Genomic DNA, 60,948 nt, shown 5'->3' with positions numbered 1-60,948 from the left:
GATGTCCCAGCTTAAATATTTTTTTCATATATACCTTAAGGTCAGATTGCATCTAAACCACTTTCACTAAAATCAGTTCAGCCTTGCTTGTGAGGCTGTAATCTCAAAAACATCAACATCCTTCTGGATTAGCACAGAGCAATTGTATCAGCACTACAGCAGGAGCAGCGGTGGAAAATTCTTTGGGAAGCTTCATTGGAGACAGGGTCTTAGCTTCTAATGCTTAAAACCTCTGCAGAGCTCCTCATTTAGATGCCCTCCCTCCATCTGGTGAAAGTTATTTTGTAAACATAAAACCGTACTTAAAATGTAATTTTGTTGCAGTTATGTAACTCTGCTCGGCCTAGTTGTGTGCCTTTAATCCCTGCAGCTGGGGCAGGTTTATTGCGAAACCAGTAAGGGCTGCACTGATTACACATCTCGCAGCCACAGGACCACTGACAGAGGCCATCCACCCTCACCTCCTTCCTGGACACAAGACCTTGTATTGCACTTCTGCCATCCTGACAAATATTTCAGATTCATTCTTAAAAACCTCTCAGAGCAGCCCTCCATCCTGCCAGATCAGTTCCTAACACAGGGCTTCACTACTTCAAAGCAGTCACTGGTAATTTTTACCCAGATCTGCCTCGTTGTTGTCTCGGTTTATGACTTCTCGCCCTACCCTGCGGCCATAAGGGAACAAATTGTTCCTTTCCTCAGAGCAGCAGCCTTTCATCTCTCCCAAGACTATGCACATCTTCCCTCAGTTTTCTGTCCTCTCAACAGGCTCAGCTGAAGTGGTGTTCAAAGACCCTGATCATTATTGTCACCTTTTCCCCCAAACCATCCACATTTCTCTGGTGCACATGACTCTAATGCTCTTCTAGAGCAGGATCCCTTTGTGTGTGTTACTCAGATTTTCTTACCCTTACATAGTGTTGTGTGGTGTTTACCTCATCTACAAAATAAATTTTTTTTGTTCCTATTCAGCTTTTGACCCTCAGCAGCCCCTCCACCCTCCCTGCAGCACAGCTGCCCTATTCCCAGTGGTGTAAATCTGATGGTGTTGGGCTGAACAGCAGTGCACCTGCTGCTCAACCACATCCCATTTTTACCACAGAGCTCCCATTTTGAACCCTGGTTCTGCCACTGTGTTTATTCTGAACTTGATCTCAGCTTCAGATGCAGTAATTGCAATATTGCATCACAGATGAGTAATGCACAGGTAATTCCCTGTACAAGCACTGATATTAAGTACTTCTTCCCTCAACCAGTTTTGCAACTCCTTTAGAGCAGTATCATCTAGACTGGTTTCCCAGTTTATTATTAGAATATCCTGCAAGCCAGTGTCAGAAACTCTACTAAAAATCAAGATATATGACATACATTGCTTTGCCCTTATCTGCAATCCTTGTTATGCTGCCAGAAGAGGAAATTAGATTGGCTCAATTCATTCCTGACAAAGCCATACTGGCCAGCATTCACCTTCTTTTTTTCCTTTGAGATGCTTATAAATTGTTTATTTTCTCTCAGACTTGAAATTAAACTCACTACTCTATTGCTCCTCAGTATATCTGGGGCTCATTTATCTCTCCCCATTCTCCCAGACTTTTTTGTTCATTGTTGTTGTGCTTGAGCTCACAAAATCTCACAAGTTTGAAGGAGACAAACCATGAGACTCCAAAGAGGAGGCAATTCCTCAAGGGGATTAAGAGTAGGGTAATTTATTGCTCATGAACTTATTTTGATATTCCAACCCTCAATCATAGAATCATGGAATGGTTTTGGTTGGAAGAGACCTTAAAGATCATCCAGTTCCATCCCCCTTCCACTATCCCAGGCTGCTCCAAGCCAGGTCCAGTCTGGCCTTGGACACTTCCAGGGATCCAGGGGCAGCCACAGCTTCACTGGGCATCTGTGCCAGGACCTTACCACCCTCACAGGGAAAAATTTCTCTCAATATCCCATCTAACCCTGCCCTCTTTCAGTTTGAAGCCATTTCCTGTGTTGTGTCCCTCCATCCCTTGTCCAAAGTCCCTTTCCAGCTCTCTTGGAGCTCTTTTAGATCCTGGAAGGACAGAAGATCCCTGGATTTTCTCTTCTCCAGGCTGAACATCCCCAGCTCTCCCAGCCTGGCTCCAGAGCAGCCCTATCCCCTACAGTAATATCTTTCCCTGTATCAGGTGTAGGGGATACAGTATGAAGGTGGTATAGAATATAATCTTATCCCCCAAAGAGTTGCAACTGAACCAATTACTAAAAATTAGGAGCAGGCCTTATGTTAACGGGCCACACTTGTAGCCAATAAGAGCAGTGGTATAAAAGAGTGGATTGGTGGGCTCAGCAGTCAGTTGGCTACTGCAAGGACCAGGAAGAGTCAGTATATAGAGGAGCTGTCTTTAAGAAACATTGAGATGGTATGAAGCTCTGGTGATATGGAATCCTTGCACTATAATGATAAGAGAACTCTTGATGCATAAGGTAACAATTAGGAACACTGTGGCCAGCAGGACAAGGGCAGTGATTGTCCCCCTGTATGTGGCACTGGTGGCACCACACCTTGAGTGCTGAGTTCAGTTTGGGTCTCTCATTTCAAAAAGGACCTTGAGGTGCTGGAGCATGTCCAGAGGAGGGTAAAAGGCTTATGAAAGGTCCAGCAAACCTTATAAGCCATGGCTGAGGAAATGGGTTTGGTTAGTCCCATGGAGACTCAATGTGGGTTTATTTGCTCTGATATTTGTGCCTTTTGTCTCGATTATACCAGAATAGATTTTCTGGGATGTATCCTGTAGGATGGGTTACGAGTGTTGCCGTTTGGGACACAATCTCATGTATGTGTCCAGCACCTCTGTATTTTGGGAATCATCTACGGGGAACAATTGCTAACCACACCTTTATTACTTTTCTCCTCAGAGAGACAACAGGGCAGGGGGAAACACCTTCTTTTTCCCCCCATTTCCTTTACTTGTAGTAGATCTGAAAGGAGCGTGTATTGATGCGGGATCCAGCCTCTTCTACCGTGCCTGCAGTGAGAGGACTGAAGGAAATGGCCTTAAATTGAGTCACTGGAGAGTCAGGTTAGATGTTATAATTTATTTTTTTCACTGTTTAGGTGGTCAGACATTGGAACAGCATACCCAGCTAAGCGGCGGACTCACCACCCCTGGAGGCCTTTAAGAGTCACTTGCCCGATGCGGTTTAGGGCACACAACGGCGGGGGCGCATTGCCAGCCGCGCTTTATGACCTTAAATTTCTCTCCTTACCTTGTCAATTCCTCGGCCGCGGCCGCCCCGCCCTGAGGGGCCGCGCAGGCGCCGCTCCGCCCTTTGTGTGGGGAGGGCTGGCGGCGCAGGCGCCCCGCGCGTTTCCTGCCGCCCGTGTCAGAGCCGGGCCCGCTCGGCCTCTCCCGCCGCCGGAGCGGAGTCGCGTTGACTGCCCAGAGTCCGCGAGTCCCGCTCCGCCCCCGCCGCCTCAGGTGAGTCCCGGCCGCGGCAGCGATGGGCGCCGGCCGGCGGGGGAGCCTGCGGGGCCGCCGGCGTGAGGGGAGCGCGGGGGGGAGGCACCGCAGCATCGCTGCCCCGAGGGGCTGCGGGCGCCGTGCGGAGGGCGAGGCGGTGGGCACCGCTCGCCGCTTCGCCCTGAGGGGCCGGGGGGAGGCGAGGCTGAGGAGGTGCCCCCCGTTTCCCCCGCTGTGCCCACACGGCCCCGCCGTGCCCGGTGCTGGCAGGGCCCAGCTCACAATCCGTGCCTATCCCGGCCGGTTTATCTGCTTGATATCTGATTGCTAACGGTGTCTGGTGTCGGGAGGTGCCCGAGATGAGCCGCCCACCCCCCTGAAAATCCGCGCTGAGTGCCTTGGGAGGCAGTGACAGCGCTGGGAGGCTGTCCTGCAGCGCAGGTGCTTGGCTTCCCGGTGTTTGCAAGTGGTGTAGGTGCTCCGAGATGGGGAAAGGATTAAAAAGATCCATTTCTCGCTGTCACACGCATTCCGTCACCACTTCTGAGTCCGTATCCTGGCTGGCTGCTTGTCCAGGAATGGCCAAGTACCATTCACCACATATTTCTCACCCCAGAAGAGGTGACAGCAGCTGAGTGCTGTACATCCCAGCCTCGATCCTTCCAGGCCTTGTACTGAAAGAATTGCTCTACAAAGGTGCAAGATTTCCCTTTTTTTTCTCCATTTAAAAATATTTTATTGAAACTCAAAGTCAGTTGCTTTCCATTTGAAATAAAACTCAAGGAGACCTGCATTAAGTACTTGCTAAGAAAGCCATACCGTTATTTTCCCCATGTGAGATTTTGAGTTTGGATGATAGGAAGGCATTGAGGCTATTAATTTGTTGAGAATCATAAAGCCAGCAGCATTTTCCCAAGAGAAATATAAGCTGAATTTTGTCTGTCTATTAGTAAGGAATAAATGTAACTGGAAAACTTTTTTAAAGATTTACCTCCCCAAGAACATGGCACTGTATCTATCAGGAGACAGAAATAGCACTGCTTTTTGAGGTTATCATCACTGTTGTGTTTTATGGTTTTGTAACCAAACCAAAATGGAAAATAGTCTCTTGTAGCCAGTTGTGGAGCTCAAGTAATTCAGTCAATGGGAAGGGCTGGATCATACACGTTTGGGTAGGTTTTGGGAGCACCTGAGTAAAAATACCTGAACTAAGAGTTAGGGTGGCACCAAATTTTATATGTAATGCCAGTCTGTGAATAGAATACTACAGTTGTGATAGAAAGTGTTTCAAAATAGCTGCATTCCTTGGGGAGAGGAGACTGGATATTTTTACATTTTATTTCGGAAAGAGTAGCAAAGGCTGAGCATTCCTTGTTGGTGGAACAGCTCTTGAACTTTTCCTGTATATGGAAATCTGCTGCTACTGAACGTTGGCAGGAGCTAAAGCAAGATCCTGGAAAAAGCACTTTGCAGTTATGTTTTGCTTCCGCACATGGGATCTCAAATGATGGATGTCCAAGGGCAGAGGTAACCCAGATTATAGCAACATTTTCACATTAACAAAACATAATTATTTTGCCTAGGACTGTGTGTATTTAATACCTCATTTGATTGGTGGAATGTGATTATTATAAGAACCATGAAAATCATGCTGGTTAAAATTATGAGCTGGACTAAAAGCTCAGATTGTTAAAGTTGTATTTCAAGTACATTTGAAATTCACCCATAATTTGCATATTTTTAGAATAACAGTGCTTGATTTCCTTAAATAAAAGAAAAAGTCTCTCCAGTTTCTTGCATTGGTGAAAAACTGTCTCACATCTGCTCCAAGATCCAGCACTTTCAAAGTATTTGTTAAACTGATGGTGTGATAGTAACTCCTGAGGCTCCCTAAGAGCACACTCACCCTTCTTTCAGTCCCAAGTTTCTGTTGGATTGCCATTCATTTCCTGTTTGCTTCCAAATTCCTACCTTGTCCTGAAGGCTCCACCCTCTGCCAACACGGCCATACTTGGGTATGTTGTAATTCCAGGCTGAAATGGGTGTGGATGTCTTGGAATGACATCACAGAGATAGTTCTTTTAGGAGGGATATGTGGGGTAAAAATGCACTGATCCATCAGGCAGTGATAAATTGCTGTGAAAATTAGTGGAATATCCAAAAGGAATTGACAAGTCCAAGTTGGATGTATTGAGCTGTGCACATTTTTATTATTACAGGTGACCTTGAGTTTTTATTCCATCCATTTGTGCTGCTCTGGTTAATACAGCACACATAATACTATTCTTTAATACCTAAAATATTTTGGTGTCTAAAATACTTTAATGTCTAAAATATTTTCATTTCAAAAATATACTATTGTATCCTGTGTATTAACCAAAGGCAGCATAAATGGATGGAAGAAAATACAATAAAAACATTTTAAACAACTTTGTGTCTGTGGATGGATGTGCCTCCAATTGCAGAACTTCAGTACTGTCTCTTGTACCAACCATCACTTTAAAAAGTAGGTATTTAGCCATTTTTAAACCAAATACTCAAAAACTATAATGATTCAGCTTGTTTTAATGTTTAGAGTTTCATGGGGCAGAAGCCTGATTATCAAACAGTTCACTGCTATAATTAACTTGAAGAAATTACTAATTAGTTAATTACTAATCTTAGTAATTTTTCCCTGGGATACACATAAATGGTTTTATCAAATAATAAATCAGCAGACCAGTTACACATCAGTTTGACTTCTTGAAAAAAAGATTTTGTAGTAGTGCTGCCTGTGAGCCTGGATACAAGTCAGGCTTTAGAATCAGTTCACTGACCTTTGTCCTAGATATTTATTTTTTTAATTGTTCTATTTCCATAGTAAAATTAATAGGTTTATTAGATTTCTTGAGGACCTACTCTCTTGTCTGTGAGGTTACACAAAGCAGCAAGTGTATCTGGCTTTTAGGGCAATTGCAATTAGCTAATGTAAGCAGGACAATGCAAATTCATCATCCTACTGAAAATATCTGGGATGTGACACAGGCAGCTCTTGAGCATTCTTATCATATTTATTAGCTTGTGATCTGTAAATTAATTGTAGCATTGCACTGAATGATGCTTGGTAAATATTGAAGGTAAACTTGGATTTATTAATTCTCTCATTTTGAAGCGTTTTGTTTTCACTTTTACACCTTTCAGCCTTCTCACTTTTTACAACATAGGAACCTCTTTAACTCGGAATGTCTCTGCATCAGTTCCTGCTGGAGCCAATCACCTGCCATGCCTGGAACAGAGACCGTACTCGTAAGTAATCAGCTCATTTGCATTTTTAATTTCTCATTTTTCAATTGCTGTTTTCTTTCTAGTGTCTGTTTTTGATCTGCTGATGTTCTGGGTCTCATTTAGGGAAAGTGTGATCAGATACATAGTTCTACATGTTAAATGTTCTACTTCTGGTACAAAAAGCACAGGTCTTCCAAAATCTGAGCTTTTCTAAGCTTGTTGCTGGAGCTCTGGCATAGGAGGTAATTGAGTCTTCCTGGTGTTCCACAAAGCTTTGCCTCTTGGCCAAGTTTTCTATATAATGTGGATTGTTGTGTTCCAAATGTGTTGTCTTCCTGTGCAGAGTACTCATAACCATGATATGTGTGCCAATATCAAACTGCCAGAGGGCAGGGTTAGGTGGGATTTTGGGAAGAAATTCTTCCCACACATTCCCAGAGAAGCTGTGCCTGGCAGTGCCCAAGGCCAGCTTGGATGGTGCTTGGAGCAACTTGGGATAGTGGAAGGTGTCCCTGTTTATGGCAGGGGGTTGGAACTGGATGATCTTAAAGATGCCTTCCAACCCAAACCATTCCATGATGCTTTGTCCATAATTATTGGAGATTTTCCAGGGATTTTGGCCCTTCCTTGACAAAGCCCATGTAATGCTCTCAAATTTGTAAATAGAGGTTTTAGATGGGAAAAGTCTTTCCAATTATAGCATTTGCTACTAAAAAGCCTACTCTACAATTGGATTGTTTTATTTCCTCTTTCAAGAGATTGCCATTAGCCCTAATAACCATGAAGTGCACATCTACAAGAAGAGTGGGAACCAGTGGGTGAAGGCTCATGAGCTGAAGGAACACAATGGACACATTACAGGTGAGAATGTGCTGAGCCACACATGAAGTTTTCCAGCCCCTCCTGTTTTCCTCAGCTGAGATTCTGAACAGAAAATCTGCAAGTGTTGAGTAAATAGATCTTTTTATAGGTTGGCATTCCCACTTAGACAGAGCCTTGCAGCAGTTTTCTGAACTGCATGCAGTGAATGTTAGGAAGAAAAGCCCTATCTCATTTCCAGACATTTCAGTGGAGTTACTGAGACATTTTTTCTTATCTATGGCTTATTTTTCATCCCTAATGACATAATGAGAACACATTTTCAGTCTGCTGAAGTAATCTGCTTGTGTCACAGTGATGCATGCTGTTCCCTTTCAACTGCTAGTGCTAAAATTTCATCAAGTATACAACTGTAGAATTGCTTTGTGGTTTCCAACAATAAATACCCTTTTTTAAGAACTGTATATACATATCAAGTGGTCAGTCCTGGACTTAGACCATCAGTGAGCACATTTATTGCAGGCCCTGTACATCCACAATGGAAATTAAGAAGAGCTACCACAATGAGTCACAAGGTGTTATTTTTAAAAATGTGATTTTTCTGTGGCAGTCTTTCATATAACTGGGTTGGGGTTTTTTTTCCATGGTGATATTTTTAAAAGGGCTTTATGCTCTTAAGGAAGTGAAAGTAATTAATACAAGCACATGCCCAAAGCAGCAAATTCTCTTCTCAGCTCACTAATGGGCAGAAGTACCACTCCAACAGCATTTTGCAGGAACTTTAATTTTTCCAATTCTTGCTGTCCAAGAGTACAACTATCCTGCTCCTTTGTGAAGAGTCATTTGGGCTGCATTTACAAATGCCCAAGTGTCCCGTCCCTCCCCTCAAGACATTCTACTTGTACCTGTTAGTGTTAGAAGCCACATGTTCATGACTTGGGAGAAGAACTGTCCCTGCTTTCCTGCACAGTGTGAGCCTTTGGAGTACAAAACACTCTGCTGGTTGTAAAGAGTGGAGTTAAACTCTGGTTACACACAGAGGAGCCACTGAGCAAACTGCTTGTAACCCCTGGCAGGAGTGAGTCAGCTGCTGTCACTGCAGCTCCTGATCACAGGGGACAAGGTCCTTCTGTGGCTCAGGTTTGTGCTGAGCTGCCTCTGCTCACTCACAGGAAGAGCTTGTTTATTGCTGAGCTAAAAATCTGAACTTGGCCTAAATCAGAATAGCACCAGGGCTGCTGAGAGGAGGTGGTGGGCAGGAGAAGGAAGGAAAGACAGGATGGTCCCTCTTTCAAAGGCAGTGCTAGAACTCCTGTAACTGCAGTTTCAGACTACCAAGCTCTTCACTTTTTAAGCATAAACTTATTTTGAAGTAAACAATGTATGAATAATATGATACCATTAGTACAAATTCTTTCCACAGCTTTTATCCCACTTTCAGATTGTGAGCTTAAGAGATATTTTTAATACTGAATGTGGTAATGGAAAACCACTGATACATAATTTGTGGCAGGAGAGTTGAGGACTGCATCCCAAAGGATGCTAGGGAAAAGATGAAAAATAATGTTCCCATAAGACTTTCCAGTTGGGAACATCCTTCATTGCCTAGAGGGGAAAGAAGCAATGGCAGCTTTTTCAAAGGTTTTATTTTATTGTTTGAATTTATTTTTTTCTTCGTAAACCCTTCTTGTGACACAGCTTAAATAGGCACAGAAAAAAATGTAAGCATTGTGTCAGTGCGTAAAGATTGATAGCAGCTAACCAAAACTCCCTGTTATCTAAACTTTAGATCATGGCTGCAGTCTGGCAACAAGCACAAAATGTTGTTAGAGGTTGTGCAGTTCTAGAATTGCTGAGTTTCAGCTGTTGAGAGGGATCTTGCACAAGTCAGAGGTTTGGAGGGTGCTGGTGGACAGGCCTTGGCTGGCCTGCAGAGCTCCACCTGTTGGTCAGCCCTCGGAGCTTCCTCAGCCAGCACATCCCTGGGACTGGGAATTTGGGATCTGCAGTTTTGATGAAAGCTAGAGGGAGAAACAAGTATCCCTAACAGCTTGAAACAGCTCCTGGAGAATAAGAGATGAAGGGGAATGACATAAGTCATAACTGTGTCAGTGATCAGTTTGTCAGGAACTGCAGTGACAGGGCAAGGAGGAATGGCCTCAGACTGAAAGAGGGGAGATTTAGATTAGATATGGCAAAATTCTTCCCTGTGAGGGTGGTGAGGCCCTGGCTCAGATTGTCTGGAGAAGCTGAGGCTGCCCCTGAATCCCTGGGAGTGTCCAAGGCCAGGTTGGATGGGGCTTGGAGCAACCTGGGATAGTGAATGGGTGTTGGAACTGGACAATCTTGAAGGTGTTTTGCACCCCAAACCGTTCTGGGATTCTGTGACGGAGAACTGTGAGGTGATCTCTGTTTTCCCTTAACATAAAGGGGAAAATGAATTCCTGTGCCCCCTTCACTGGCAGGCATTGACTGGGCTCCCAAGAGCGACCGCATCGTGACGTGCGGCGCCGACCGCAACGCGTACGTGTGGAGCCAGAAGGACGGCGTGTGGAAACCCACCCTGGTCATCCTCAGGATCAACCGCGCCGCCACCTTCGTCAAGTGGTCCCCCCTGGAGAACAAGTTTGCTGTGGGCAGTGGAGCTCGACTCATATCCGTGTGCTACTTTGAGTCTGAAAATGACTGGTGAGCTGGGTTTGTGTCTTGAGGGTCAGCATGGCAAAGCTGAAGTTGTTTAATGCTGTTACTATTTTACTAATTCCTGAAATACTCAGGAAGTGTAGAGGGATGGCCTCATCAGTTCTTTTGTGGACTTCAACATTTGGGGAATAAGGTTCTCTCTCTTCATTCTGCTGTAGCACCTAAAGGCCTTTGCCTATTTTCAGCCAGTACAAGTTGGCGTGGATGTGCTGTGCCTGACTGCCATAAACATATGTTGCTTTTCTGAAAGTGCAAGAATTTCTGCAGAGTAAAGATTTCATTACTACAACTCTGTGGTTGAAAAAAAGATAAATATTTTCTTCTCCCTCTTCGTGCCAGAATGAATGAAGAAGCCTTCACTGGAGTCTTCCTTCTGTATCTGTTATTTTGGGCCATTTCTTGTCATTCTGTCACATCTCCAGGGTGATCTGTTAGATGTTTGAGCTTGTCATGACCTGTTCTGCATTTTGTCATGTACTTTTACCACAGTTTATGGATTTCACATAAGAATATCACAAAGATATTTCCACCATTAACATTTTTCTCATTTTAGCATCTAAACTTAATGCTTCTGGTCTTCTTGTGTTGGAGCTACATTTGCTGTATCATCTGTAGCTGAAATCAGTGTGTGTCTCTTACTTTGGGTTGCTTAAACAGGACAAAAACACAGGTGACCTCTGTGCAGTCTGCCATGTGGAGATGAAAAAACAATGGCACCATCTGCAAAATACATTTTAATGATTGTTTTGGACTTTTATGCTTTCCAGCATATTCACTTATCACTATCTTTTTTCTGCCTCACTTGTCTGCAAAAGAATCGAGACTCCATATGCTAAAGAAATATAATTTGTAAATTGTGAGCCTTAAAACTTGTGCCTGATGGAAGTAAAATCAAAGAAAAAGCACCATCACCTCAAAGGCCATAAAGTGAATAATAGATTTCATTACTGGTTTGTAAATAGTTCAGATAAACCAAATCTGCTGAGACATATTTAGGCCACTATTGATGAATTCAGCAGCAGGACCACTTTGCACTGCACTGCAGATAATTGAGATGAATGCACTGGATGGGTTGTTGGCAGTCACCCCATTTTCTTGTTGTGTTTTATAGTTATTGTATTTTTAAACAGTAGAAAAGTCAATAGGCAAGAGATGTGACTATAAAATTTGTTGGTAGGACTGGAGAAGGACTTGTGCTTGGTGATCCATGAAAACAGTGCTGCTCAGCTCAGTGTCACAGTCCCAGCTGACCTTGTGTTCACTGGGAGAAGGGACCTGGCAATTCCTGGACAAAATTCACATCAAGAAGTTCCATCTGATGCATCATAAAAATCAGCTTGAAGGGGAGTAAGACTCAGCTGAGGAGATACATATTTGATGAGTTTGTTCATAATATTTGAAAGTTTAATTAAGCTAACCATAAAGTTCACAGATTGCACAAGAGAATGTGAGAGATTTGGACATTTTCTTCCAAAACTGATGTGTTTTGTCATTGACAGGTAGCAGTCTTTTTGAGGAGCACTTTATGGATTTGTGGGAATCAGGTAAAACATGTTCATATAAAATTTGTCTTATTTTGGTTTGGTTTTGTTTTAGGTGGGTGAGCAAACACATTAAAAAGCCAATTCGTTCCACTGTCCTCAGCCTGGACTGGCACCCCAACAATGTCCTGCTGGCTGCAGGATCCTGTGACTTCAAGTGCAGGTGAGAGAAACTAAAATATCTACCTACAGTTTGGGTTACTGGATCAAATAAGTAGCTTGAGTATGTTCATCAGGTAATTGCACATGCTATTAAAATAAAAGGTGGCTCATTGTGTACTGCTGTTAGTACCAAAAATAAAATATCCAGCTTGGCTTTGATGCTGCTGTGCCCTGACTTTGCCAGCATGGATCTGCTGAGGGACGCACCTGAATTTGTGGCATTACACAGCATTTAGGCTGAGAGTTGGTCATTAGGCTGAAGTTGGATTAGCAGGTGTTATCCTGTAGAACACCAGCACTGCTAGTTAGAGGTTAAAAAGCAATACCCTGATGGTGCAGTTTTCCAAAATTCAGAGTAACTGATCATTCCCAAAGGTGTTTTCCCATCTTTTTTTTCTCTGAGTTCCTTGTTTCCTCCCCTTTGCCTGTGGGGAGCTGAGTCAAGCAATTGATCCACCAGCAACTCAACACAATAGAAGAGATTTTTGAAGACCATTAAAAAAAAAAAAAAAGCTGTTAAAGGCAGATTGGTGTGAGAGATGGATGGGGGAGACTTTGCAACTGATTGTGAAATTACAGTGTGAGGGATGGGCCCTGCAAACTGCTCTGTGCTGAGTGATTGGGGTCACTGCAGGGAACTCTGCATGGGGAGCCTGCAGGGCCTGACTTGAATCCGCATTGACTTAATCACTTGTACCTTCAATGATAATGAAAGCTTCTTTTCTTAAATTCTTTATGTAATAGGGCAATTTCTAAGCTTCAAAGTGTGTACTAAAAATGACTAAGGAGGAGTGGGAGGGGGAGGTGGGACTGATTATTGCATTCCTTAATTCAGAATGAAACTCTCACATCTAAACCCCATCCTTTGATACCTTTTCATGTAAGGAGAGATGTTAAATGGAAGCTGGGAAAGAGAGGGGAGAGTTGTCTCCTCTTTCCTGCCTTATTTACAGTTTAAATTAGATAAACTGTATGTATTCACTTCCTGTCACAAAATAGGTGATGTGAAACAGAAGCAGCTGCTTTTCACATGTGGAAGCTTTTAAATTTGGTTTCATAAAGCACCTCAGGATTCTGACATAGGTAACCTGAAATGTGTGTGTGTGGGATTCTAGGATTCTGTTTCTTCCCCAAAACCATGAAAAAGTATTCTCTTTTGTAAATGAGGAGTACAGATCTCTAGAATTCCAGTTCTCCCTTCAGTTCCATATTAAAAAAAAAGATACCTGAAGTGTGCACCTGTTCTGATGGAAATTAGGAAATGGATCTGCCAGAGCCACTGCCACGTAATAAGCAACTAAGTGGGAAATAATTTGGGGAAGGAATGGAGGGCAGGCTGCAAATTGCTGGATATTCAGTAGAGATTTTTGGTGCTTGGCCAAGATAAATGAGCTCTCCTTATATTTATCTGAAATACATATGTATCTATAGCTACAAGCACACATAAGTATGATTTTATGTTCTTGCTGAGGGAATGAAAGTCATTTCCTAACATTCTTTGAAGGCTGAGGCCTTCAAGCTGAGGTGATTTTGGTTTTAAAAGACAGAGAGACTTTAATAAGGGAGAAGACTTCTTATATTTTTAAGTAATAGTTAAATTCAAGGTCTTCCCTACTTAGGTATGATTTTCCTGCCTGGTGTCAAAGGCTGTTGCTTTAAACATCTTGTCCTACTTCCATACATTAAGAGACCATCCTTTTAGGTAGCTCTATAAAATTCAAATTTTTAAAGGATTATCATTAGATTATATTTAAACTAATAGAGCCAAATATATATCCATACTTAATTCCCTGAAAATCTGTACCTAATATAGCTGCAGTTAAACCCTTCTCATTCCATATGAGCAGCTTTATTGAAATAAGCTGAATATAGGTACCTCTGGAAGTGCTTACCCCACACACACAAAAGATACAAAAAACAGGGAAGGGGAGGCTACATTTTCTTCAACTCACTATAAAATAATTCCTGTTTGTGTGTGACTGCAACCATGAATATTTGATTATAGTTTCTCATTTACACTGATTTTTTTTTTTTTTTTCCCCTCTGGTAGTAGCATGGTGTAGCTGCCTTGCTCCTCCTGTTCAATGGACTCAAATCCTATGGTTGTGACGTCCCATTAAATTCCATGGTAACAGTCAAGAACACCATATTGTGGCATGTCTGACTCATGCAGAAGGAATTTGATGAGAGGGGGAGGCTTTCTATTTAAACATACCTTAAAAACTGTAGTGCTGGGGAAAAAAAATTCTGTAAAAACATTGCAGTATTTCAGGTTTTCAAGGCATTCTTGCAATAATGAGCCGGAAGAAGGTGGCTCAGAGCTCCTTTGCTGGCATTAGAACATCACATTTCTTTCTTTGAAATCCTACTAAAACAGGAATGTTCTTAAAAAGTGGGTAATTTTGTAGGTGTTTGTATTAGCTTCTAATTATACAGTGCCATTCCTGGGTTTTCTCTAGCTGAAGGCTTGACTCTGGAGAGCTGTTAGCACCGCAAAAGGATGAAAGGGAAATCTTGGCACGGGGAAAAATGCACTGACAACGTGTATTTTTGTGCCATCTTCTGGAAAAAAGGGAGAGGGCCACAAGAACAGCATTCATGAGAAACCTGTGTGCTTTTACACCCTTTGTACTGCTGCTTCCAGGCTCGTTCAAAGACACCAAAATATTTTATTTTGGGAGAATCAGCACCCATCTCTCTCCTTCCAACATGAAACGCACCCCATGCTCCCATGAGCTTTGTTCTCTCTTTGTTCACACCAGATTCTTTTTATTTGCAGGGTGTTCTCTGCTTACATTAAGGAAGTGGATGAAAAGCCAGCCAGCACTCCCTGGGGCTCCAAGATGCCTTTTGGGCAGCTGATGTCAGAGTTTGGGGGTGCGGGCAGCGGAGGGTGGGTGCACAGCGTCAGCTTCTCCGCCAGCGGCAACCGCCTGGCCTGGGTCAGCCACGACAGCACCGTGTCCGTGGCTGATGCCTCCAAAAACATGATGTGAGTATCCCTTGCTGCTGCGAGCCTGAGGGTCCTAAAGGTCTTTTCCAACCTTAGTGATTCTGTGGTTCCACGTGGAATATTGGGATTGCAAGCTCGTGCCTCTGTTGGTTATTTTACTGTAGGCTCCAGGTCTCTTTGAGGCTTATATAAATATAAATATTCTATGAATAAGGTTTGTTTCTGTGAATTTTAGAGTATATAATTTAAATTCCATATAAGAATCCTTTGGTGAGTGTATAGTGGATTTATTTTGGAGGGGGAAAAAGAGGCATTTAGGAAAAAAGGTATGTTCCACTGAGTAACCCAGGAAACAATATTTCCTTTTTCAAAACAATATTTGCAATACAAAATGTTCCAAGCAATATTCCAGACATTATTCCCAATTCAAAGAGAATCCATGCTCACTGCAGCAGTAAGACCACATTCCTAACCAGAAGCTGGAAAGTAAGTTCATGAAATATTAATTTCAACATCTGTCCTTAAGATGCTGCTGATGCAAGATTTCAACTTACACCTTCCAATGCAACAAAATATTTTACTAACAATTGCTCCTTCTGCTGCTCCTCTTGATCTGCATAACTTTGCAGTGTCCTTGGCTTTCCAGCCAGGAAGGATGAGATCCTCCATAGGTTTTGGTAGCAGAAGGGTCTGGGATCATCCAGGCATTGCTGGGATTAATTTTGAATTGTGGTTCTGATCAATACAATTGTATAAGTACGTGGCAGGGAATATCATTCATTATAGTGTTTAAGAATTTTTATATTTCTATTTATATAATTCATTATAAAGTGTTTAAGAATCTTTATTTGTCATTAAATCACAAAAGTTGACTGAAATGAATATCCAGGCTTTTTGCCTCTGCAGAGATGTCAAGCATCAAAATTTCAAGTGTTTTATATATTTAAATGAAATTAATATCTTCATCAATACAGATATTTTTGGGGGTATTCCTTTTTAACTGTTGCCCCTGTTTACACATAATTTTGGTAACCTTAGCCTTTCACCTGGAACACTTGGCTTTGTTATAAATCTTCCAGCACACTTTCCTTAGGCTGAAACTTCTTATTGCGAATTACAACCTTCTGTTGTCACCACAGGACAGCCAAGCTACCTTGACTTTTCCAACAATCCTTGTGTGGGAACGGTGCCTATTTTTTGTTAGAGCCGAAAATGAGAGGTTTCAGTGAATCCCTCTAACAAATGTCCTTGTGCTCAGGGTTTCGCAGCTGAAAACAGAGTTCCTCCCACTCCTGAGCGTGTCCTTTGTCTCGGAGAACAGCGTGGTGGCAGCTGTAAGTGTTTGCTATTTCCTCCTTGCAGAGCTTTGTCGTGTTTTGGAGGGGGAGAAAACCCCATACTTTGCACAGTTAATAATAACACTAAACCAGCTGTGCCCAGCTGTGTCAGTGCTTGCCTGTTGCAATGGCAGGGAATGCTGAGGTTTCCTGATGGGTTTTTGCTTGCAGGGCCACGACTGCTGCCCGATGCTCTTCAACTGTGACGAGCGTGGCTTGCTGAGCTTCGTGTCCAAACTGGACATTCCCAAACAGAGCATCCAGCGCAACATCTCGGCCATGGAGCGCTTCCGCAACATGGACAAAAGAGCCACCACGGAGGATCGCAACACCACCCTGGAGACCCTGCACCAAAACAGCATCACGTGAGTGTCCTGCTGCCAGCACCAGGGCAGGGAGAGCTCTGCAGGCAGCCTGTTCTGCCAGCACTTACCAGCTACACCTCTCTGGTACAGCAAAGCCATCTGTGGTGCTGTTCGCAGGGGTCCCAGGAAGAGGGAAGAGATGAGGATCTGACTCCGTGTTTATATTTATTATTTTATGATATATATTACATTAAAACTATACTAAAAGAATAGCAGTAAGGATTTCATCACAAGGCTAGCCAGAAAGGAATGAATAACAAAAGCTCCTGACTCTTAGTGAGTCCAAGCCAGCTGACTGTGATTGGCCATTAATTGGAAACAACTGACATGGACCAATCAAAGATCCATGTGTTGCATTCCACAGCAGCAGATAATTATTGTTTACGTTTTGTTTCTCTCAGCTTCTCAGGAGAAAAATCCTAGCAAAGGGATTTTTCAGAAAATATCATGGCTACAGGTATCCCTTGTGGTCTTTCCTCAGCAGCTCTCTGTTTCTGGGATTTATGTGGCTGCTGGTTAATCATTGACATGCCCCTAGAGCTGTTTGCTCATGGTTAATGTGTTGTGTACCTTGGACACAGCTTATCTTATCAAATATGTGGGTAGTTCCCAAGAGGCTGGAGGCACTGTGCAAAATCCAGCCAGCAAAATCCACCTGAAATGCACATCCCAGCTTCCTGTTTCAGATGTTACTGCTATGTGAATTTATTATGTGTCACTGTTTTCAAACTGAAAGAGGGAAAATTTAGGTTAAACATAAAGAAAAATCCTTCCCTGTGAGAGTGAGGAGGCCCTGGCACAGGTTGCCCAGAGAAGCTGTGGCTGCTCCATCCCTGGAAGCTTTCAAGGCTGGGTTGGAGCAACCTGAGATAGTGGCAAGTGTCCCTGCCCATAGCAGGGAGTGGGGCTGGATGAGTTCTAATGTCCCTTCTGCTCCAAACCATTCCACAATTCTGTTAATCAAAATGCTTCATTCCAGTTAATTGGGTAAAAAATGTCTTTGCATTAAAAGAGTTATGTGATCCCCAGGGATGTTGAGCAATTTCTCTTTATTCAAGGAAAACATTTAGTCTCACCAAGCCATTAAAGAGCTTTCAGCATCTTTTTCTTGGCTTATTTTTCTGAGGCATTCTACCAAGAATCTAGTGTAGGCTCTGGTATAGTCATGTCTTCATCCAAAGAGTAGGAGTAGAATTCAACCCAAATTTCCCAGTTTTCTGGCTCTCTGGAATGGGTGTTGGAGCTCTCACTCTCTGTTTGCAGCCAAGTGTCTATTTATGAGATAGACAAACGGGATTGTCGGAAATTCTGCACCACCGGCATCGATGGAGCAATGACCATCTGGGATTTCAAGGTAAAAATGTGCTTTTACTACCATGTTTATGTGAACTAGCTGGGTGATAGATTTTTCTTTTTTTTCATCTCTAGTATCAACTCCTGGGGCTCAGCCCCAAGCCAGGTTTTAGCAGCAGCAGGAAATGCGGACTGGAATATTCAAAACCATTAGTGAAGTCCATAAAAAAACTGATCCAAGAATCTGCATAAATGTAGATGCAGTTTGTTAAGCAGATGGTGATAATACAGATTTATTTTTTAATATAATTACTAATGTCCCTGTAGGAATCCCCTTAATTCTTTCCTTCTCCAGCCTCAGCCACAGTTGGACAGGAACAATTAGTACAACACAACCCCCTGCCTCTTCCTTTTGCCATCCCATGGGGTTCTGCTCATTGCCTGCTGCAGAACATGGCCCTGTCCTCTCAGAATTAACTTACCCAAGGAGCAAGAAGTTGTCTCTAACAGCTGGAAAATACCATATTGAAAATGCTGAAAGGCTGTATTGATGTCCATGCTTGCTTTGCTCAGGCCTGGCCAACAGAGGTCCCTGTTGGTCTTCCCAAAACTGGGATATGGGATCTGATATAGGGAAGGAATAGATTGTCTGTGTTGTGTGGTGCCAGAGTGCTCTGGTGGGGACAGGAGTCAAACAAGAAGTTGAGGTGATCTCTGAGCTGCTTTAGTGCAGTTTTAGGTCTGTATCATTGGCCTGTACATGGCTGATTTTGAAAGGAATGACTGTTGTGGTCTCTGGCTCTTGCATTGGAAAGAAATCCTTTACTTGAAGAAATTCCTCTCTGTGAGGGTGGGGAAGCCCTGGCACAGATTCCCAGAGAAGCTGTGGCTGCCCCTGGATCCCTGGCAGTGTCCAAGGCCAGGCTGGATGGAGCTTGGAGCAACCTGGGACAGTGGAAGGTGTCACTGCCATGGCAGGGCCTGGAATGAGATGATCTTCAAAGTCCCTTCCAACCCAAACCATTCTGGGATTCTAATTTCAAATATTCATGTTTTTCACTTGGTTTTGTTAGCATTTACACTGAATTCTTTAGCCCAAGCTACTGCAGCAGATTGTAATTAAGATTTTTTTTTTCTCTCCTTCAAGACTTTAGAGTCCTCCATCCAAGGGCTACGAATCATGTAAAGATGGATTTCCATGATCTAGCAGGACAAACTGCTTGACAGAATGCAGCTCCCACATCTGCACAAACCTGAAAAGGGAGGAGGAAGGTGAAATACTTGGAAACACTGAGAAAATACAGCTTGGCAGATTTTCTTTTGAATCTAAATTTGGTGAATTGTGTTGGTTTCAAAATCAGCTGTGATTGTTATTTTTTTTTGGTTGGTTGTTTCATTCCATTCTTTACCAAAGCTGCTCCTTAAGTAGTTTATTGCAGGAAGTTATGAATCACTAACTTAAAAGGGGAATTTTATGTAAATTGTCTGCTAGAAATAATAATAATAAAAAAGAGAAAAACTGATTCTTTGTTTTGATGCTTATTGATTAAAAAAGGGATGTTAAGGAAATTAGGAGAGAGAGTGGGGAAAACCCTGCACTGATATTTTATGGCCTTAAAGTAGGAGAAGTTCATCTTAACTGAAAGGTTCTAAAGTTGACAGACCTGGAGTTCTGATATCTGCATGTGAAGATTCAGATGAGCTTCTTCCAGAGGAATTCTTCCCTTGAGGTGGCAATTTTGGAGGATGAATGATTTTTATCCTACTTCTCTTCATTCTGTCTGCCTTGCATTTAATCCATAACAACAGCAAATTAACCTGAATGTCTTTTTTGTTGTCTGCTTTGTGGGAACATTTTTCCAAAGGTGAGTCACCAAAATTATTTGTAGCTACCTTTGGGATTGGTCCTAAGCCTGCTCCCAGGTCAATGCCTGGGGACAGGATGGAAAGCTCTGTGTGGGAGGTGAGACAAAAATCTGCTGAGCCTCAGCTGGGGAAGAAAAATTAAAAGCAAATCTTGTGGTAAATTTGTGGAACTTCATGGAATCACCATCCCTGGAGGTGTTCAAGGAACAACTGGATGTGACACTCAGTGCTCTGAGCTGGTTGGCAAGGTGGGGATTGGTCACAGGTTGGACTTGATGAACTTGGAGGCTTTTTCCACCCTCAGTGGTTCTGGGATTCTGTGTCCTGTTAGAGCTGAGCTCTCAACCCCTAAAATCCTGTGTTTATAACAACTGGTGAGCAAGGGAAGCTGCAGCAGAGGTGTCAGTGTGGTGTGGCTTCTGTGCTGATCTCTGTCCCCAGGTACCTGTTTCAGTTCAGCTCCGAGCCTCAGGAGCTCATGGAAGCATTTGCACACAGCTTTATTCACAGGGTGTATTCCTCCTCCTGTTGTTGCTGCCTTGCTGTGTTCTGAGGGGATTAGCTGGCTCATGGCATTGCTTTACAAAGCTGAAAATTGTCATTTCTGCTGAAAATGCAGAAGTGTCTTAAAAAAACCCCAATGACTAAATTTACCACTTCCTCTGGAACCAGAGTTGCTTCACACCCTGCTCGTTTCTCAGCTCTGTTACTGTGGAAGTTCAGCTCTGAGTGGCAGCCACTGTTCTCCATCACAGAGCTGGATCCTTCTCTGGTTTCCTTGTGTCTCCCACCTTCTCCCCGGCAGTCAGGCTTGCCTTTACATTTTCTTACAATTTCCTCTCCCTTCTAAACATAAAATAATCAGTGTTTCATTCCTTGCAGTCAGGGGATCTGGGGGCTAGCAGAGAGGGAAGGGGTGAGTGAGTGCATCCCTATGCCCAGAAGGGAAGGCATGAGTGCATCCAGGCAGGAATGGGATAAAAATGAGCTGCTCTGAAGCAGGAGGTGATAAGAGCAGAGGGCTGGCTGTCTGCTGCGTGGGGACACGGGCATGGTGAGCACAGCCAGCCTGGCTCTGGGTCCCAGCGGGCTCTGTGGGATGCAGGAACCAGCAGAACCCGCAGCAGCTGCTGCTGAGGGCAGCCGGCTCTGGCTCCGCGGGCTCTCCCCGGCCGTGGGCGGCGATGCCGGCGGGCGGCTCGCTCCGGGCATGGCTGTTCCCTGGTGGGCACCGGCACCGGGGAGATCCCATCCCTCTGAAAACTCATCGGGGCCGGGGGTGAGCAACACCCGGATCCCGGCGGGGATCCTTCCCTTCTGTTCTGGTTCCGTCCTCCCTGGGGCACCCCGGGCGCGCTGCCCACGTCCAGCGGGGGCCGGGAGCGTCCCGGGCCCGGGGCCCCTCACGGGCGGCGGTGCCGGAGCTCTGCGGCCGCAGGCACGGGCAGGGCGCCCCAGAGGCGCTCGGCTCCCCCAACGCCCACGTAAGGAAGTGGTTGCATTTCTCGGAGAGGAAAAGGGAAGTCGGTCGGGGCAGGCACAGCTCCCGCCGCTCGCTCCGGGCTCCGTTCGTGTCGACTGCCCAGAGTCCATGAACGAGCCCCGCCGTGCAGGAACCGAGCCCAGCCAGCCCTGCCCAGCAAGGTAAGGAGGGCTCTGTGCCCGCCCGGAGCCGGGGCTGTCCCTGGGACTGCGGCTGTCACCGCTCCTGGCGCCCACACCCCGCTCCAGGGCTCGGGGGGTCCCCCCGGGCCGGGGTCAGGGGGGTGCAGGCAGCCCCTTGCCCCCTGCGAGCATCGCTGTCGCTGCGGTTTGGATATTTGGGGTTTTTTCCAGCTTTGGCAGCAAGGTTCAGGGGTTTTTTCTCTTGCCGGCGGTCTGACAGCTCTGGGGGGATGGAAAGAGTCCTCCTGTGGGGTCCCCTCGGGGTTGGTGCCGGCAGAGACAGGGCTGCCACAATCTGTCCTCCCCTCCTCGGGAATCAGCTGCTCCCCGCTTCGCCCGGTGCGAGGAAGAGGAGGCTCAGAGCCGCCTTCCTCTGCCCTGGGACGGGGCTGTCCCCTCAGGGCCAGGCTGGCTCATGGGGTCCTGTTGCAGTGTGATGAAATTAGGGTACCCCCCCAGCAGCACTGGGCTCTGGGTGTCCCCAGCCTGGCCGGCAGGAGCAGGGGGTGACACCTTCAGCTGCAGCAGGGAGCACAGGGGCTCTGGGGGTCGCTGTTGGGGTCCTGGTGGGGCAGGGGTCCCCCCACAGTGTCCGGGGAGAGTTTCAGGGGGTCCCAGCTTCCAGCAGGATCCTCACTGGGTGCAAACGCTGCTCCCGCCACCCCGCCAGGCTCGTAAAACCCAAACTCCATCTCCTCTGGGACTGGGAGGAGCCCCCGGCCCCGGGCTCTGCCAAGGTTTGGTTATCTCCTCCGAGGATGTTTCCGAACTGCTTGGGCTGGCTGGGGAGATAACGGAGCTGTTCCAGCTCCCAATCCCGCCCTGTCTGGCCTTCGGAAAATTCCCATTTTCCTTGCTCAACAGCCTCTAGTTTGGGGGGTGCGGTGGGGGATGTCAGCTCTTCCCAGCTGGGAAGGGGCTGCCGAGCCCCGGGGGTCACTCTGGGCAGGGCAGGACTCGGCCGGGGGGCACCAGGAGCGGGGACCGAGGGGGAATAAAAGGGCTCGGAAGGGGCCGAGGGGAAATTAAAACTCCACCCGCTGCCGGGAGCGGCCCGGCCCTCGCAGCCCTCGCTCCTTCCCGCGTCTGGCAAAGGTTTCCGTCCCTGGCACGGCGGCTGAGCTCGTCCCTTCGCGATGGCACTCGGCAAGGGAGCAGCAGGGACCCCAGCGAGGAGGGTTAGTGCCTCTGAGCTCCCAAACCACCCGGAAAAAGTAAAAGTATTGCTGTTTTCCTAGTGTCAAAGCCAGAACGCACCTCGGTGTGTCCTGCCTCCCATCCCTCCTCCCAGGAGCCCTTTCAGCCGGGTGCCCATTTCAGCCAAACCCCTTTTTCACACATTTTTCCTCTCCTGATCTCTTGCAATGCCCCTGTCGCTGATGGTTTTGTCCATCCTGCTCCATCCTCAGGGCTTTGTTCCCCCTTGGGCCACCCTGTGCTGCATTCCAGGGGATCAGTGGGGCTGGGTAGGGAACTGCCTCCTCACCCATGTCCATGGCCTGTGTGACAGCAGGGCTGTCCTGCATCAGCTCTGGAATTTCTCCACATGCAGAAGGCAGCTGATGGAGCTCCTCAGATTTTCTTTTACCCAGCTCAGGGATGGAGCTTTGCTAAGAGGGACTTTTTTCCTTCCCCTGTAACGTTTTTGCTGCCAAAGAAAACGGGACGTGCTCGGGGAGTTCCCAAAATAGCCGAGAGCAGGCTGTGAGTAATTCCCGTCGCCAGCCACACCCTGGCGAGGTGTTTCCCTGCCTCCCTGGGCGGGAAGGCCAAGGGGCTGTGATGCTGCTTGGAGCCCTTCCTGCTCCCGTGGCACCTGGGGGGGCCTTTGGCACAAACTCCCCATCCCATGGCAGCTGGGGAGCTGCAGGACTGGTGGGAGCCCAGCCAGGAGCAGGGATCAGTCCTGATGGGATGGAAATGCCTCCGTGGGGCTTTGGCCCTTCCTAAGTGAGAGGTGTGGAAAGAGGGAGTGGATCTGGCGCTGCTGGGGTGGAGAGAGGAGGTGCTGCCCATGGTGGGACCCCAGCGTGCACATGGGGCTGCTGGCACCATTCCCTGTGTGCCCAGGCAGCTGGAGCAGGGTGACAGCGGGGTTTGGAAGTTCCTGGAAATGGACAGTTTGAGCTTGGAGATCCTCAGGAGAGCCCTCTCCTTGGCTGAGAGACACGGTGGGCTGCAACACAGGGCTGATCCCAGCGGGACGGATCATTCTGTGGGGCTGGGGTCTCACCCCTGTGGCTGCAGCAGCCTGTCCTGACAGCCTGGGGCTCTGTCCCTGTCCCCAGCCCGTGAGCCATGGCCTACCACAGCTTCCTGCTGGAGCCCATCAGCTGCCATGCCTGGAACAAGGACCGCACCCGTGAGTTCGCCTGGGGCTGCCCGAGATTCCCGAGGGATCCCCGGGCACTGTCCGGGCTCAAATCCCCGGGGCAGGGCCGGGTTTGGGGGAGCAGATCCTGCCACGGGTGGGTTTGGGGGAGCAGATCCTGTCAGGGGCTGGGTTTGGGGGAGCAGATCCTGCCAGGGGCGGGTTTGGGGGCTGGCACAGCCCATCCCGGTGTCCCCGGTGCCCGTGCGGGACCGAGCCGGGCACGGGGGTGCCAGGGCAGCGTCCGGCCCCGGGCAGCGGCCGGGGAGGGAGGGAAGGAGGGAGCGGAGCCGGTGATTCACGGGCGATGGCATTTCCCGAGCGCGGCCCGGGGGATGAGGGAGAACAAAAAGCGCTTTCTGTGCTGCGGCCGGGAGCCGGGCGGGCAGGGCGGGGTGGACGCGGCTGCTTTTGGGAGCTGTGCACCCCCAGCAGTCCCGTTCCATCCCATCCTGCCCTGTCTCAGCCCACCAGCCCCATGGGACCGCACTGACCCTGGGCTGGGGGTTCTCCCTTCCCATAGGGACAATGTGCAGGAGCAGGGTTGGGGGCTTGGTGGGGACATGGAGCCCAGGAAGGGGTGGGGGGGTTCTGGTGGGCCTGCAGAGCCTGTGACCCAGGGAGGGCTTTGTCCTGGCCACTGTCACCCCCAGAGATTGCCCTGTGCCCCAACAACCACGAGGTTCACATCTACCGCAAGGACGGGGCCAAGTGGAGCAAAGTGCACGAGCTGAAGGAGCACAACGGGCAGGTGACAGGTGAGTCGTGGCTGGCAGAGGGGACAGGGACACGGATGGTGTCCCAGAGCCGCTCCAGGCCTGCTCGTGGCACTGGCACCCAGTGGATGGGGCTCGTGCAGGGGTGGAGGAGAATGGAGCAGGTTGTGTGGGTGGGATGGATGGGATGGGAGGGGTGGAGAGGGATGAGGAGGAGGGATGGATGGGAAAAATGGGATGAGATGGATTGAGATGGATGGGAAGAGAAGGGTTGGGGTAGGGTGGGTGGGTGGATGGATGGATGGATATATAGGAGAGATGGTTGGAATGGAATGGAATGGTGTGGGTGGTATGGGAAGGGATGGGGTGGAATGAGATGGATAGATGAGAGAGATGGGGTGGGATGGGTTGACATGGAATGCTTTGAGGTGGGAGGGATGGTCTGGGGCATAGAGGAGCTGTGGAGCAGAGACCACCCAGAACAACCCCACCTTCAGACACCCCCAGCCCTGAGTGCCACCATTGCCATTCCTGAGGCTCCCTGGGCCACCACGGGCCACCATCATCCCCCTCTCCCTCCCAGGCATCGACTGGGCCCCCGAGAGCAACCGGCTGGTGACGTGCGGGACCGACCGCAACGCCTACGTGTGGACCCTCAAGGGCAACGTCTGGAAGCCCACCCTGGTGATCCTGAGGATCAACCGCGCCGCCCGCTGCGTCAAGTGGTCCCCCAAGGAGAACAAATTCGCCGTGGGCAGCGGCTCCCGCCTCATCTCCATCTGCTACTTCGAGCAGGAGAACGACTGGTGAGGCTCTGAGGGGGTCTGTCCTGAGGGGGATGGATGGATGGATGGATGGATGGATGGATGGATGGATGGATGGATGGATGGATGGATGGATGGATGGATGGGGAAATAAGAGACTGGAGGAGCTGGAGGTGGAGACAGATGGGGAAATGGAGGGATGGACTCCTCTTGCCCAAGCTGCTACTGCAGCTCCTGGCACATTTGGAGCCCTAAACAACACCAGGCAGTTCCCCAAAAGCCCAGAGGGGCTCTGGGGATGGTGATGCTGCCCCTCTGCTGCCACCCCCTCTGCACACAGGTGGGTTTGCAAGCACATCAAGAAGCCCATCCGCTCCACGGTGCTCAGCCTGGACTGGCACCCCAACAACGTCCTCCTGGCCGCTGGCTCCTGCGACTTCAAGTGCAGGTGAGGAGAAGGGGCTGGGGGATTGGGGGGACCCATGCATCCCCAAGGATGGGTTGGGGGGCAGCTTCACCCCAGGGGCTGTTTGGAGCAGGGAATGGAGCACTGGGGAGATGCAGGGAGGTCTGGGGACCATCCCAGGGGTACAGCACCCATGGGGGGTAGGGGGACACCCTACGAGCTCTGCCAGGGAAACTGAGTCACACAACTGAACCAAGGGGCAGGGATGAGGGTGGCACAGATCCTGCATCCAGGCACGCATGCAAGGCTCTCTCCCTGCCAGGATCTTCTCAGCCTACATCAAGGAGGTGGAGGAGCGGCCCAGCCCCACGCCCTGGGGCTCCAAGATGCCCTTTGGGGAGCTGATGTTCGAGTCCAGCAGCAGCTGTGGGTGGGTGCACAGCGTGAGCTTCTCGGCCAGCGGCTCCCGCGTGGCCTGGGTCAGCCACGACAGCACCCTGTGCCTCGCTGATGCTGGCAGGAAGATGGCGTAAGCAGGGCTGGGACACGAGGGGGGACTGAGGGAGGCTGTGCTGGGGGTGGCAGCAGGGCTTGGCCCCCAAACCAACCCGGGCATGGAGGTATCTGGGGTGGGTTGGGCCAAGAGCAATCCCAGTGTCCATGCGTGTGGGTCTGGGTAATGGAAGGGTTCAGCCTCAGGAGCTGGCTTAGTCCTAGAATATCCCTGGAGCATCTGTGAGTGTCCCCTGAGCATCTCTACTTGGGTGGGGGAGGTAGAAGTGTTCAGCCTCAGGAGCTGGAAATAGCCCTGGGTATCCCTGAGCATCTCTGACCATCCCTGGAGCATCCCTGGAGCATCTCTGACCATCCCTGGGTATCCCCTGGAGCATCCCTGACCATCCCTGGGTATCCCTGAGCATCTCTGACCATCCCTGAGCATCCCTGGAGCATCTCTGACCATCCCTGGGTATCCCTGAGCAACTCTGACCATCCCTGAGCATCCCTGGAGCATCTCTGACCATCCCTGGGTATCCCCTGAGCATCCCTGGAGCATCCCTGACCATCCCTGGGTATCCCCTGAGCATCCCTGTACACGGGTGTAGGACACAGAGGGCTCGGCCCCAGGACCTGGAACGTCCCCAGGTCACCAGGGGTGGAGGAGGTGGGGTCTCCCCTGGTGGGTTCCCCCCGTGTGATGAGCTGTGCCAGTCTCAGCACTGAGGCTGGAGCTCAGCTCGCGTTTCACACCTCGCAGCGTTGCCTCGCTGTGCACCGAGACGCTGCCCCTGCTGGCTGTCACCTTCATCACCGAGCACAGCCTGGTGGCCGCGGTGAGTGCGGGCACGGAGGGACGCGGGCTGGGAGCCGCGGCCGGAGCCGCCCGGGGTGCTGAGCAGGGCGGGTTTGGGGTTTGCTCCCCAGGGCCACGACTGCTGCCCGATGCTGTTCACCTACGAGGAGAGCCAGGGTGCCCTGAGCTTCGGGGGGAAGCTGGACGTGCCCAAGCAGAGCTCCCAGCGCGGCCTCACCGCCCGCGAGCGCTTCCAGAACCTGGACAAGAAGGCGAGCTCGGATACGGCCAATGCCACCCTGGACACCCTGCACAAGAACAGCATCAGGTGGGGCTGGCCAGGCTTGGGGCACCTCCAGGTCGATGGTCCCTGGGTGTGCCCAGGAGCTGGGACAGCCCTGGAGCATCCTTGGATATCCCCAGAATGTCCCTGGGCATCCCAGCACGTGTGAGGGAGAGACTGAGGCTCCAGCCCGAGGAGCTGTGACAGCCCTGGGTATCCCTGAATTTCCCAGGGTATCCCTGAATTTCCCAGGGTGTCCCCAAAGAATCCTTGGATGTGGGATGGGGAGGTACAGAGGTCTAGTCCCAAAAGCTGGGATGGTCCTGGAGCATCCCTGGGTATCCCCAAGTGTCCCTGTGTATCCCCAGTACCTGCCTGCACTGTGGGGGAGATGAGGGGCTCCAGCCCCATTCCCACCCCTAAGGGCTCAGCCCTGGGACTGATTCCTGCTCCCTCCTTGCACCCACAGCCAGATCTCAGTGCTGACTGGTGGGAAGGACAAGTGCTCCCAGTTCTGTACCACAGGGATGGACGGGGGCATGAGCATCTGGGATGTCAAGGTGAGGAATCCCCGTGGACCCCTCAGGGTTCCCCCCTTCCAGCTCCCCAGCCACCTCCAGTGTCTCTGGGAGGCCATGAGCTGCTGGACACCTCCTGTTCCATTTCCTGTTTCATTTCAGAGCCTGGAGTCGGCGCTGAAGGATCTCAAGATCAAATGAAGGAGCCACCTGGGAAGGGCATCCCAGCTTCCAGCTGCCCCTGCTGTGCCCCTGCTCTGCCTGCTGCCCTGTGCCACCCCCACGCCGTGCCACGCTGCCACCAGTGCCTGTCCCCGCTGCCAGCCAGCCCTGGTGGCTGTTTCCAGACATAAAATCTCCATTTTTCTTACTGTTTTTGTTACCATCCTTCCCGATGCTGGTCATACATTGCTTGGAGAAATAGCAAATAAAGGATTTTCCTGAATGGTTTTCTTTTTTTGGCACTTTCTTAGAACAACTTCAGTGCAAACACAGGTGTGATCAGTGCAGAACACAGTGCTGTGCCACATCTGACCACGGATGTCAAATCCTTTCTGCCACCAGTGCTGAGGAGGAATTGGGATTGTGGGGATAAAGGGAATGTCACTTTTCCGTTCCCTGCTTCAGCACCATTTCAAACCTGGATTGGTGTTGAGGAAAATGGAGGGCACAGGATGGAAGTGGCCAGGGAGCACAGGTTTATCATTCTCTCAGTTCCCTGGTAAAGTCCTGGCAGGTGGGCAATTCCCAAACCTGGAGCCAGCTCAGAGACCTTGGGCTGCCCAGCTAATCCAGTGGATGCAGAGGGACAATGACATTTGAGTTCTGCTCCAGCCCTCAGTCAGGGGGAGCTGTTACTTGGAGAAGATTTTTCCACCCCTTTCCATGTGTTCACAACCCTCAACCCTCTCCCCTGTGGTTCCTGCCCTGCTCCAGCCCAAAACCTCCCCCTGTCCTGCCCCATCCACCTCCCTGTGCTCCAAGGGTCACCCACTGTCCCATGTCAGGCTGTCCCCACCTGCCCAGCTCCTCCCTCCTGGAGCTGAGAGCACAGGCACCTCGCCTGCAGCACCTGCTCATCTCCCACAGCTCCCTGCGAGCATTTCCTACCCCAAATCTTGGCTTGGTTTGAGCTGTGCTTTGAGCCAGCAGCTCACACTGACACTCCCTGGGGCACAGTCCTGTGTCACACCCTTGTGCCCAAGTCCCTGCAGCCAGGCACAAGACCAAATCCTTTGTTTGTCACCCTTCATTTCCACAGCTGCAAGCCCTCTCCCAGTGACTTCCAGGGCTCCAAGCCCTGGGGCTGGATGATGTCCAGCCTTTGGGGAGTCTGGGAAGCACTGGTGTCCCTGAACAGGCTGGCAGCAGGGCTCCCAGATCCCTGGGGCAAAGCAGGCTGGAGCTGCTCCCCTCCAGAGCCATCTGAGAGGAGGTGACAGTGCTGTGACATCTGAGAGGAGGTGACAGTGCTGTGACATCTGAGAGGAGGTGACAGTGCTGTGACTGCCCTTCTGATGGGGGACCAGGCCAGACATGGCCTGAGGGTAATTGTTTCCTCCACCGTGGTAAACAGATTGTGCAAGACATCCATCAGAATCAGCAGGAAAAGCTTTTTCCCTCAGGCTGTGTGTGCTCAGGAGCTCCTGACCCAGAGCCAAACCCCAAACATCACAACCAGCAGCCCCCCAGTGCAGCTGAGCTCCCCCAGGACCCCCCAGCTGTGCCCTTCACACACACACACGAGGCCACAGCAGCTCTGATAACTTACAGTTTAATCAGCCAAATATACAAGTTCTCTTGGTGGTTTTTAAACTTGATCAAGTTTTTTTTTTTTTTGCTTTTTGGTTTTTTTTTTTTTTTTTTCCATCTGGATCTGACACAATAAATGTTGTTTGTTTTTTCTCCTTTAAACAAAGGATGATGTGGTTAAAAACTGGCACTATCCCTAATAAGGAGCAGAAAAAGAAAATGAAGAGGAGGGAAAAGGGGAGACTGGCTGCAAGAAAGGAGGGATGAATCCAGGAAGGAACGGCACTCCAGATGTCCATGAAGTCAGGCTCCCAGCTTATACTGCAACGCCCTGCTGCAAAATGTGATGGGCTCTTTGCCAACTGGATTCCTCAGATACATTATCCTTTGGGATTTCATACCAAGTCAGTTCCCCACCCCATGCCCCACCCCCAAACGACCCCACAATCTATTTTTCTTGCAATCTAGTATTTGAAGCACCTCCCCTCCCACACAGCTCCCTCCCACCCTGCCCCCCTCCCACCGTCTACGACTTCTTGATCCTAAAAACAGCAAAAACATTCATGTTTCCAAACTGTTACAGGGAATTGCTGTCCAGCACAGCTCTGCACTGCAGAGAGCAGCTGCCCCTAACCCCAAATGGAAATCTGTGCCAGGATGAGGACAAACACATCGTCAGTGTCTCTTGGAGGTGGAGGTGAGGTCAATGCTGCAGGGTGCCCTGCGTGGCAGCGATGGAAGGCAGAGCTCCTGGCAGGACCAGGCACAGTTCCCTGGTGTTTCCTCCTCTTGCATGGCCTGTGCTTACTTGTTAAGGGATAGTGACTGCAGTCTTTTACCTGCCATGGCCGCTTCGTCTTTTGCTGGGGAGGAGAACAACAAACAGAGTTTCATCATTTCATGGTGCACATCAGGGACTAGGGGAGCTCTGGCAGCCCCAGGGATTTGAACCCTGCCAGCTGGGTAATGCAAAAATCCCACCCTCCCCATCAATTTCTCAGAGCTAAGAGGCACAGCCCCTCTTGCTGTTCCCTTCCATCCCTGGCCTCTCTCCAGGTGTCCCCAAATCACCCTGATGCCCAAATTTCTCTGCGGAAGGCACCAAGGAGCCGTGCTCAGACTGTTGGTTCACACCTCCCAGGGAAGGAGTGCTGGGAACTCCCTGGCCAGTTCAGATCCCCACATGCAAACCACACAAACCACCCAGCACAAGGAGCCTGCCAAACCCCCAGATTGGAGCCAGCACTGCCTGGCAGGCAGGGGACAAGATGGATATCCAGGGCAATTCCCTTCTCTGTTTCCCTGGTTTATAAAGCAAGAACTTTATGAGAGGGAAACAGCTGAGCCTGGCTTTGCTGAGGGCAGTTGATGACACTCAGCAACACCACACAGGCTCAGAGGAGGGATGTGTGCCTCTTGGAAAGGTAGGTGAAAATGATTAATTATTCTCTAACCTTTTCTTTCTTCTTCTTTCTTTCTGGCAGCTTCTTCCCTTTGCTTCCGAATGATGGCTAATCGGGCCAGGTCTGCCTTGGCTTGCTCTGTTTTCCCAGCTAGGTGCATTTTCATGTATCTTTCTTTTGCCTTTTGCTTCTCTATTTCCTCTCTGCCCAAAGGAAACACACCAGTCACCAGGGTATCCAGGGGAACAGAGTGGGGCTTTCCAACCAGTAAAAAACGCAAAGCTGGGGGTCCTTCACCAGTTTTCAAGCACAGGTTCTGTTTATTTGCAGGGTTTGAACAGGGGTGAGGGGAGAGATTATTTCTACCTTCCTTCCTTCCTCCACACACAAGGAGGTGAAATGATTTAGCCCCACATCACAAGAACTGTGATATGTTTTTCCCTGCCTTACCCTCAAAGGTGTCCTTCTGCTGAAGCAATCTATCCCAAATAAAAAAGATTAAACCTTCCCTTCCAAACCTTACCATTGCTAAACGAAACTAGAAGATTAAACTTTGGGTTTCAGATAATTAATCTGGCCAGATAAAAATATTTGGAATCTGGGAAACTGCTACCTGTCACTAGAGAACCTTCTGCAGCAGGATTAAAGTGGATCCAAAGAGACCTGTGGTTAATGGATTTCTGCTCTGATTTTTGGCATAAAACCTCAGGAAAGGAATGGCCTAAATCCCTTTCTCTCAGAGGACCAGGGCAGGCTGCCTGGCTCCAGGATAGCCCAGAGGACAGACAACTGTGAAGTTTCTAAGGAACCACATTTTGAAGCACAGTGAGCTCAGTCTGCTGCTGCTCAGTGCCTGCTTTAGGCAGCAATACACTTTTAAGGATGTCTCAGAAACACCTCCCTGCACCAAACTGCAGGGTGAAACTGCAGGGTGAGCAGGGAACACTCACCTCTCTCGTCTTGAGAGCTCCTTGGGTCCATCCAGGTCCAGCTGAGTGACTTTTTTGGTTGTCTGAATGACACGGTTGGGGTTCTCTATGTCTATCAACCCCTCCACTCCTTTGCGCTTTTGCTGTCAGGAACAAGAGGGAGCTTGAGGAGCTCTCCCACCCCAAACACACTGCAAAGCACCCCAAAAGCACAAGGCAAGCTTTTACTACAAATCATTTATGAATCAAGGCACCTTCAGCCTTTTTAAAAACCCTGTTGTCTTTGTATTTCATTTGTAAATGTTCACAAGTTCTTATTCTGAGGGCAAAATGCTGTCAAGTGAGCGTTTTTTTTTGTTTCTAAAAGTAGTTCTACAAAAAATGCACTGCAGGTGGCTCTGCTCAGAATGCAGAGTGTGCATCCCCCCCCAGCCCAAGTATTAGGTACATTAAGTGCCCTGAGAATGCAGTACCTGATAATCCTCATCATCTTCATCACTCTCATCCGAATCTAAAGATTTCTTCTCCTTTTTAGGGTCCCCTGTTGCTCCTTCTCCTCCTTCTTCTTGCTCCTCCTCTTCCTACAGAATCAGAGGAAATGTATGTCACTAAAAACCCCAAACCCAGCTCTTAAATGAGATTTTGTGGGGGATGAGCCAGCTCTGAGCACTGGTGCTCCTGATGTGGCCTTGTGCCTTGGCTGTCACAGAATGAGGGCTCCTCCTCAGCATCACCTCCAAACAGCTCTGCTGTTCTCTCTAACAGGAAAATGACTCTGAAAGACACCACTGGCACTTTACTTTGCCCAAATCAAAGCTCCCCAGAAGAATTTTAGCCTGGGTTCCCAGTGCACACTACCTCAGAAACTGGAAATTACATGGATGCAGCTTTGAGCTTATCCTGTGGATAAATAAAAACACCTAGAGGAGAAAATTGACAACCATCAACCTGAATATTATTATCCAAGGAATTAAAGCCTTTTTAGCACAGCTTCCACCATTCAGAACCTGGGAATTAACTTCTGAATCATAAGAAGAACAAGCATGGGTGTGAACAGCTTGTTTCACACTACCAACATCTCTCATCAAACAACCAGCAAAGTGGATGAGCAAGGAACAGTAAGAGGAGTAATTTTGTTAATTGTAGGGGATTTTAAAAGCTTTCCTTAATGTATCAGTGTTAGATGTAACCATCACTATGTGATATGGATCATCACAAAAAATAAATCCTTCTCAAAGAGCAGCTCTCTGGTTTGCTGTGAAACAAGGCACACATTTCAAGTGGGTCCTGCTGTTGTGTTCCACTTCCAGTATTTTTATTAACAACATGGAAGCAGAGAACACTCACACAGTTTGTGAATGACATCACACTGGTAGGAGTTGGAATTATTTTGGAAAACAGGATGAGACTCATCAGTGGTTTCAGAATTTGGAAATATGGCATGAAACCAAGAAGGTGGGATCAGAAACCAACCAAGAGGAGTTACAGTTTGGAAGAAGAAATCCAACATGAAGCTGGAATATGTGGCTAAGCAGCAAACCAAACAATCATCTCGAGTTGCAGCTGGGCAAAACATTAAAAAGGACTCAACACTATGGCTCAGAACTGCCTGAGAGTCATCTCAGAGGTATTCACCAGGATTTCCTACATGGGGTGTAATTATCCTCCTGTGGTCAGTGCTGTGAGGCCTCAGCTGGAATTGTGTATTTGGGCTGAGGCAGCACTTCCAGAAAGTCACAGAAAACATCAGAGTGCCACCAGAGCTGTGATAACTTGGGATTAAAGAGAGCAAGAGCCCCAAAATGCAGCCAAGGGTTTTATGACAACAGTCAGGTCGTGGTGGAAGTGGGGGGAACTGTTACAGTCCAAGGCTGGGGCACAGAAATACACCCACACAGAAAACTCTTATCTCTCCTACAAAGCAGAGGCAAATATGAAAATCATGTGTTCAGGAAGAAGTCAAAGGAGTTTGGTCCATGAATCTATGAGAGAAAGAGGGCAAATACAGTAATTTCAATATACAGTAACATGTCAAGATGTGGCTCTTGTTCTCCAAAGCCAAACTGCAGAACATGGATAAAAAATGAGCTGACACTGGAGACTGAAATGATAAAATATGGGGAAAAAAGACCTCCAGAGCTGCTGTGTGATCAGCTCCCTGTCCTTCAACCTTCCCGTGCTGCCCTGGGTGCTCTCCCAGGCCTCAGAACCAGACTGGGTGATAGCCTGGAGCCTCCCCAGCTGGAGATGTTTGGGATCCATGCTGTGATCACTGCTGGACTGATCTGCAGCACTTGGCTAAGCTGCCATTGCTCCTGAGCAGTGAAAACCAGGCTGGAAAAGGCAGAAACTGGGACAGAAAACACACAAAGGAGCAAACACATACCCTTGCCTTTTGCTTTTCTGCTTGGAGCTGGGCATCAATCTCCTCAGGACTCGTGTACTGCCTTGCCCGGCCTTTGTGGCCTCCTTTTCTACCTGCACAGAACAATAAAAACAACAAATGGTTTAGTGCTAACTTCCAGAAAGGTCTGCTCCTCCTGCAGCACTCTCTGGACTTTAGGTGTGGACAGGACAAACCAAAATAACTCCTCTGATAGACCCTACACAAACCTCCCCCAGTGAACTTGGTGAAATGCTCCAAGATTTTTAGGTGAGACACAGAGAGTTGGGATTATTGACATCACCCTTCCCTGCCTGTGCCTCTCCAGTTCCCTTCCCAGGCTGGGAGGGGATGCTCAGTCCCACAGCAGATCCCAGTTTCCTGCACAGGAGGAATCACAGTGTGTTCCTGTGGTTACAACCAACATTCCAACAAGCTTGGCTGCTTAATCACTCCCACTGTGCCAGGAAAAAATAGGAAGCTAATTGGACAAAAGCTTTGGGAATTACAGTGGGAGCTAAGGGGGTCCTAAAAGGAGCCTCCAGTTTCATTGCTTTATTAGGAAAAATAAAAACAAGCTCTAGGAACCCAGAAGGGGAGTCCCTGCGGCTGGCACTGCCCCAAGTTCCAGATTCTGTTATTAATGAACTGCTGAAGCCATTAATGCTCCCCTCAAGCCACTGCTCTGCTTATTCCAGCCCAAAGAATTGGGAAGCAAGTTGGACAGAGCCAACCCACAGCCCTGAGTGAGGGAGAGAGACTGGCACAAAGCAAACAGCTCTGGCAGGGCAGCTCTGCCACTGCAGCAGGCCTGGAGTGCCACGGGAGGAGCAGGGAACTCTGGATCTGCCTCATCCTCCCCATTTCAGCTGCCAAGGACAATGGGAACCCTACAGGGATGGGAAGGGATGAGGGATCATCCCTCCCTCCCTCCCTGGCACTGTGTGGGATCCATGGGAGAGCGGCTCTCTGTTGGACTGGGAGCCTCAGAGATCCAACATTTCCTGACCGATTCTCCTGGCTCAGCACAGACAAACTCTCACAATGCCTTAGTTCTGTCCCCAGATCTCACTGTGAAGCTTTACAGAAACTCCTAAGATACTTTCCCAAAAGACAGGGAAGTGCAGAGACCAAATTCCAGTCCCTGGGGAAGCTCATGGGCTCTCCAACCCTAAGCACAGGCAAAGCTTTGGTGCAGGCAGACAGGAGTTTGTCTGTTTGTCTGCTCCCAGCCATCCCACACGGGAGCTCTGACACCTCTGGAAGGAGATCAGCCCTGGGAATGCTCCTGGGGGACAGGACCTCCCTGCCCAGCTCCTGACATCACCCCGAGGGAACAGCGGCGACATCTGGGACACAGCAACCCCAAAGAGCCACACTGGGCTCAGCACCAAGGAACACAAACTGCTCACAACTGCAAATAAACACTGCTGATAAGGGGGAGAAGCAGCTAAACAGAAATTATTTTATGTTAAAAGCCTAAAAGGAAGCAAATGGAAGAATGAAGCCCACAAGAGCTCAGCACAGTGCAGGGATGGGGCTCTGCTCCCACAGGGAGATCAAACCTCACATCAGACACGGGGAGCTGGTCCAACACCACTGAGCAGCTCTGTGCCTCAGTTTCCCCATCTGAAAACAGGGACAATGCTTCTTCTCCACCTCTGTGAAGCACTTTTAAAGCAGAGCAGAATCACCTGCAGATTTCACCTGCAGCAAAGCCCAATGGTGCCCAGGCAGGCCCACATTCAAACACATTTGTCTTCAGCTTTAAACAGCCTAATTAAGGAATTTAAATGGAAGACAGTGGAATAATACTGATGGAATCTCTTATTCTTAAAATCAAAAGTATTACGGGGGGAAAATGGGAAATTAATTTTAAAAAATCCTGTAAAATTTATTAGTAGCTTCTTTATATCCCTCCATTTTATATTAAACAGTGAGTGCCAAAATCCACTCTTCTGCCACCAATCCAACAACTCCCACTGACTTGGGGGAAAATGACCAAAGCCCCTCTTCTTCCTAAAAGCAAAAGGTTTGAATCAAACACTGAAATCTGTACAATGAACTGAAGAGCAGGAAAACCTGAGTTACAGGCATTTAAATAAGAAAAATGGGGTTATAACCCGCCATGGTTCTTTGCCTTCACAATAACCACGTGAAAGCTTCAGCCCCATCTCCCATCACTGTGCAAACGGACCCAAAATGAAGTGGCTCAATAAAATCTAAACAAGAAGCAGTTTGGTGCTAAAGGCTAGGAAGTGCTGATGAAACAAAGCAGAGCAAGCTGCAGAGGAGGAGCAGGAACGATGCGGGCTGGCTTTACCGCGTGTGCCCGGCTTGGCGAGAGCCAGTTCTGCGGATGGTGCACGGGGAGAAGGTTCTGGGTGGATCCAGCCCGGCCGTGCCCCAGCCCCGCTCCTGAATCACACCGGGAGCAGCAAGTCCGTGCCCGCTCCGCACACCCAACCCGCGGCAGCATCAAAGAGCCGCCTCTGGAGCCCCGAGCCCCGGCCGGGATGGCCGCCAGCCCCCGGTGCCCCCGGTGGGGCGGCTGCCCCTCCCCGTGGGCCCCACGCCCCGAGCCGGGGGAGTTCCCGTCCCAGCACATGGAGCGGGCCCGGGGCCGCGGGCACCCCCAGGCGCTGCCGCCGCCGCCGCGGCGCTTTGCGGGGCTCGGGCCGGGCCCGGCGCCGTGAGGGGCGGGGGAAGGCGGCGAGGCAGCCCCGGAGCCGCCGAGAACGGGGAAAGGGAACACGAGACCCTCCCCAGAGCACAAACAGAGCCGCGTTTGGGGCCCGGTGAGGGGGAAAGGGACCCCCGCAGGCTCCGCCAAGGCCGGGAGAGCGGGAGAGCGGAGCCGCCGCGGCACCTCCACAGCCGGGGGCGAACACGAGCCCTGCCCGCGCCGGGGCCGGGGCGGCGCACACACACAGCCCTCAGCCCCCTCCTCTCCCGTGTCCCGTGCTCCCCCCGCCGCCGCTCCCCGCGGGGCACGCCCGGCCCGGCCCGGCCCGGCCCCCACCACCTTTCGGCATCGCGGCGATGGCGGCGCGGCCCCCCCGGCCCGAGCGGCGCCGGAACCGGAACCGGAACCGCCCCCAGCGGAGGCCCCCGCGCTGGGCTGCCCGAGCGCCGCCGCTGCGCTGCCCTCAGCGCCGCCCTCCCGGTGCTCCCGCCGGGGCAGCACAGCGGGGCCGGTTCCCCCCGGCGGCTCTCGGCTCTCTCGGGGCGGCGGCGCGGGAGGCGGGGAGCGCTTTGCTCAGGCAGCGCGCGGGGCAGCCCAAGGGGCGCGGCCACGGGCGGGGCGGCTGCGAGAGGACCCCGGGTGACGGCGGCGGCGGCGCGACGGGAGCGGCGGTGAGCGGGACCGGGATAGGGATCGGGGACCGGGATCAGGGACCGGGGAGAGAGACAGGGACCGGGATCAGGGACCGGGGCCAGGGCCAGGGACCGGGGTCCGCACAGGAATCGGCACCAGGACCTGCGGCCTCCCCTCAGCCCGCCGGCCCCGGGTTCCGTTGTGGGGCTCTCGGGCCGGGCCGGCGGCCTCTGCATCACCGGGATCTGCCCGGAGCCTTTGGCCCAGCAGCAAGGGTCAGACTGGCCCAGGCACAATCTACCTGGTAATATTGGGATTCTTATTCCAATACCTTCCGTTTTCCCCAGTGGTTCTGAGGGAGTGCTGGCAGTTCCCCTCGCCCTTTGGCCCTCTCGCTGCCGAGGCAATGCCCAAAGTGAAGAGGAGCAGGAAGCCTCCCCCGGATGGCTGGGAGCTGATCGAGCCCACGCTGGACGAGCTGGACCAGAAGATGAGAGAAGGTGAGTGGGTGTTCTCAGGGATGGGACCCCAAAACAGGCTCACAAGAGCTGCTTCGTGAATACAGGGGAACCTTTTTTGTGTCTGTGCCTCCAGTGGTGCTGCAGGTTGATCCTGGGCCATGCTGGTCCCTAATTTTGGGGTTATGGAGCACAGAGGTTTGGTTACAGCTGGTTGGGGGATGAAGCTCATGGGTGTGTGGTAGCTCCTGTAAGGTGAAGTCACTTCTGATCCCAGTATGGGTCATGTCATCCCATTACCACTGGTTTTATATCCTAAAGGAGCTCTTCCAGGTCAGGTCTCTCTCATTTGAGTCTCCTCCCATTAATCTCAGTTTTATCCCTGCCATGTAATAAAGTTATGAGCATTCTTGGAACAGTTCACTGCACAGTGAGTGAGGGAAGCACTTGGTCACCTGGTGTTTGTGTTCCCTCCCAGCTGAGACGGAGCCACACGAAGGGAAGAGGAAAGTGGAGTCTCTCTGGCCCATCTTCAGGATCCACCACCAGAAAACACGTTACATCTTTGATCTCTTCTACAAGAGGAAAGCAATCAGCAGAGGTGAGGAGGGCAGGGCCAAACTGGAGTGAGTGAGGTGTTCACCTGTGGATGCCACTGAACTGGGAGCAGGTTTCTGGGGAAGGAGGGTGGAGGGAAGGCTTGGCAGCTGCCCAGCTCTACCTGCTGGTTACTACAGCTGGTATCTCCTGGTAACTTGTGACTGTCTGCTCCCCCCAGAGCTCTATGAGTACTGCATCAAGGAGGGCTATGCTGACAAAAACCTGATAGCCAAGTGGAAGAAGCAGGGCTATGAGAATCTCTGCTGCCTGCGCTGCATCCAGACTCGGGACACCAACTTTGGCACCAACTGCATCTGCAGGGTCCCCAAAAGCAAGCTGGAAGTGGTGAGTCTCCAGCTTGTTCCTCTGCCCTGCTGTGGTTCTGACTTCTCCCAGCCCAGGGACAGCAGAGTAGTGCTGTAATTCCTGGTCATTTCCTCTGCCTTTGCTGGTAGAATTGGTGTCCAGCTGGTGCTGAAGTTACTGTCAGCTCTGGCATTCATTTAAGGTTGTTAAAAGTATGGGAAATAACACCAGACTGTGGAAACCCTTCCCACCCAGAGCCATTCCCTGCCTGGGGGTCTGAGCCTGCTGCTCTGGCTGTGCTTGGCTCTAACACCCTCCTCATGTTTGTTTTTCAGGGCAGAATCATTGAGTGCACTCACTGTGGATGCAGAGGCTGCTCTGGGTGAAGCCTTCTGCCATCAAACTTGTATTTTGAACTCTGAGGGACACCCTCCTCCTTCTCCTCAATGGACTATGAGTGCAATTACAGCCATTTTCTGTGATGGGCTATTTCTGTATTAAATTAAAGCATCAGCATGATCACCTGGATCGTGCATAAATGGGGGGTGCTTTGGAGTAGGGTTTTGTGTAGCCATTTATTTTAAAATAAAGCTTGCCTTCCTGAGAAAGCGCTGTGATCTTCTGGTGAAACTTTCCTGTGCCCCTCTTCTCCTGTTGGATGTGTTTTGGGTGCTTGAAGGTTGCTCTGTACAGTGAGCTGCTCTGAGTTTTTTCTCAAATGAGTCAATTTAAAAGGCTGTGTGGAAAGGAGTTACAGTTCCCAAATGTCCAGTCTGGGTTCTTCCCTGACCATGTGCAGATGGAAGCTGCATTTCAGTGGAATTCTCTGCTGAGGTCTGTAACCTGGAATTAATGCACAGATCCCTTCAGGAATGCCAGCAGTCTAGAGATTTAGAGGTCACATGTGAAGTGACAGACACAGACAAAACCAGCACTGAGCTAAGCCCCTGTTAACTCTGATTTTGCTTCTTCCTTGTTTTGCACGGAATTTGCTAAACTACAGCCCATCTAATCCTCAGCAGTTGAAGGAAATTCACTGAAAATGTATTTGCTCCTCCTTAAAACAAAAGGAAATATTTTATTATTTCACTATTGCAAGAGCTGGGGGTTGGGGATACACAAAGCAGCTTTACTACAAGCCAGTTCAAAGAAGCAAGTCATGCATCTTCCTTGTGCTGGAAGAACTTGAAACTTCAGCATCCTGCTCCCTTTTCCTGCAGAGCCTCTGCCTCGCTGTCCTGCCCCCCAGGCTTTGCTGTCCTGTACTTGGCCCAGGGGTGGGGGGTCTCCTCTCCAGCCATCACCTTTAGCCAGCGGTAGTAGTAGCCACGGAAACCATCAATCTTCTCCAGGTATGGGTTTTTGTGCTTGTACTGCAAAGAGAAACCCACCAGAACAAGTTTCTGTTAGGTGAGAGCTCACTTCAGCACCAGCCTGCAGGAGCTACAAGATCCTACAAAGAAACAGTGATCAAGTAATCATCAATCAGACCAGGCAAACCCAGAGGACACTCAGGCAGACATTAAACCATCATATTTATGCCCTCACAGCCTGCCAGTCGTGGCTCCTTACCCTGTCAAATTTGGGAGGGTACCGTGCTGCAAACTCCAGCTGCCGGATGATGACTTCGTTGGGAGGCACCTGCCTGTTCCTCATGTCCCGCAGGATCTCCGTGAGGTAACTGTAATCCAGCTGCCTCACAGCTGCAGCTATCAGGCTGCTGTAGATGTGCTTGTTGGGGGTTATTCCAGACCTCTGGAAAGAGCAAATGCTATGGGTAAACAAGTTATCTTCTGACTAGTGCAGGAAGGAAAAGGCACGGAGGCACTTTTTACTTTTTACAGCTCTCATCACAGGACCTGTGAAGCAGCTTGAGCAGTGCCAGCACAAGCTAAGACAGACCACCTGAGCTCCAGCTGCTCTGGAGTTGCATGTTTTTGTGAAGAGAACAAAACCACTCATCACAAAAACCTCATCAGGTCTTTAAAAGCATTAACACTTCACTTTGCCTCTTCCTGCAGCCCAGACCCCAAGCAGCAGAGCAGTTTTCTTTGATTACCTTCAAATCCGAGAGCAGCTGCAGTCCATCCTGCTGGTTGTGGCAGGCAATTGCCAGGTTACAAAATGTGTGGAGGTTAGGTGACAGTCCCCTCTTCACCAGAGCTGGCAGCATGCTCTGCAAGATACAAGTGTTGGCATCACTTCCCAAAAATTCTTACTGTAGCTTTCCAGACAGGGAGCTGGACATGCTAGAACAGAATGCATAAATACTCAGAAATTAACCCAAGCACCACCTTGTGGGAAATGGTGTGAGATCCCAGTTTCTACTGTGGACAGAGAAATGGGTCTCAGCAAAAGAGAAGCCTGAGACATCAGGTGGTGATGAGGCTGGTTCTGAGGTTTTTCTCTCACCTTTGCTCCCTCCAGGTCTCCCAGTTTACTTCTCTTCCTCATTAAAGTGTTAAAGAAGGTCACATCTACTTTTACTTTATGATCATCCAGCAATGCCAGCAGAGAGGACTCTGAGGGGCTTTGGGGTTCCACCAGCTCAGCCAGTAATGTGAATGTTTTAATGTTGGGCTCTGCATTGTCCTCTTTCATTTTGTTCAAGAATCCCTCCACATCCCCCATCAGAGCCAGTCTGTGGGATGGTGTGGCCACTGTCCCCAAGGAAACCACGGCTGTGTCAGCCACCCTGGAATCCAACAAGTTGGGCAGGTTGCACAAAGGCAGCTTCTGGATTGGGTGTGGCTGTTCCTGTTCCATCTCACTCTGGGCTCTCCTCACCAAGGCTCCAGCCCTGCTGTGAGTGACTCTGGGGCTGTCAGGAGCAGCTGGTTCTCCTTCAGCCCCAGCCACATCTTTATTTTGTGGCTGGATCCGTTCCTCAGGCTGCACTGAACTCTCCTGAAACAATTGCTTTTCCATAGCTTCCACATCCAGCTGGACAGGAGCACTCTCTGATCCCTTCTTCCTCTGATTTTTCACCTTTTCCTTCCTGCCAGGTGGCAGCTTTAGCTGAGGTGAGCTCTCAGGGGGGCTGAGCAGGAGCCTGGAGGCCACAGTGGGATTGCCAATCCCGCAGTCTCTGGCTGCACGCAGCATCAGGTTGTAGGTGTGGCTGTCAGCCCTGATTCCCAGCTTGTTCATCTGCTGCCAAACCTGAACAGGGGAAGATGGATATTAAATAACAGCCTGTAAGCACATCTGTTAATGGGATCTGTGTGAGAAGGAGTGAATGTACAGCACGTACAGAATGTACAATGTATGACATGTCCTGAGCAAAGTCTGGTTTGCAGAACTCATGCTAGGAGGAGCTGAACTCCTCCCATTCCACCACCCCACTGCTATTTCCAGGTGTTCAGGTGATGAGTTAAACACAGCAGCACTTTCCCTCCCCTCAGAACACAAGGACAAACCTGCAAGGCAAATCTGAAGCCATTTTCGGTGTCTTTTATGCAGCTCATGAGGAGGAAGCTGAAGGTCTCAGCTGTGAGGACATGGCCCTTCTGCACAATTTCCTGAAAAGAGCAGAGAGAGCATTAAGCTTCCCAGTTACCCTGTGTGGTGAAGTCAAAAACCACCTTCGTCTTCTGGGGATAGATGTAACAAGTTTTGGACACACCCAGCCAGTTTTAAAGCCAAAACTGCCTCCTCTTAGGTAATTAAGTTTAGACTTTGGTACCAATACCGATTGTATTTGGTACATACAATTTCACTGTATGACAATAAGGATCAATTAAACAGAAACACATGATCTGTAATCATCTCTGCTGGAAATGAAATCAAAACCTGATGCAACGTGCCAACTTCCAGGAGCTTTAACCACAGCACAGAATAGGTTTAACAGGAGAAAAGTCACCAGTTTACCTTGAGTACATCCAAGCACATCCTGAGGTCTGAGCAGAGGGCACAGACCTTCAGCAGGGCGTGGTAGGTGATGAGGTTCAGCTCCTGGTTTTTGCTCTGCAGCTGCTGCCGCAGCTTCAGGGCGCTCTGCAGCCCCGAGTCCTTCCAGGGGGACTCGGCACAGGCATTGAACAGGGCTGTGTAAGTGGCCTCTGTGGGCATCAACCCTCGTTTTTTCATCTGAAGGAAGAGAAGAAGGACTTGAACTGCCTTTTTTACAAAAGGACAGCTTGAATTTTTAAACTTTTTTTTTAAGAAGGTGCCAACACTAACACAGAGGTGTTTTGGAGACAAACAAACGTGACTGAATGCTTGAAATACTTCTAGCTTAGAAAATACTTTGAGAGAGAAGTTAAACCTACATCATTGTAGAGCCTGAACGCCTTCTTCACGTATCCAACCCTGCCACAGCCACCAATGAGAACAGTGTAATTGCCTTCTTCTGGCTGGACACGCTCCTCCTTCAGCATCTGCACCTCAAACAGCTCCAGAGCCTCTGCCAGCTACAAGGATGAAAAAAATCCATCAACAGGCAGCAAGAGAATCAACTACAATGGGTATTAATAAATGCAGCTGTGGGCAGATTGTAGTGCAAGTCCTACAAAGTGTGGGGCTCCTCAAAATAAGGCTGGAGAGGGTCTTTGGACCAGGGCATGTGGTAACAGGACAGGGGATGGTTTTAAGCTGACAGAGGAGAGATTTAGGTTAGATATTGGTAAGAAATCCTTTACTGTGAGGGAAGTGAGGCATTGGTTGCCCAGGTTGTTGTGGCTGCCCCTGGATCCCTGCAAGTGTCCAAGGCCAAGCTGGACATGGTTTGGAGCAACCTGGGATAGTGGAAGGTGTCCCTGCCCATGGCAAGGGGTGGAACTGGATGTCTTTAAGGTCTCTTCCAACCCAAACTGTTTTATTATGATTCTACAGGAAATTCTTATCTTAATTCTTTCTGTAAAGATACCAAGTGATACGCAGCAAGTCAGAGCTGCATCTTTCATCAGTGCTATTAAAAACAAGAGAAGAGCTGGGCTCAAACCTTGTCCTCTTTGATGAGAGCCTTGCACCGTAGGAAGTACCAGTATGGAGTATTCTTAGGGCCACGTCGAGGTTTTCTTTCTGGTTCTTCTTCTCCTTCTTCTCGAAGCTTTAAATCCCGAAAGCGTGCTGTGGTTTTGTGGTAATACTTCCTAGAGGAAAATTTATCAGACAACGTCCCAAACTCCACACCTTCATCATCATCATCGTCATCCTTCTGCTCCTCGGCAGCTCCAGCGGAGCTTCTAGCACTGATGTCTTTCGGGTCGCTGCCGGGCAGTCTGGAGGAGGCCTGGGAGGAGCTGCACGTTCTCCAGCCCGGCAGCAGGCCCTGGTCTGGGGGCCGGGACAGGAGCGGCGCCTGCCCGGGTCCCATCCCGGGGGCTGCGCACCGCGCCCGCAGCCCAGCGGGGGAGGCGTAGCGGCACCAGCGGGGGACGAGGAGCCGCAGGGAGCCCATGATGTGCCGCTGTCCCGGAAGCGAGAGGGTGCGGAGCGGAAACAGAACCGGGACCGGCACCGGGAGCGGGATCAAACCCGGAGCCGGCCCTGCCCTCACACGGTCCCTCCTCACCCCGCCCCTGGCCCACGGCGCCTGCGCGCACGGAAGGGGCGTGTCCCAGCTGGTCTCTGATTGGCCGGAGCGCGCGCGCTGCCCGCCGGGCTGGGGCGCCCCGAGCGCTGATTGGCCGGAGCGCGCGCGCTGCCCGCCGGGCGGCCGTGCCCGCCGTGGGTCCCGTCATTCCGCGGGCGGGCGGCGCGGGGCGGCCACGGGGCTGCCGCCGCCGCCTCCCCTCACTGCAGGCGCTGCCGGCGCGGAGCGGAGCGGGGCGGGCCGGGCCCGCCCGGGCCCGCCCGCCCGCCGCCTCCAACACCGCCACCATTCCGCCCCTACCTTCCCGTTGCCGGCGGCCCCCAGCTGCCACCATGCAAGAGCTCATCGCCAGCGTGGATCACATCACGTTCGACCTGGAGCTGGCCGTGGAGCAGCAGCTGGGGGCACAGCCGCTCCCCTTCCCTGGCATGGACAGTGCGTGTGGGCTCTGCTCCGCGGGGGGCTCGGGCCGGGCCGTGGGGCCGAGCAGGGTGGGCAGGGCTGGGCTGGGGTGCCTGGGAGGTTTTCAGGGATCTGAGCGTCTTCCTCGGGTCTTACCCGTAGATCTACTCAACTTCTGCTTTCCCCGTGAAGTTTCTGTCATAACCCAGATGTTTGTCTTTTCTACTTAGTGAAATTCGTAGTTACTGCTAGCCAGGCTGGAAAAGTAAAGTTGAGATGTTACTGTAAATAAACATCTCTCTCCTGCACAGTATTTTATATTTCCTTCTTCATTCCCTTTTGGTAGATGAAGTATTTCGATGGGGAGAGTCATCTGCTTTAGGTTTATCCATGGCTGACTCTCTAAATCTTTCCTTCAGTCTGACACTAACTCAGGAGACTCAGAGTTTGCTGAATTTTTCTGGCAGGGCTACTAAACTTGTGTTTAACTCCCTTGAATGTTCATTTTTGTCAGGATCTGCTAGGGATAACATACCAATACTGTTTCAGACACTTCTGGTAAAGAAATATAAAACTTCTAATGCCATGACTATAAATACCGGGTTCAGGAGTTGGACTGTGATGATCCCTCTGGGTCCCATCCAACTCAGGATATTCTGTGATAGGACTGACTTAACAGCAGGAGAAAACCCAGTCAAGAACTTAAACAGCTGAAAAGCAAAACAAGCACCTCCAAATCTGCAAACTCCCCTTGCTGTCCCTCAAGAAAAAACAGATATTTTTGGGTGCCAGGCTTTCACAAGAAACTCCTGCAGGAAAGCAAATTCCCCAAACCAAAATGCTGCTTTTCTCTTGATGTTGGAGATCAGATTTTCTTTCTAGGGCAGGAAATGTTCTAAAGGTTGCCATGAAGCTTTGATAAAATAAATGATGTTTCCTTGTTCTCTCCACAGAATCGGGCGCAGCTGTCTGTGAGTTTTTTTTAAAGGCGGCATGTGGAAAAGGCAAGTGGTGTGGAATATTGGAAAAGGCAATTATTCTCACAGGATGGGGGCTGAAAACAGATTTTCCAGCACTGGTTATAGTGCTCTTGTTTTGTAAAGCTGAGGGGAAAACCTAGATAGAGGAGGAAACTGAAGGATGTTGGAATGTCTGCAGTAATTGGGAAATAATGGTATTTTTTAAGGGAGCTATATTTTAAGGGAATAAATAAACAAAGCTATTGTTAAAGGAAGGTTTGAACTCACCATAAGCTGACTTTGCAGTGGATCTCCTCTTAGTTGCTGTGGTTTGTAGTGTCCAGGATTAAGAGCTGGAGACTTTGTTGTGAAGCTCCTTAGAGGATATCACAAATCTGTTTTAGAACTCCCTGTTTTGCTATTATCACCTAAGCCTGAAATCATAGGTGTTGTCTTCTGAAACCCCTCTTGCAGAGAGATTGCTGTTGCCCTGCGTGACACACTTTAATTGCTCTTTTTTTCCCTTCTCCCACCCTTCCACAGGAGGCATGTGCCCATTCAGACACATCAGTGGGGAAAAGACAGTTGTTTGTAAACACTGGCTACGAGGACTGTGCAAAAAGGGAGACCAGTGCGAGTTCCTGCACGAGTATGACATGACCAAGATGCCTGAGTGTTACTTCTACTCCAAATTTGGTAAGCAGCTCCTGCAGGTGTGGGAGTCTGAAGAAGATCCTCCTCCTCATGGCATTACATTCTTCTGTGGTTGATGTTAGGCTGACATTTTCCCAGATCTGCTTCACCTTATTATCCACGTAAATTTGTGATGTATTGTAGGTGTCTTCACTTGACTGCTTGTCCCTTGCAGGAAGAGGGGGGAACTGCTCTTTTTACTGTTTTTTTTTTTTTTTTGCCTTAATTCTCTTTTTTGTGGTATGAGATGAGTAGGCTGAGCAGCTGGTCTTTGCATGACTGTGATTTTGGGGAGCTGATGAGCAGCAGAGGGCATAGGTGTGCAAAACTTTTGTGCACTTGCTTTCCAGCTCTGGAGATCTGGACATAATGGGGCAACTTGGTGCCAGAAACTTATAGTCCTGTAGGTTTCCTTGGATTGAGGTTAGTGTGCAATTTGTAGTTTCTCCACACTTCTGGTACACTAAGTGTTTGGGTTTTGTTACCACGACTGCTCTTTCAAATTTAGTTCCCCCATTGTTTTTAAAAACATAAATCATCCAGTCTGGTAGAGCTTGGCTGACCAGGGTTGAGTCCTTGGAGCTCTTCATGGAGGTTAAGGCAGGCAGTGAGAGTGTTGTGCCTGAAGTTACAAATGTTGGTAACTGCTCTGTGGGAGCTACGTGATCCAGGTAATGTTTTGAGAGTCATTTTGATCTCAGACCTGCACAATTGACTGAGAAGTGTGTTTGCCTTTGGTACAGGGGAATGCAGTAACAAGGAATGTCCATTCTTGCACATTGACCCGGAGTCGAAGATCAAAGACTGTCCCTGGTATGACAGAGGCTTCTGCAAACACGGTATGTGCCTGCCACAGTTCCTGTGCCTGCAGACCAAGGGGGGGGTGTTGCTGTTCCATCTTGGCATGATCTGCTGGGATGTGGATGTTTGGAATGGGAACTGCTGAGCTTTGTGCTGTTGCAGGTCCCCTGTGCAGACATCGGCACACTCGGAGAGTCATTTGTGTGAATTACCTGGTAGGATTCTGTCCAGAGGGCCCTGCCTGTAAATTCATGCAGTGAGTATGCTCCAGGCCTGCCCTGCAGCCTTGTGTTACCCTTGAGGTCTGGTTCATTTCAAATGAGGGTGCTCCCGTGCTTCCCAATGGTTTGGAGATTTGCCAGTGTTTAGTTGGGCCAAATTTTTACTGATTTGAGGATTGAAAAAGTATTTACAAAAGCATGTAGTGACAGGACAAGGAGGAATGGTTTCAAACTGAAAGTGAGTAGGTTTAGATTAGGAATTAGAAAAAAACTCTTGCCTGTGAGGGTGGGGAGGCCCTGGCACAGAGAAGCTGTGGCTGCCCCATCCCTGAAAGTGTCCAAGGTCAGGTTAGATGGAGCTGGAGCAACCTGGGATAGTTCAAAGTGTTCCTGCCTGTGGCAGGGGGGTTGGAACTGAATGAGCTGTGAATCCCTTCCAATCCAAAGCAATCTGTGGTATGGGGCAGGGCCTCTCCAGGGAGTTCCCAGTGAGACTGGCATGGTGATTAGGTGCCATCAGTGCAGTGGAATCACATGGATTTATATTCCAGAAGGCAGAGGGATATGCAACACATATGTAAAGAGAAGTGGGGAGGGGGAGGTCTGTTTCCTGTGAACCAGATTTAACTGGCTGAATGTTTTGTTGTTTGGAGTTACTTGACTGAGCTGATGATAAAATGTTGGCATATGATTTGAGAATCAATGTTCTTGTTTCCATCTAAACCAGCCCTCGGTTTGAACTGCCAATGGGAACCACAGAGCAACCACCACTGCCTCAGCCAACACAAACACAGCAAAAGGTACCCAGATTCCCTGCCTCCCCACACAGCCACCCTCAAAGCTCTCCCACGGTGCTTTAAATTAGATTAGGTTGTCAAGTGGTCAAAATTGGGCACCCAGGCTCTGGGGTTTGGAAGGGAGAATTAAACAGTGAGCAACCCTGAGTGCCATTGTAGTGATGAAACCCCACAATTGTTCCAACTTCACATGGAGATCATGTCACAGAACACTCCCACGCCACACAGAAACACATCAGATGTGGTTGTGCAGCAGTCTGCCAGGTTTTGTAATCAGGGTGACATCCCTCCGTGATGGCAATGATATTTTAGCAGCCTGAACCTACTCTCCAATTCTGCTTTCCAGAGAAAAACAGGATCACTGGGCTTTGATTTCTTCTTTCTGCTGCTCCAGCTGGCAGAGCACCCACACACAGATTTGGAGGAAAATTGATCATTTGACATATGGGGTGCTCTTTTCCCTTCTTAACAAAACAAAAACCACAAAGATCTTTATCCTTGATGCACTTAACGAGTCAGAACTCTTCTCCTACCCAACAGAGGACACCCCAAGTCATTGGAGTCATGCAATCTCAAAATAACAACAGTGGGAACAGAGGACCCCGGCCGTTGGAGCAGGTCACCTGCTACAAGGTAATGCAGAGGGGAGGGCTCAGGAGGGAAGGCAGAAAAGCTTTTTCACAGTGTAAAAAGGTCCTCTGAATTCTGAGCTTTGCTCAGTAGACACTGTGTGGTGCCTGGATACAGCTGTGGGAATTGGCCTTGAGTTCTGAGGTCGCTGCCTTGCTGTGGCAATGACAAATTCTGTAGGACTTTGCTGTCTGCTAATAAACAGGAAAACCCTGCCCCAAAGACTGGAAGGAGACTGCCAAGCTGCACATTTCAAAATAAGAGTTAATAGAAATTTTTTGTCTCATAAGCTAGCTTGCTTACACTGGTGGGTGTAGATTTTCTTCTCCTGGAAGGTCATTGAAAGTAGCAAATTAAGTTTGCAAAGCCTGCTCAGTGTTTGAGCTGTAAATGCACCCTGTGGAGTCAAAGCAAGGAATGAGTTGTTCACCTTGGTTGCTCATTGAGGAGCACCAGAAAAATTTGGACACAAGTTTCCATCTCCTTATTTTTCCGCAAAAGCCACAGTCACTGGAAAAGGACAAAGAATCTTCCTGTCCCTTTTGCCATGACAGTTACAACATTTTACATGTCACCTCTGAGCCTTAGGTGCATGTTTGGGTGAAAGTCACTGTGATTGGAGAGGGATGTTAAATAGCTGAATCCATTTCACTGAAAACGTTTAATAGCTGCCTCTTTAATCTGCAAGTAAATTACAGATCTGGAGAAGGCTGTTGCACCAGGCACTGGCATTTCTGTGTGTTTGAGTAGCTTCAAGATGCAAAATCACGAATCTGTGACTTTCTCAAGTTCAGAGGTGCTTTTCTTTGTTTATTCATGAAGATCAGGAGAGTCCCTATGGATATGGTGCATATCACATGGAGCAGTCTTAGAATAACATGGCATCAGGTTACTGCAAGCATAGAAGCAGTTTTTACTCCTGCTAGCAGCCCATAAATCCTGTCCCTCCTGACACCCTGTTTCACAGCACCTGCTAAATGCTGCATCTTCCACGTGTGGAAAAGCTTCCAAATGGGAGCACTTGCTGGGTGCCTTAATAAAGGCAGCTAGGAGGGAAAGAGCTGTATCCCTGCAATAATTCCTGTCTCTTTCTCTTCCAGTGTGGTGAAAAAGGTCATTATGCCAACAGATGCACCAAAGGACACCTGGCCTTTCTCAGTGGACAGTGAAGGAGCAGCAGGAAGGTGCAAGGGAGCTGTTACCACTGAGGAAAGGTTTCTGCCTAGCACAATGTCTGGAGCTATTAATCAGGTTGTTTTTTTAATGCCATTACTGAAAGAACTGGTCAGAGGCTGGCTGCTGCTAAGCAACATTTTTGTAATTGTTCCCAACTTTTTTTAAGTTTTAACCTTTTTAAAATCAATTTTGGCCTCCGCCTGTGTTCATTGAGCCCTTATGAAAGGTAGATCTAAAAGCCAGTAGATAAACCAAGCCCTTACTGGTGCAGCACTCCACATAAACACATCTTAGGCCAGTGTTTCTTTAAAGTATTTTCCTTCTGCCACTTCTCTTTGGAGAATCTGCAGCGTTTCAGCCCTCCCTGTGGAAGCAGGAAGACTGACTGGGAAGACTTAACACTTGCAATGCCTTCTCTTCAGTGAGGAAGCAGGGATTCTGCTGTCCTGTAGCTCTTCAAAAGCCAAGTCCTGTTTCCAGGTCAGCCTGGTGAGCTTGTCCTGGTGGCTGACAAACCCCTCACCTACATCAGGCAGTAAAACCTGTGTCCACTCACTTTGTTTCTGTGCTTCTTGCTGTGCTGAAGGTTAGAAATCAATCTTCTGGGAGAGAACTGATCAGGGGGAGAATAAATTGGCATCTCTGGTTAGCCAGACAATAAGGAACAATGACTATAGGAAAGCTGCAGCTGTGCTCAGTTCCCACTTGCAGAAAGGAGGGACAAGAGCACAGCTTGGAGTAGGAATAGAAGAGCCTTGTCTCAGCCCCCATCAAACAGCTCACTCTGAGCAGCTATTCCCACACTAGAGAGCAGAAGTGGAGCTGTTTATTCTTATGGGACACAGCTTTTAAAGTGTTGGTAGAGATCCCTTCTGAAAGCATGTTTTTTTTCATCACAAACCCCATTTATTTTGAGATGACTATTTCAAAAGGGCCAATGACAAAATGTGAATTAAAAGAAAAAAAAATACCCACAATGTGAGCCTTATTGATTCTACCCCATCTCTTCATTTGCTGCCTGCCTTTATATTTTGTTTTTATGAAATGTACTGATGGCAAAAGCTGGCTGTGAATTTATTTTTCTTGAAGAACAAGGTAAATGTGGCTGGATTAAGAGAAGTGACCAGAGCCTGTGTTGGTGTCAATGACTGCAGTTATTTCATTGTGGAAGTTTGAAGTCACAGACCATCAGACACTTTGATAACACTCTGTGCCCCCCTCAGACTGAGCTGTGATCTGTTTGTAACTGGGTATGTGGAAAGGGAGCTAAAACAAAACATACCAGTGCCTGATCACCTTCCCCACCCAGTTCAGGAGCTTTTGGGTTTCAGTACCATTTTCCAACACTGAAAGCCTTCCTGTAACCACTGAAGCTCTTGGGAGATTCCTCATGTCCCTCAAGAAGTGGTTTTTACCCTCCCTGCTGTTCAGACAGCTATGGTTCAGGTGGGCAGCAGTGCCCAGCTCCAGGTGCTGGTGTGATTTTGGGGCATGAGGAAGCTGAGAGCTGGGGCCACACCCATAGATGCTCCTTTGAGCTGCTTTTAAGAAGGAAAGTTTTCCTTTATTTTGACAGATTAAAAGTCTGAAGCTTATTCCCACTCAGAATGACCTCCCAGTTTTGGCAGTGAAAGGAGTTCTGATAGAAATTTTGGGTTACCTAAGGCAGTGACAGCAAGAGAGCTGCAGCCCTGTCTGCTCTCAGACAGTGCTGTGCAATGATGGAAAACTGCCCAAAACACCTGCAGCCCCTGGGGACAGCCTGACTGAGAACCAGAAACACCCACAGGGCACACAAAGCTCAGATATTCTTTCAAATCAAAACACATCCTCTCAGCCCCTTGTCCAGCCTGTCCCTAATGGCCAGGAAGAAGCAATCCCATGCTATCACTTTAATCAAACAGGAATCAGTTACCAACAGTTCATGATACAGCCCAAGGAGCAGCTGCTTTCCCTCTAAACTTACCCTGAGGGGTGAAACTCTCAGAAGACAAATTTATTTGCACAGTACAATTAACAATTCAATTAGGAGAATGTCAGCTCAGGAAATGTAAAGTGTATGCACTTTATTATTGGTCACAAGAGTACAGGTTTAATATCCATAGTTCTGATGTCTTCTGTCAGGGCAGCTGTGCCAGGAGCTGCAGCTTCACCTTCTGAGGGTGTCTCAGTGGTATTTCCTCCTGCGGTCGTGCTCTGCAGCAAAGCACAGCAATTTAATTCTGCTGAACTCTCAAGAAAAAAAAAAAAAAAACAACCCACCACACCTGAAATTCTAGGCAAGAAAGCATTCTGAAAAACCCCTGAGCATTTATTTCCTAGGTGCTGTCAGGTCAGACAGGCATCAAGGTCTAAACTTTCTCCATTGCCAAGAAAATAGCATTCAAGTTTTCTACAGCTAAAAGAAGTTTGTCTGCCAACAATCTTTCTTTTATTTCTAAAAGCAGCAGCAGGTGATTGTTTTTATCCCCCAGGCAACCTTCCAAGCTGCCCTGCACACACTGAGCCATGGTTTTTACTTACTGATGTGACTGTAGCTCCACATGTAGCTGAGGGCAATATACCCAGCCAGCAACATGGAGAGACCCCCGAGGCCCCCCTTCCTCACGTTGATGTATTTGTTGTAGTATCTCTGGTGACCTGTGGAGGAGGAAAAGGTTTCAGAGCAGCCAGATGGGTTGTGTGTTACCCTGTGAGAGAAAGAAGTAGCCTGGGTTCACAAAACTTCAGGAAATTGGTTCTAATGACACATCTGAAGGTCTCAGAAGCAAGTCTGAGAGGAGGCAACCTGTGTGTTGGTTGAGCAAGGTGATCCCCAGTTAATAGACCTAAGCCTTAAAAAAAAAAAAAACAAAAGGAAAAAAACTGTTTTCCCATTTTTTTCCTAAATATTATTAGGACTTTCATGAGCTCAAGCTCCTTTTGAATTATCTTCCATACAATATATACATGCACACATGTATTATCAAAGGCAGACACGTGACATTTTGTGTTTAAATCTACCTGAATGACATTTGTATCTGCAGCAAATGACATTGGTCCCAAAGTGATCCATAAGGGCTCGGTCTCCTCTTTCACCATCTTTAGCGATCAATTGCCTTTTAATCCTTTTTTGTTTACTTGTGATGCTGTAAAACCCCAAGATTTCCAGCCAAAGGGTTCAGGACTAAAGGCACCCCATTTCCCCTTTATACACGAAGGAACACTGAGAACAAACATCTAGCGCATAAAACCCACACGAGAAATAAATTTACAGATGGGAAAACGAGATGTTACAGGAGAAACTGCTCTGGGAAGCAAAATTGGCTATGGAGCAGCCCCTGCGCTGCCAGACACCCTCCCCTCAGGCATCATCCTCTCTGGCAGGCAGGGATTACTGTGCGCTATTTTCCCTGGCTCCCTCAGGAGAAGGAATGAGGGTCCCGCACCCTCCGGGCCTCCCCCGCATCCCCCTCACCTCTCCGGATGGCCCCCAAGATGCCGCCGGGGGTGAAGTCCCTCATGGCCAGCCAGCTGCCCAGCTGGCCCAGCTTCACGTCCATCAGCTTGGTGTCCTTGAGGAGAACTGCGGCAGGGAGAGGGAGAGAGCCCGGTCAGCGCGGGGCTGAGGGAGGGAAGGAGGGGAACGCCGCGGTCACCTTGATCCCCCCGCACTCACCCGGCTTCGCCATCTTGGTGTGCCCGGAAGGGACGCGCGCGGGGGCTCATGGGAGGAGGGAAGGGCGGGAACGCGGCGGCGGGACGGGGACGGCGCCATGTTGGGTGTGCCACGCCGCCATGTTGGGTGTGTCACTGTTCCCTCAGGAGGGACCATGGTGGTCCCGGTGCCGCCTTGAGCCCATTCAGCCCGTCCTAGGGACGGGAACGCGGCCGGCGGGCGGGACGGGGCCGCCGCCATGTTGGGTGTGTCCCGCCGCCATGTTGGGTGTGTCACGGCTCCCTCATGAGGGACCATGGTGGTCCCGGTGCCACCTTGCGCCCGTGCAGCCTGTCCTAGGGACAGGACAAGGAGTAATGGGTAATAATTGGAAGTGGGGGAAATTTTGATTAGATATTCAGAAAAATTTCCTCCGTGTGAGTGTGGTGAAACCCTGGCACAGGTTGCCCAGAGAAGCTGTGGCTGCCCCCTCCCCGCAAGTGTCCAAGGCAAGATTGGACGGAGAATGTAGCAACGTGAGCCAGTGGAAGGTGTCCCTGCCCATGGCAGAGGGTTGGCACTGGATGATCTTTAAGGTTCTCCCAGTCCCTCAACATTCCATGATTCTGTGATCTCCTCTCTGGGAGCCAATTCCCCAGTGGGGGCTGCACACTCTGCCCCAGGTGCCACAGGCACTGCCAGCCTGGCAGAGGGCACCTGAGGGATTTTCCCTTCATTTGCAGTCCAGCAGGTCCCTTCATCAGCTGTGCTGTTCCTCAGGGGATGGTAAACAACTCCTGATCATGTCCCTCAATCCCCCAGGGCAGCGCCTCGCACCGTCCCACGTTACAGGGTGTCAGGTGCCCTCCTTGCAGTGCTTCAGATTGTGAGGAAATATAGAAAAATTCACAAGTTGTCATCAGCATCTTCACACGTCTCCATCAGCAATCTTGTCGATGTCCCACAAATGAACCTTCTCCAGTGTGTTCTTAAGTTACAGCTCTAACACGGCAAATATGTGCTCACAGACAGCATATACTGCAACATACATTGAAATTGACACTTATTGTACTCTAAGAAGTTCATTTTCAGTGCCCACTGAAGACTTTTCCCTGTGGGAATACGCTGTGTTCTGCTCCAGCTCCTCTGGAAGGGTGTCAAAGGCAAAAGGAGAGGCTGGGTTGGGGTACACAGTGTAAATAAACCCGTATAACCAGAGTGGTTGAGCAGTTAATGTGCAGATAAAGATAAATTTTATTTTCCTGAAACATGAATATCCAGAGTTGGAAGGGACCCACAAGGACCAGAGTCAAACAGAGTTGTGCTGGCCCTGCATGGAGCAGCCTGTGCAGCCCTGAGAGTGGCTGTGACCATTTCTCGGGGAGCCTGGTCAGTGCCCCACTCCCCTCTGGGAGCAGAACCTTTTACTGATATTCCCCCTGACATTCCAGCCATTCCCAGAGAGCAGAGATTGGAGCTGGCCCTGCTCTGCCCCTCGGGAGGAGCTGCAGCCCTGATGAATCTCCCCTCAGTCTCCTCCAGCAGAACTACCCAAGTCACATCAACCACTCCTTCTTTTGCTTCTCCCCTCGACCTTTCCCCCTCTCTGTAGCCTCCTCTAAATTGCTTTATATCTTGTGTTGTGGCGCCCAAAACTGCATGCAGAATTTGAGGTGAGACTGCATCAGCTCAGAGTAAAACGGGAAAGAGCCACCCAGATTTATTTCCTTTTCCCCAGAGCCTTGCTGGGGGGTTTGGGCACACCTGCAGCCCTGGGTGGTGGCACCAGGTGTGACTCCAGCAGGTGTCACTCGCAGGCAGCGGCTGCGGCTGATGGTCCCCGTGTAGTGACCTCTAGAGGCTTCAAATCCTCCCGTGCAGGTTCATGGCAGTGTCAGGGTTTGTTGTTGTTTATTGTGCTGAAGCTGAAAAGCCAAATGCTGCAGCGGTAAACAGGGAGCAGCCGCTCCCCCGCTGCCCCTGACAGGTCAAACAGCACCCCGGGATTCCGGGATATGAAATCTCCATCCCACAGAGGACTGGTAGAGCGGATCAGAGATGAAAACTAAATTAAGGACGCTGAAAGGAGCCCACAGGGCTCCCACATAAACACTAATCTCTGCAGCTTTTACTTCTCAGCTCACAGAGTCTTATTCCATACTCCTCCCTCCTGCCACTGCAGGATTCTTGGAGTCTGCAGGGTTTTGCTACCTGGTATTAAATGAGCTGAGGGGCTTGTGCTGTCTGAAGATACATGGAACTGTGTCACACATCAGAGGCTGATATCTGTGTCTAGTTTCACCTTCTATTTTACCAAAATTAATTTATTTACATTGAGTACTTCTACAGCATAACATAACATAACATAGCATAACATAACATCACATCACATAATTTTTTTAAAAAGGCAGAAGGAATACATTGCTTGCTGCTTGATTTTCAATTTCTTTTTCCTTATTAACAGAAAGTAAGATTAGGAATGTATAGTGTGTCTGATTACCTGAAGAAAGGGTTCCAAATTTAGACCCTGCTAAATGAGTTTAAAATCCTCTTATGAAATTATCCTTTATTTTATTATTGGACTTTACCGGTAACTGTCGTTTTATGGCTGAAGTGTCCCCTGATGAACTACTATGTGCCCTTTTTACAGTACTTGCAGAAAATCATGCTCCAAACTTGCTTCCCTCATTCTTGCAAGGCAACCTATTGTTTTAAATAGGATTACTCATGCAAGGCAGATTAATTCACCTACAGGAAGAAAGCCAGTGGCGGGGGCCTCGTTTTAAGGAGTTCCCTGCAGAGCAGAGGAGCACATAAAGCTGCTCAAACTGCTTATAGCAAGATCTGGGGAAATTTGGATTGTTCGGGTAAGAATGGACATCCTTAATGAGGATCCATCTCCAATTCAATTAGAGGCAGCAGTGACTCAAGCCTTGGCCTGAGCTGCCCGTGCTGGCAGGGTGAGAGGAGCAGAGCTGTTCTCTTTATGCCACCTTAACCTGACCCAGCAGGAAGAGTGGAATGGTACAGATGTGCAGGAGGTTTTGCTGCACATTTCCTGCTTTTGACCTGTGCTGCTGGCCAAAACTCAGGGTCTTGTTGGTGGATCCAGATGGGAGGATCTGTGACAAAGATGTTTCTGATGTGTTTCTGTTTGCTTACAAGAATTCTCGTGGCTCTTTTTTCCTGACCACAGAAGAATTCACACACTGAGAACCAGTTGCCATGCTTAGAGCTCCACATCTGCTTCAGGCAGCAATGTGACCCCAAATCCTTGTATTCATTCCAGGTCTTATATCAATGATTGTTCAGGCTCTTTGAAGTTTCCGTTCTCTGATTGTTTCCATACTCTGTCTTTCTGTCTCTTCCTCCACCTGAACCATAGCATCCACACATAACCTTCTTTCCTTTTAATATCCTACTCCAAATTGTCCTCCCAGAGCCTTCAGGTTCTTGAGCAATCTTGTATTGTGGGTGGCAATAGACTTAATGTCTCCTTCAGCTACCTTAAATAAAGGAATGCAGTTAAACCTACCAATTTCAAGAAGGTTTAACCCAACCTCTAAAAATAAAAGCCTAATGGAGTGTTGCCCTGAGGTTTTCATCTTAGTGAAGACCTCTCTAGAAAATGCTGTGAAGTTTGTACGTAATGGCATAGAAATAATAGAAGTAGAAATAAAAATAGAAATAAATTCAAAACACACAGAGCATTTTGCAAAACACATCAATGGATACAAAAGAGATTTCCTTCCTCCACTAACAAAGGTAACACATAATATTGCAGCTTTTAGTCCAAAGATTCAGATGTGGCCCAAAAAGTTAAGTCACACTTCATCTGAGTTGCTGAAAAGGAGAAGTAAAAAGCAGAACAGCCTCCCTCAGAGGTTGGGATCATGTGTCCTGTTCCATGTGCCACCCTTTGAGCACTCAGGCTCTCACCTGGGTGGGTGGTCAGTGGTCCTGCAGGAATACACAGACACAGTGTCTGCAGGTGTGTGAGGGAGCACAGAGTGGCCTTCAAGAAGGTCAAGAAACGAGGATTTACCTAAATGATCCCGTGCCCACTGAAACTGATGACAAAGCACCCAGTGCTTTTAATAAAGGATCAAACCTTCAGTGGTTTGTGGACCAGATACGGTTCTGAAACATGTGGTTTGGCACAGGAAGCCTCTTGGCTCCAAAGCACTCATTTCAATCTGATGAATTCCCACCAGCATAGGTTAAGGAGCTGCAGCCATCAAGGAGAAAGAGAAATCACAGGCTACCAGCTCTTGCAGAAGCTCAACAGAGAGATGCACATTCTATCAGCCAGTAATTTGGAGAAAAGTTATGGCCCCAGGTTGCTTCATCCAGTCAGTTATTTTTTAATTGCATGAACAGTCTGGTGTGGTGAGAGCAGAGCAGCTGCTGGGGTTTCAGCATCGTTCATCTAAAATTGTGCTGGCAGTGGAAACCAGACTCCAGCATTGAATAGGATAAGAAAAGGGAGTGGAGTTTGAAATCTCTTCCATGGCCAGACCTCCTCAGGAAATGGTGAATTGCCTTGCAGAGATAATAATACCTAGGGATTGACATGGCAAAAGCAGTTGAGAGAATGAACCTGTGATTGCAAGCAGATTGCTTGCTCTGTGTTATTATAGAGCCATTTTCCTTCATCAACCTCAAAACACTTTGCAGAGGAGATCACTTACCAATGATTAATAGTTTAGCATGTACATAGTTCTTTTCTCCTTCACAGCACTTGAGTGTTGATGCATCTTCATGCTCCTGTGATAAAATGTGTACATTAATGTTGTGATCATCTTTTTAAGTGGTGAAATTTGAGCCCTGGGTTTAGGAGTGTGGAGGGGGAATTCCTCCCTCCTCCTTTGGTCCTGCCTTGCTGGCCTTTGCTTGTATCCGGTGTCAGTTGCAAAAGTACCTTATTTTATAAGTCTTTGATCAGCCTGGTGGTTAGCTAAATATATACCTGTGGGGAGATAATTACATGCTATCAGTAGTAAAGTGTACTAAAATAATGTACGTTAATTAAAACACTTGCAAAACCAAAGCAGGAATTTTCACAGAGATAAATCTGCTGCAGCAACAGCTGTATCTGAGGCTGTTTCCCGGAGACAAACATGAAAATAGAGCCAGGGACCAGTAAAACCCAGTTTCTTCATGCTAAAAAGAGGAAAGGCATGTACCCACTGGGAATGGCACGGTGATATCAGTCCAGAAGGGCAGGGCGATCTGCCTTCATTAGTGGGAGAAGATTGGTGTGATAAATTCCATTTTATCCACGTGTCTGTTTGGCTAAGTGTGAGTGGGCCAGCAGGGAGGATGTACAAATGGGCCTCATATTATCAGGGGAGGGTTTGGAGACTAATTAAATGATGTGACAGAGGTTAAAATAAATCACCTTGTTACCATCTTCATTGTCAGTTCCTCCAGCACAATCCTTGTACTTCTCTCATCCCACATTTATGTCTGATGAAAATAAATGTGGAATTTGTCTCTCTGACCTTCCAGCTGAAGCAGCCAATGACTGTTCTCTCTCTCCTACCTTGTTTCTTGGAAGAAGCTCACTTGCTGACACTGAGCCTCACTCAGACCAAAGGCACTGGTGGCTTTGGGAATTATTGCCGGCAAAGCCCTGTGGCACCTGTTGATGTTGTTTCCTGCAGATCCCAGACCACAGCCAGTCTCAACCCAGCACATCTTCCTGCTGAGAACTAGCAAGGTTTGTATTCCCAGGGTTAGGTGAAGGCTTTTTCTCTAAACCATACATGCAGTTGCCATTGGATTCACAGCTCTGTTGATCACTGGTGAATGAGTTGGTGCTGCTCCATCCATTCCCCTCCCTGTGTTTGTTTGCATCATTCTCTCCTGGCACATTTCCCTGTGGTTTTGTTGCCATACTTTCTCACTAAAGCGATCCTTTGCATTCCCTCCCCAGCCTGCACCAGATCAAATTCTACCTTTTCCTAGGTAGTGAAAGTGGCATAACAGATCTGCCTAATCAGGTTTGCCCCATGGCCGGGTTATCCCATCTGCTCCTAAAGGCAGGGTGAGAGGGAGATTCCTCTCTAAAGATCACCAAGAGTCGGGTGGGATTTCAGCCATGAGACACTGACATTCAAGCAGGGCACGTGGGCACCCCCCTTCCCTCTGCTCTGCAGTGTGGACTGGGAGGGATCACAGGGGACCAGGACAGGGGAGCCAAGCAGCAGCAGGAAGCATTTAAATGTATTTCATTTCAGGGTGACCTTTAACAGGTGTGGATTTACGGATGGGGAGGGGAGAGGGAAGTAAGCGAGGGATTAAAGGGACTTTACTCTCCCTCCACTTTAAGCACCAGCTTGCACAACATTCCAGGACTGTGAGATGCAATCTGTAGCTGTGTGGCTTTATATCTTCTGCCTCCTGGATTCCAGCAGGGTCGTGGGTGCCCCTGGGCTTTAGCACTTCTTGGGATTCAGTGGAAGGCATTGTGCTGCCGAGTGCCTCAGATACAAACCTGGGGAGAGGGATGGGGGTGAAAAATCCCCCTCTTCTCTGCAAGAATTGGCATTTAACCTTTTGTGGAAGTGCACAGTTCATGCAAACACAAGGTGTGGGATATATTCCCTGAGTGACTTTGCCTGGAGACGTTCTCTTCTTGATCCAGTGCTGCTGTGTGCTGCTGAAAAGCTGCTTTCCTCTAACCCAGCACCTGCTGCAGTTCAGTGATGGATTAAAGCAGCTCTCCATTTTCCTTATCCCTCTCTGGGGGGAGTTGTAAAGTTTAATTAATTACATTTTGTAAAACATGATGAGATTCTTGGATGATAAATGCTACACAAATGTAGAGTATTTTTTAATGAGCACTGTATGACGGCTGCAACAAAACGCTTGTTTAATCAAACTGATCTGAGCTGCAGAAAAAAATCCTCATCCTGCTGCTATCCAACAGGAATCAAGTACTCTGTCTTTCATGGGCTATTGGTTTTGAGGATCCCAAGACATTTTTCAAAACTTTAGCAAAACAACAAAGCAAGGAGCATATTTGTGTCTGTATATTTTACAGATCTTTCCCTTTAGGTGTGCAGTTATATAACAAACCCCATTGGCAACAGGGAATGGAAGGATCAGAATGGTGTGGCTGGATGTCATGGCTGTGTGATAGGGTGTGTGTACCTGCTCCAGTATTACTGGGCCACATCAGACA

At 49.0% G+C, this 60,948-nt stretch overlaps 7 protein-coding genes across 9 annotated transcripts; 4 read left to right on the top strand and 3 right to left on the bottom strand.

The window, feature by feature from the left end:
• The first annotated feature begins 3,321 nt into the window (after positions 1-3,321).
• ARPC1A (actin related protein 2/3 complex subunit 1A) lies at positions 3,322-19,400 on the top strand. 2 transcript variants are annotated; one of them, XM_058035767.1, is made up of 10 exons: positions 3,322-3,458; positions 6,644-6,725; positions 7,461-7,565; positions 9,989-10,211; positions 11,823-11,930; positions 14,709-14,921; positions 16,141-16,216; positions 16,391-16,584; positions 17,848-17,938; positions 19,025-19,400. In XM_058035767.1, the coding sequence occupies exons 2-10, from the start codon at positions 6,662-6,664 to the stop codon at positions 19,061-19,063; spliced, it is 1,113 nt and encodes a 370-aa protein (XP_057891750.1). In that variant the 5' UTR covers positions 3,322-3,458; positions 6,644-6,661; the 3' UTR covers positions 19,064-19,400. The 2 variants fall into 2 exon arrangements, with proteins under 2 accessions (XP_057891750.1, XP_057891749.1); XM_058035766.1 differs by having other exon boundaries at positions 6,621-6,725.
• A 1,882-nt stretch (positions 19,401-21,282) lies between these two features.
• On the top strand, positions 21,283-28,203 carry ARPC1B (actin related protein 2/3 complex subunit 1B). The gene is made up of 10 exons (XM_058035566.1): positions 21,283-21,387; positions 23,697-23,770; positions 24,433-24,537; positions 25,079-25,301; positions 25,600-25,707; positions 25,988-26,194; positions 26,921-26,996; positions 27,088-27,284; positions 27,709-27,799; positions 27,920-28,203. The coding sequence occupies exons 2-10, from the start codon at positions 23,707-23,709 to the stop codon at positions 27,956-27,958; spliced, it is 1,110 nt and encodes a 369-aa protein (XP_057891549.1). The 5' UTR covers positions 21,283-21,387; positions 23,697-23,706; the 3' UTR covers positions 27,959-28,203.
• A 1,801-nt stretch (positions 28,204-30,004) lies between these two features.
• PDAP1 (PDGFA associated protein 1) lies at positions 30,005-37,325 on the bottom strand. The gene is made up of 6 exons (XM_058035768.1): positions 37,250-37,325; positions 34,228-34,319; positions 32,315-32,422; positions 31,863-31,984; positions 30,964-31,115; positions 30,005-30,372 (listed from the first exon to the last, which is right to left on the bottom strand). The coding sequence occupies exons 1-6, from the start codon at positions 37,257-37,259 to the stop codon at positions 30,314-30,316; spliced, it is 543 nt and encodes a 180-aa protein (XP_057891751.1). The 5' UTR covers positions 37,260-37,325; the 3' UTR covers positions 30,005-30,313.
• A 198-nt stretch (positions 37,326-37,523) lies between these two features.
• Positions 37,524-39,515, top strand: BUD31 (BUD31 homolog). The gene is made up of 5 exons (XM_058035606.1): positions 37,524-37,581; positions 37,891-38,043; positions 38,480-38,602; positions 38,780-38,946; positions 39,243-39,515. The coding sequence occupies exons 2-5, from the start codon at positions 37,950-37,952 to the stop codon at positions 39,291-39,293; spliced, it is 435 nt and encodes a 144-aa protein (XP_057891589.1). The 5' UTR covers positions 37,524-37,581; positions 37,891-37,949; the 3' UTR covers positions 39,294-39,515.
• Positions 39,516-39,970: 455 nt separating this feature from the next.
• PTCD1 (pentatricopeptide repeat domain 1) lies at positions 39,971-44,427 on the bottom strand. The gene is made up of 8 exons (XM_058035218.1): positions 43,850-44,427; positions 43,179-43,319; positions 42,778-42,996; positions 42,327-42,428; positions 41,320-42,069; positions 40,967-41,083; positions 40,480-40,662; positions 39,971-40,280 (listed from the first exon to the last, which is right to left on the bottom strand). The coding sequence occupies exons 1-8, from the start codon at positions 44,306-44,308 to the stop codon at positions 40,101-40,103; spliced, it is 2,151 nt and encodes a 716-aa protein (XP_057891201.1). The 5' UTR covers positions 44,309-44,427; the 3' UTR covers positions 39,971-40,100.
• A 252-nt stretch (positions 44,428-44,679) lies between these two features.
• Positions 44,680-51,255, top strand: CPSF4 (cleavage and polyadenylation specific factor 4). Of its 2 annotated transcripts, XM_058035220.1 has the most exons (8): positions 44,681-44,878; positions 45,799-45,849; positions 46,348-46,500; positions 47,241-47,336; positions 47,461-47,554; positions 48,247-48,319; positions 48,857-48,949; positions 50,047-50,309. In XM_058035220.1, exons 1-8 carry the CDS (start codon positions 44,776-44,778, stop codon positions 50,113-50,115), a joined length of 732 nt encoding a protein of 243 aa, XP_057891203.1. In that variant the 5' UTR covers positions 44,681-44,775; the 3' UTR covers positions 50,116-50,309. The 2 variants fall into 2 exon arrangements, with proteins under 2 accessions (XP_057891202.1, XP_057891203.1); XM_058035219.1 differs by lacking the exon at positions 48,247-48,319 and having other exon boundaries at positions 44,680-44,878; positions 50,047-51,255.
• Positions 51,256-52,165: 910 nt separating this feature from the next.
• Positions 52,166-53,868, bottom strand: ATP5MF (ATP synthase membrane subunit f). The gene is made up of 4 exons (XM_058035221.1): positions 53,781-53,868; positions 53,580-53,687; positions 52,646-52,762; positions 52,166-52,318 (listed from the first exon to the last, which is right to left on the bottom strand). The coding sequence occupies exons 1-4, from the start codon at positions 53,791-53,793 to the stop codon at positions 52,290-52,292; spliced, it is 267 nt and encodes an 88-aa protein (XP_057891204.1). The 5' UTR covers positions 53,794-53,868; the 3' UTR covers positions 52,166-52,289.
• Between the last annotated feature and the right edge of the window lie 7,080 nt (positions 53,869-60,948).

Source organism: Melospiza georgiana, chromosome 16 (genome assembly GCF_028018845.1).
Source record: "Melospiza georgiana isolate bMelGeo1 chromosome 16, bMelGeo1.pri, whole genome shotgun sequence".
Classification (NCBI taxonomy): Eukaryota; Metazoa; Chordata; class Aves; order Passeriformes; family Passerellidae; genus Melospiza; species Melospiza georgiana.
The sequence above is the reverse complement of the archived record's forward strand: the minus strand, read 5'-3'. Positions and strand labels throughout refer to the sequence as shown.

Bases quoted from the DNA above. Each gene is read 5' to 3' on its own strand.
- BUD31 (XM_058035606.1), top strand. From the start codon at position 37,950: ATGCCCAAAGTGAAGAGGAGCAGGAAGCCTCCCCCGGATGGCTGGGAG. The intron at 38,044-38,479 runs GTGAGTGGGTGT...GTTCCCTCCCAG, and splicing joins GGACCAGAAGATGAGAGAAG to CTGAGACGGAGCCACACGAA. The intron at 38,603-38,779 runs GTGAGGAGGGCA...TGCTCCCCCCAG, and splicing joins GAGGAAAGCAATCAGCAGAG to AGCTCTATGAGTACTGCATC.
- PTCD1 (XM_058035218.1), bottom strand. From the start codon at position 44,308: ATGGGCTCCCTGCGGCTCCTCGTCCCCCGCTGGTGCCGCTACGCCTCC. The intron at 42,997-43,178 runs GTAGGTTTAACT...CTCTTCCTTCAG, and splicing joins CGTTCAGGCTCTACAATGAT to ATGAAAAAACGAGGGTTGAT. The intron at 42,429-42,777 runs GTAAACTGGTGA...TGCTCTTTTCAG, and splicing joins TGTGCTTGGATGTACTCAAG to GAAATTGTGCAGAAGGGCCA.
- ATP5MF (XM_058035221.1), bottom strand. The intron at 52,763-53,579 runs GTGAGGGGGATG...CCTCCTCCACAG, and splicing joins CTTGGGGGCCATCCGGAGAG to GTCACCAGAGATACTACAAC. The intron at 52,319-52,645 runs GTAAGTAAAAAC...GCTTTGCTGCAG, and splicing joins GTGGAGCTACAGTCACATCA to AGCACGACCGCAGGAGGAAA.
- CPSF4 (XM_058035219.1), top strand. From the start codon at position 44,776: ATGCAAGAGCTCATCGCCAGCGTGGATCACATCACGTTCGACCTGGAG. The intron at 47,555-48,856 runs GTGAGTATGCTC...CCTACCCAACAG, and splicing joins CCTGCCTGTAAATTCATGCA to AGGACACCCCAAGTCATTGG. The intron at 48,950-50,046 runs GTAATGCAGAGG...TTTCTCTTCCAG, and splicing joins AGCAGGTCACCTGCTACAAG to TGTGGTGAAAAAGGTCATTA.
- ARPC1A (XM_058035767.1), top strand. From the start codon at position 6,662: ATGTCTCTGCATCAGTTCCTGCTGGAGCCAATCACCTGCCATGCCTGG. The intron at 7,566-9,988 runs GTGAGAATGTGC...CTTCACTGGCAG, and splicing joins ACACAATGGACACATTACAG to GCATTGACTGGGCTCCCAAG. The intron at 16,585-17,847 runs GTGAGTGTCCTG...CTCTGTTTGCAG, and splicing joins CTGCACCAAAACAGCATCAC to CCAAGTGTCTATTTATGAGA.
- PDAP1 (XM_058035768.1), bottom strand. The intron at 31,985-32,314 runs GTACTGCATTCT...TGTTCCTGACAG, and splicing joins AAGATGATGAGGATTATCAG to CAAAAGCGCAAAGGAGTGGA. The intron at 30,373-30,963 runs GTTAGAGAATAA...TCTCCTCCCCAG, and splicing joins GAAAGAAGAAGAAAGAAAAG to CAAAAGACGAAGCGGCCATG.
- ARPC1B (XM_058035566.1), top strand. From the start codon at position 23,707: ATGGCCTACCACAGCTTCCTGCTGGAGCCCATCAGCTGCCATGCCTGG. The intron at 23,771-24,432 runs GTGAGTTCGCCT...TGTCACCCCCAG, and splicing joins CTGGAACAAGGACCGCACCC to AGATTGCCCTGTGCCCCAAC. The intron at 27,285-27,708 runs GTGGGGCTGGCC...TTGCACCCACAG, and splicing joins CTGCACAAGAACAGCATCAG to CCAGATCTCAGTGCTGACTG.